The sequence below is a fragment of the Lactuca serriola genome, chromosome 6 (assembly GCF_051521515.1).
Source record: "Lactuca serriola cultivar US96UC23 chromosome 6, Lser_US96UC23_V15, whole genome shotgun sequence".
NCBI lineage: Eukaryota > Viridiplantae > Streptophyta > Magnoliopsida > Asterales > Asteraceae > Lactuca > Lactuca serriola.
Window position 1 is genome coordinate 12,178,647 of NC_136413.1, and position 72,089 is coordinate 12,250,735.

Consider the following 72,089-nt stretch of genomic DNA (forward strand, 5'->3'; position numbering starts at 1 on the left):
TCCACAATTCTAGATACGGGTTATTTAATGTGACCGATAGATTCCCATGTATATCTCCCTGCTCAAACTATCCGAGCGTCGTGAAATCAGGTTAAACGGATCTAACTAGGTCAAAGTTTGTCAAGTCCTTAAATTCATTAGGTTCAACTCTCCCTAGTCAAGTCCATTTAAAATCTTTCGTGCCTGCCAGCGCATCGAGCATAGAGCGTAGACTATTCAACTTAGGTACGTTACGCCGATTCAGATTGCCCATTATCACTTGCTAATTTCATTTCCCAAAACATCTATTGCAAGCACATTCCATTAACACCATATTTTTTGATTTTCTGATTTTGTAATGTTTTTGGATTTTTTTTTTTTTGAATTTTCTAATTTTTGTTTTGTTTTTATTTCTCCCCCTAAATTTGTGCATAGGAGAGAAACGAAAATAAATGCGCAAATTTAAACTATGCTAAAACAAAAATTAGTCTTTAAAGCGAATTAGCTTAAGAAAAACTCCGTAGTATAGAGAAGAAAACGCAAACCGTAATTCACCGATTGACTCTGCATTCAGAAGGTCTGAGAACAACATGCGTAATCTCAGAACAGATCCAAAAATTCTTTACGTCATTAAGAACTAACCCCATGATTGATCCCTTCCTTTCTTCCCTTCCTGCAAAGGACACATATTCTCAAATAATATTCTGAGTGTTGTACAGTTGAGAGATGTCCCCAATCATATGCCAGGAGCAGCCACTACCAACAAACCGAAGTCTGATGATATGCCTCCATAGCTGCTCCGACACAGAGCGGGATCAGTTGGTCTTTGGAACCCAATCCATTTTGAAACTGGGTCGACCTTTTTCATCCTTGCAGGGTACTCTCTCACATGACATATCCTGTTTATCACAAACAGAAGACGATGAAATATTAGAGTCATTAGAAGATTTGGGAGTTTTCACCTTTGGTACCCATCTATATTCGGGTTTAACCCATTTCTTGTTGGATCGGATGGGTGCGTCGGCACTTGATTTGGAACTTGAAGTCGATTGCCGAGATGACTTTGACCTAACCGGTCTTGGCTTCACTGGAGCATCTCTTGGATTGGACTTCTTGGCCGACGTTCCCTCCTTGTCCTTGGAATTTTGATTCTTGGCCTTGTGAAATTGATTCTTGGCCTTCTGCGCATTCCAATCGCTATTTTTGGAACGTGACCTTGAGGGGTTTCTTTTGAAGTATCTCCCTCTTGGCGCATTCTGCCATCCTTGTGCATAGTAGGGAGCATATGCGCGATTTGGACAATTTCTGGCAATATGTCCAGGTGTTCCACAATGAAAACATGTCTTTTTCTTCACTAGGAAATTGTTTCTTCCTGCCCCTGGTGGCGTATCCTTTCCTTGTCTCTTGCTTTTCCCACACGCACAGTTGCAACAGGCACTCTGTTTAGCTTGAAATAGTGGCTTGTATTTACCAACGGCAGGTTGATTAGAAGCAACAGATTCAGAGTTCAAGGGGTCGCTTGTTTGTTCAGAAGAACTCTCCTTGTTCTCATCCTCTGTTACTTTGCCTGCACAAGAAGTAGTAACATTAGTATCTTCAATATTAACAACTCCTACTGACACAAATCCAACTCGTTTGCCATATCGAAGATGTGGCTCCCTGTCAGTGTCGTCATGTGTCATAAGGATGGATGTGTAGTTATGATTAAAAGGAGGAGGTACACTATCATACCCTAGACCCTTGTTTTGATTTTCTTTGAATTTTAATTGGGTTTCATATAAGGACTCGACTGTCTGACTTAACGCAGTATAATTTTTAAAACTGACATCAGTTTTTCCACACTTAATTTTTAAAGCGTCAAGTTCTTCAGTTACAGCAGCAAGTTGTCTCTTAACATAATCATAATTTTCACACTTGTTGCTATACTCTTCCTGAAGTTTCCTAAAGTCCTTGGTTTTTGCTTCTAACTCAGCCTTCAGGGGTTTCTGTCGTTTCCTGAGTTGATATCCTTCATATCTCAGGTCCTCAACTTCTCTTTTTAATGAATCAATTTGTTCCCGAAGAAATTTAATCGTATCTTCACTAGATAGTGTACATGAAACTTCACATGATTGAGAACCTGAAACTTCATTGAACGAGATGTTTGCAGAACTCAATGTATTTCCACACTTCAAAGCATCAAGTTCTTCAATTACATCAGGAAGACTAAGACAATTGAGATCTTTTGTCTTCTTGATGATAGCCACGTCCATATCCCATGATTTTGGAAGTGAATTCAATAGCTTTTTGTTTATCTCAGATTTAGACAAGAAGATCCCAACTATATTCATCTCGGTAATAAGTGTAGTAAATCGCTGCAACTGAGTTTCGAGGGTTTCTCCAGGGATATAATAAAAAATATTGAAATTTTGTCTTAACATATCCTGACGACTCTCTTTCATGTTTTCAACTCCCTCGTAGACCTTAAGATCAATTAAAAAGCACAACTAGAAGCTAAAATAAAACTTAAAAGTCAAATTTAAAAAAAAAAATCAAACTCAAAAGTCAAACATGAAAAAGTCAACCTTGAAAAAGTCAAACCGAAAAGTCAAATTTTAAAGTCAAAGGTCAAACTTGAAAGTCAAACCGAAAAGTTAAATTTGAAAATTTAAAAATTAAACGAAAAAATCAAAGTTTAAAGTCAAAGGTCAAACTTGAAAGTGAAAGTCAAAATTTGAAATAAAAAGTCAAAAATAAAAACAATTATTATTATTATTATTATTATTATTATTATTATTATTATTATTATTATTATTATTATTATTTATTTTGGATGAAAATAGAATTTAAAACTAAAAGAAATTGAGTTTTGGGGTTAAAAGTGTAAAAAATGTGAAAAAGAAACCGAGAAAAACAGGTTATAGTTTAAATTTCTAAGGTTGTAACACGTGATCAGCTAGCTGAGTTGGTAAGACGTTAGTGCTCTTGATTTGGAGGTTGTGGGTTCGAAACCCAGCACCCGCCCCCTTTTTTTTAATTAAACGTTGTGCGGATTTCTGCTGCTTAGCCGGCTTCCCTAGCTGCGATCCCAGCCTAGCCGAAATCCGAGCCGTATACTCCCAAACGAGCCGCAAACCTCCGGCGACCGTGAACTGTTTCCGGCAGTAAGCTCCGGCTGTGAACTCCGAAACCCTAGCCGCCGGCCACAAACTCCGATCAAAAACACCGATTTTTCGACTTTAAAGCTCCAAAACTCGATCAAATACTTTTTTTATGAAAAACACGAAGAACAAACCCCCTTTATTTTTTAGAGATCTATCCAAAAACGCAAGAATATTTCGAAAATAAGATCAAATTATGCCCCAAATCTGACAAAATCGACTGATACAACTTGGCTCTGATACCAATTGTAAGTCCCTAATTTGCCCGTGTATCAGTCAGATCCATTTGATGGTGCGGAATCCTAATCAAACGGATGATGTCAGATCAAACAGAAGAGGAGGAGAAGAAGAAGATGATGAATCTCAATGTATTAATGAATAGAATGATGATCTGGATACAAGAGATTCACACACACACACACACACTAACACATAATAGTTCTTCTGTCTCTCTGGCCGTAAACTCTCTAGGGTTCATCAATCTGTTCCTCACACCCTAACACCTATATTTATACTTGGGAGTATGGGCTAACTGAACTTGGGTCGTAAATGGGTTTACGGCCGTAAGGTGTTTACGACCGTAAACTCCAAAAATATTACAGAAAAATACATTTGTCCAAAAAACCAAAGTATAAACCATATTTTGACCCAACAAAGTCGCCAAAGATGGGTGAGATTCTAGATCTAATGCTTCCCCTCAAGCTAAATGACCTTCAAGCTCTTCCAAATCCATGAACCAGGTGTTACAGGATGGGCCCAACACTATAATGTCAACACCAAATAACTAAGGGGCCCAAAGATATCACTTTCCCGTTAGAGCAAAAGGAACGAATAAACTTTGACTACATAACTGTAACCTTTACTTATCAAATCATGCATAACACTATTATCATCTTAAAAGCGTCTGAATGAGAAAAAGGCTAAAGGAACTCGACGAGTTGCATAGCCAATTTGACGAGTTGGTTAGGGTTTTCCCGATTTTCTAGACACTACATGGACTCGACGAGTTGTTTGGCAACTCCGCGAGTTGACTTGGGATTTCTTGGTTTTCTAAATTCTAAAGGAACTCGACTAGTCGGTAAGCTACGCTCAACGAGTTGAGTCAACATGGAATATTGACCTTGACCGTTGACTTTGACTTTGACCAAGGGTTGACCAAGTTTGACTTCTGAGGGTATTTTTGAAATTTGGGTTTTGATAATTGGTCCTATGATGGTTGTAGGTGTTCGAGTTTTGGAGCTATGTTAGGAGTTTGAAATTATCATGCAGTGCTACTTGTGAGGTGAGTTCTCCTCACTATACTGACAGGGTCTACGGCACCAAGGTCGGCCCTTTATGGATTTATATCCTGGTTTATTTCATGATGATATGATTAGTGATCTGTTAGATCTGCATATTTGTAGATAGGATGGTGTTACGCTTATTGATCTGTTAGATCTGTATCCTGGTTATAGGATGATGTTATGATTAGTGATCTGTTAGATCTGTATGACTATTTGCGCATGCTAGCTATCTTTTGGATATCTATGTGTTGATTGTGTGATTGTGGTTGGGTTGAGGCGGTCCTGCTTTGTATTAAAGGCTAACAGACTGAGGGCGGCCCGAATAGATTGAAGGCCCGGTGCGGGCGGTCCAGTCAGGTCAAAGGCCCGCTAAGGGTGGACCAGACACGCTGAAGGTTCTGAGAGTGGGCCAAATAGACTGAAGGCCCGGTGCAAGTGGTGAATTCATACTGTAGACTCTATATGCATATTGTTTGTTATGATATTAACCTGGTTGTATGGTGTTGGTATTTTGGGGGTGACTCACTAAGCCATCGAGCTTACATTTATGGATTATTGATTCAGGTACTCCGGATGACCATAGGAAGGCGATGGCTTGACCGTACACCTCCTCGATTTATGATTGTGATTTCTGGGAAAACTCTGATATTGATTTATTTTGAAAACAATTTGTGAACAGTACTGGTTTTGGATATTTTTGCAAACAATTTCTAAGCTTGGGTTGATTTTGAAAAGTTTCAATTTTGTGAATTTTTATGGATGTTACAAGAATCAACCACCATTGACTGCTTGGAACTTTTCCAAGTCACCGCTCCACCATTCAACAATAATACCCAGCCATATTGAGAACAAAATTTGACTTTGTTTGTTTGAAAGTTGTCGTCACTATAACCACTCACTCTCAACGTATATTTTCCTCCAAGAACTAGAAAGATGTCTTTTGTTCTGCGCAAATACTTACGAATGTTCTTGAATGTTATCCAATGGACTCTGCCTAGGTTACCTTGAAATCTACTAACCATGATCAAAGCATAAGACACATCTGGGCGAGTACATATTATAGAATACATGATCGATCCTATAGTCGGAGCATATGGGAATCGTCTTATGTAAACGATTTCTTCCTAAGTATTGGGACTTTGAGTCTTACTCAATTTAGAGTACAGTGAACGGGCAAATCCCCTTTCTTGGAGTTCTCTATAAAGAAACGCCTCAATATTTTCCAAGTATGTACTTTGGCTAAGTCCAATAAGACATTTCTTTGTATTCCTCAAAATTCTTATCCGAGGAACATAGGTCGCTTCACCTAGATCCTTCAGAGAAAAACACTTCCCAACCCAAGATTTAACTTCTTGAAAGGTTAGGAAATTTACTATACTCCCACTAACTTTGACAGACACACATGACTCATCCTCATTCCTAGAGAATCTAGAATCTTTGACTTTCTCGTGGAAGCAAAGATTCCAGCTGCAAGATGCTTGTTTCAATCCATATATTGATTTCTCAAGCTTACACACTCTATCTAGAAATTTGGCATGTATAAAACCTTCCAACTGACTTATATAGATGTCCTTAGTTAACTTTCCATTAAGGAAATCAGTTTTACCATCCATTTTCCATACATCATAATCATAAAACGTAGAAATGGCAAGGATTATCCTGATCGATGTGATCTTAACCACTGGTGAAAAGGTCTCATCATAGTTAACCCCTTGGGTTTGAGTAAAGCCCTTCGCAACCAGCCAATCTTTGAACGTGTGTACCTTTCCATCCATGACAGTCATCTTCTTGAAGATCCATTTACAACCTACTGTCTTTTGACCAGGTTCATAATCAACTAAGTTCCACACTTAGGGGTTGTTTGTTTAGCTCTTAATTGCAAAATTAAGAGGCAAGGTCTTAAAAATTCAGATTAAGATTGTTTGTTTGCCTCTTATTTTTTACCTCTTAAAATTGTAAATACCTCTTAATTTTTTAGATATTAAACAACATCTGGATTTAAAAAAAAAATGTGTTCCTATTATTCCCTAGACATTAATCCTTTATCAAAACAACGCCTCCTCTTCTCCTCCCTCTGTGCATTCTTCTTCCCTTCACCCCCGATTCGCCGACGACGTTGCTCCTCAACGATCGCCGACTTGAAACGCCACCGCCGCCACCGCTGTGTGGAACAAGACTTCATCCTCCGTCTCCGACAACTGGTTTGTTTCTTCCTTTTTCCCCAAACTCGATATTTGTTCTGTTTTTATGAATGATTTTTTTAAATAAACGAAATCAACTTTCTCTTCTTCATTTGAAAAATCAATTTCTCATCAAACTTGAGTTCAAATCGATAATTTATCTCTTTCATGTTTAAATCAGATTTTTTTTTTTGATTTTGTGATTTTTTTTGTTTAAATATGGTTTTTGTGTTTTATGCTCGATGATTATTATGTGTTCAACTCAATTTTTTTTTCTAGTTTTGTGATATAATTTGTTGAAATTAGGTTCTGCTGAAATGTTGAAATCAGATTTGTCATTGAAGCTCTTAAGCACACCAACTATTTGTGAAAAGTCCTATGAGGTTCTATCAATATATGTTTTACATAATGGTTTTTTAATCAAATCACAAAGTTGTGTTTGATGGGTATTAATGTTTAGATTGTATATTCTGTAATCATATACCATTGGTTGCAGTTTGATGGGTATTAATGTTTCTGAATTGAAGATAAAAAGATATTGAATGACCTGCTACAAAAATAAGAATAAAGGACATAATGGTCTTCTCCTTGTTATTATCAGGTGGGACTAGGTTATTCTAGATTACATGAAGCATCGAGACTTTGAATGGCCAGAAGAAAGGAGTTTGTTGATGGTTTAAAATTTGGGTGCAAGAAAAATTTTAAGGGGTATTTTGGTCTTCTTTTCGAATTTTACATAAAAAAGATTTTTTTTAATGTGATCCATATAAACATACATTTCAGTTTGTTTTCATAGCCTGTTGTAAGCTTGTTTTTGTAAGGGTGGAGACATGAAATAACAATATACTTTTACATATTTCTTTATTATAGGATCATACTTTCACCTCTTCCTATTAGAGCATAATATTTTGTATGGTGTTTATATATTTTTTATAATTATTTAAGGATTTTGGTTCGGTTATTTTATAAATAGAAACATTACATTCAACGCAAAATAAGACAAAAGGGTAAAATGGTCATTTTTATAATTTAGCACAAGAATTCAAAGGTTCCAACCAAACAGCATGTTAAAAATTCAGATCTAAAAATTCAGAGCCTCTTAGAAATTCAGACTTCTTAAAAATTCAGATCTTAAAAATTCAGATCCTGCCAAATAGCCCCATAGTTATCATACATGGATTAGATCTGGCTTTCCATAGCCTCTTTCCATTTTACAGCCTAAGAGCTTGTCATCGCTACCTTGTGGTTAGCAGGTTCATTCAAATTCACCAGTATGTTATCACTGATGAACGTATCTCCATCTGTAGTTATATGGAAACCATAGAACTTAGGTGGCATGCTAACTCTACTACATCTATGAAGAGGTAATGAATTGTTAATTAGCTCAACATGTGTCTCATCCTCTAGTTGAGTATTAGTTTCATTTAAGGGTCCTTCATTGGATGGATCTAAAATTTCTTCCAAATCAATATCACTCCCACTATCCTCTTTGAATTCTCATGAAATACTCTTTTTCGAGCTACAAAGACAACATTATCACTAGGTTTTTAGAGCAAGTAACCAAAGGACTTCTGTGGGTAGCCAATGAAAATACACTTATCCGCTCTGGACTCAAGTTTGTCATGAGTTACTCGTCTTACGAGAGCTTCACAACCCTGGACCAAGATATGTGCATGCGAGGGTATTTTCCTCTTCCACATCTCCTAAGGTGTTTTGGCAACCTTTTTAGTGGGAACAAGATTTAGGATATGGGTGGCTGTCTCCAAGGCATACCCCCAGAAATTTATTGGAAGAGAAGTTCGAGTCATCATGGAACAAACCATATAAATTAGGGTTCGATTACGTCTCTCAGCCACGCCATTAACTTGTGGTGTTCTGGGAGGATTCAATTTTGAAACAATTCCATATTTCTTTAGATAGTCGTGAAACTCGATACTAAGATACTCTCCACTTCTATCAGATCGAAGCATCTTTATCTTCCCACCCAATTGATTATCGACCTCATTTATAAACTCTTTTTACCTTTCAAAAGTTTATGATTTATGTTTGATCAAGTAGATATACCCATATCTACTATAATCATCCGTAAACGTCACGTAGTATCGATTAGTATCCCTTGTAGCATGTCTGAATGGTGACACACATATCCATATGGATAAGGTTCAACAATCCTTCACGTTTTTCACATGTTCCAGTGAAAGGTGATTTTGTTATCTTTCCCAAAAGACAAGACTTGCATTCATCATCTGACCTTAAGTCAAATGATTCCAACACGCCATCCTTTTGGAGTTGGGCGATGCGTTTCTGGTTAATGTCCCTAAGACGACAATGCCACAAGCATGCTTTGTCTACATTATTAGACGAATCAATATGGAATACACTATTTCCCAAGTTATCAACACACATTACACTTTCATAAACGACATTACAAGGAAAACATTTAAATACAAACAACCTTTTTTATAAACTAAAAGTGAGCATTATCATTGTAAAACGAAAACTGGTATCCTTGTCTAAATAATGCATGAAATGAAATAATGTTTCACGTCATATCCGACGAATAAAAATAATTAATCAAATCAGCCCTAACACCACCGTCGAGTACATGTCCATATGTCCTAATTTTGGTAACAAGTGATGAGCGCCAATTCCCCATGACCAGGTTCAACATTCCATGCTCCACTTCCTCACTATAGAACCTATATATAAGAGAAAATGTAAAAACCACATCATGTATCAAGGACTCAATAATGAGAAAGTTGTATGTTATTGGTATGAATAGTGTTTTTACCTGATGAGGAGCCAGATGGCTTGATCTTCCCCTCTTTCAACTCTTGAAGGTACTTTGTGTAGATTCTTCTCCAATGTGCATTTTCACCACAATGAAAGCAAGTGGCCTCCTCTGGATCATTAACAACAGGAACATCAAATTTGGGCTTCGCCTTAGACCCATTGCTAGACGCTCCAATATGGGTCTTACCCTTATAATTCTACTGATAGTTGGCCTCCCTCTTCTTTCCTCTATTTTCACTAATGGAAATAATAGGAGCACTTGTCGCAAAAGGGAAATGATTTTTCTTCATTACTAATTCAACAGTTTGCAAAAAGTTCTGGAATTGGGTCAATGTTGTCTTCGTATTGTTCAAATGATAAGCCGATATGAACTAGTCATAACTAGGAGGCAAGGAGTTAAGGACGATGTCAATGTCCATCTCCTTGTCAAAATACACATTGAGGTTTTCCAATCACTCCACATATCTCTGCATTCTTTGCACATGAGCTCAAACAAATTGTACTTCCTTTAGCTTGCATGCCATAAGAGACTTGACCACTTCATAATGTTCTTGTCTTGATTTCTTGGGAAACTTTTCAGCAAGATCAATGCATATTTTATATGGCTAGTAGTCCTTATAGAACTTCTGCAGCTCAAGTGCCATGGGTGCAACCATTATGCAAGCGACCTTATTGGTGTCGTTGTTATGTTTGTTATAGAAAGCTATTTCTTAAGGAGTAGCAGTCAACTCATCGATTTCAATAAGTGGTTTGTCGACACCATACTCTTTGTTCTCATAACGAACAGTCATCTTCAGATTTTGCATCCAATCCATGTAGTTTGGACCTGTCAACTATTATTTTAATAGAATTGAAAAGAGAGTCAAGTTGGAGTTTTGAGTGGAGGTTTGAGTAGCAGGAGCATCGCGGTTTCCAAACATCTATAATAAGAGATATAGTTTTATTTATTTTATATAAATCCTTAATATTTTAACCAAATTTAATATTCAAGGCTAGGATCAAAAACACAATTCGAAATTAAGATGAGGGATGTCGTAATCTAATTATGTATTTACTAAGGTAGGTAAAACGATTTACCAATTTCAATCTAACATGAATTCTTAGATCATTTGAGATTCATTGAATCATATCAATCGCATGTTTATTCTTGGATTATGCTCATCAATTTTGTGACTGGGATACCGAGGATCACAAACAAGATGTGAATAACCATGTAAACCTGCTTGACAACCCCGATGTCATTTATCATTTCAAATTGACGTGTTGGTAAACCACACATGCTCTATCAATAATGATAATTTTCGAGTTGTTCCATCATTTCAACTTGATATTCCCATATTAGTATGACGGTTAGCCACACACGCTCCATTAACGACTTCTAAAGAATGATGTGCGTTTTCATGGATTAGCATATATTTATCATTTTTTCTAAAGTAAATAGAGTGAGATTTTTAAAGAGGTTCTAGTACCTTTTATCATTTTACTTTTAATGAGAATCCTATCGACCCCGTTCGGCTAACGGCCATCTACCACACAAAGGAGCGGTTGGTGAAAAGGACACCCATCCAACGGTAATTTTATAGGTTGTTTTCTTATACCCTTCTTATAGCATGACTTCGTGAATGAGGCATACTATTGATTCGACTGATTTTTCTTATACATATTGTAATTAAACGTTTAATTATGTATATAAATATATATATATATATATATATATATGTATGTATATATATATATATATATATATATATATATATATATATATATAAGGTGTGTATTAAAACTTTTTAAAACACAATGTTTGAATATTAATTATCTAACTTAATAATATAATTAATTAATCAATTTATACCAATTTTAATTTAATCTTTATCTTTTAATTAAAAATAAATTAAATTAATTACATCATTTAGGAATTAAATAATTATCTTAAATTATACCTTTATTTAAATAATTCAAATTTAATCATATCCTTTTAATTTTCGAAATTAGGTTTAGGGTTACCAAGTTTCAGCTGTTCAAAATTTAAGGCATTTAAAATAAAAAGATAACGAAACTAGAAATCCTAGAAAACCCTAGGATATTCTAAAAAATAAGGCAAGGAGGCTAGTGTTTCAAGAAACCTTAACAAAAGTCGAAATTTCTAAGGGCAAGGGTTTATTTTCGATAAACCCCAGCTTGATCAATTCACCTCATGCACAATTAATTGTGAGACCAAGGCTCTAATACAATTGATGAGTTTTATAGGTTATAACAAAACATGTGAATACAGAAAATACACTTAACACATAAGGGCACATGCAACCTATGAAGGATTTATGTCTTCACAAATAACAACAACATTAATATCAAGAACCCTAGAGAAACCCTGATGAAATTGCAAATTTAAGGATTAGTGTTTACATACCTTTAGATATATTATAGCAAATAAATCTCTTGATTCAATCATTTGCTCTTCATAAAGCTAGCACCGAAAGCTTAGCACCTCTAATGACTTGTACCCAAACCCTAACAACTAGAAGACAAGAAGATAGAGAAGATAGGATGTAAATTTCGGCTATCCTTTTGTTATGAGGAGTGGACGAAAATGCAAGGTCAAAGAGTCCTATTTATAGCTACTCAAGGAACCCTGGAAACCCTAATTTGAATATACTAATATTATTTAAAATTAGACAATTATCCAATTCCTTAATTATCCAAATGGAGGATTCCAGAAACCCTAATTAGGGTCACCAAAACCATCCACATGTGTAAGGTTGTGGAACCTCTCCATTGTTCAACTATTAAACACGTACAACTTAACTCCTTGCACCTTTAATTAATTCTAATTAACCCATAATTCAATTTAAATTAATTATGATTAATTATTAATTAATTGCTATTATGTCTAATTAATATATTAATCTTATAATATATTAGTAAATCATTTCCAATTAATTTATTATTCATATAATAGACTAACAAATTATCCATCCTCTCTCTCTCTCTCTCTCTCTCTCTCTCTCTCTCTCTCTTCAAATGTCATTCTATTCGGTTACTAGTTATGAGAGCATCCCAAATAGGACTTTGCTTTTATTTACAAGTTATACCAATTTAGTTATAAGCTTAGACACCTTAATCCAACAATATGTACCATTACCTTATGTCAGTTATTAAGTGACACATATGGTGTCGAAGTTTCATTTTTAAGTGATTAAATCTAATATTGAAATTTATAACATGAAAAAACCCTGACAAGTCGTGTCACGGTAAAAAATGATGGCCAAATGTCATCTTTTATAACAACTTTTTTATGCTATATGTTGTCAAGTGTCTAACATTACACAAATCTCATCTCAAAGTCCTTAATGGGTTATGGAATTTCCAGTTCCATTTCTAATTTCCCATTTTTTCCTTAATAGCACAAACTCCTTGGATTCACCTAATAATCAATCAACACTTAGTATTTTACATCCAAATCATTATAATAGCATCAATTCATGGTTATGAACTTCATTTTGTCAAAAAAATACCATAATATACAAAATTCATTGGCGTTTTCATATTTTCCCAATTACATATTCAAGTTTATGATTCTCTCATCATCAATAGTTTTTGTGCATCCTTAATGCATTCCTTGCATCAAAAATCCATTTAGGTCATAAAATATAATAAAGGAGATGTTTATTGTCCTCATGATCCAACTTTGAGTATTCAAGTGTTCATGGAGGATTTTACCCAAATCACTCAAATGAAAATGTTAAGAGCTTAGTTTCCATGGAACATACTTTAACCAATAAGACTTATTCCCAAATAATTTAATACATCATTGGGTGCTTTCAAGTGCATAAAACATGTGGTAACTCAATCTAATTCCATACCAAGCTCTTAATAATAAAGGGATTGTCCAATTTCAGAGGTAATTTCTAAAATACCCTTACGGCCAAATATTCAATAAATTTAATTAAAGATCATTCAAGTCTTCATGTTTTGCATTAAAATCATATTATTAGTATCAAATCTTGTTTATGAGTATCATATACTCATCATATTCTCACATATAAAGGATTCCATTGTTTTCAACACAATTTCCCCAAACCACTTAAATTCATGTTTATGCAACATTTTATCATGTATGTCTTTGAACACTCCAATTGGGTTCACTGTTGTGACATCTCGAAATTTAGGTCAAAGATTATGAACAGTCAAGCTCACAGTAAGTCTCTTGATAATTTGACTCATTGAGTTTTAGTTCATCTAATATAAAATAAATGAGTTATTTCAACTATTATGAGATACCAGATGGTATCTTATTTACAAATAAGTAATTTGGAAAATAAATCAAACAGATCAAACGACAACCTTATGAATATGTCTGAAAAATTGAGATTTCGTATTAAGTCGTTGTGAGAAAAATAAACACTCTAGTCTCATAGTATATGTTTCCCTGATTCCAAAAATATAATGAACGTCATAAACGAAGTTCATATGCAAAAGATACGATCGTTTTAAGAATCCAAAACCAGTATAATAGTGGTTTTCTTAAAATCGCTAAAACCATTTCTATCCGTTGAGGGACTTGCACACCTCAAATGAGATTTCCAAAAGCATTTGTGGACTCGGGCTATAGCCTAATATTTAATTTCATATTTGAAATATTTTTGATAAAAAACAAAACTCGAAAATCAGACGTTTTTAGCTAAATTAAAAACAACTTTAAACGACATTTCATAGATGTTAGTATAAGAGAATTCAATTTTGTCTGCATTTTTGGAATCACCACGACCCAAACATTAAGCAGACATGTTTAGAAAATTTATAAGAACCGATACGAGGACACGAGAATCGAGGTATACATCACGATAAATAAATATATACAAAAATATATTGTAGTTATTATTGTGCAAAATGTTTATAAGATATATAATGACAAGACCAATATATATATATATATATATATATATATATATATATATATATATATATATATATATATATATATATATATATATATATACATATTGTTGGCGTCGTATGTGACTTCAAAAGATCCAAATTAGTCGTGTAGTCATAATATATATAAATTATATAATAACACAAAATTATATAAATTTATATATATTTCATGTAATATTTCCAAATACCAATTAGTAATATATATGACATATTTGAACACTTATTACGTATAGATCTTCAAATTTTTATATATCTCTTAAACATACATTATATAAATATTAATTTTGATACCAATGTTTAACAAATGAATAAATTTCACATTACCTAACATATAAGTTTAAATTTATATAATACACAAATACGCAAACTAGGGTAGATAACTAGTACAATAAATCAATACATACTCAAATTCAACCAAATATATACTCATTGAGTCAATTGTAGAAATCAATACACAAAATGACAAAAGATAAACATAATACTAAAAGCTTTTACTTCAATTTACACCCAACAAAAACACAAAATATATGAAAACAATCAAAAATCAAACTAATTATATAAAAATGACAGCCAAAAACTTTGCTTCCAAGTATCAACATATCTAATTCTACACTCAAGAATGATGGATTCTTGCACACTTTCCTTTAACCAATTAAAAAAAAACTGTATATCTTCTTCCATTCGTGAGCAACAAGAAGAACAACAACAACCTTTCTTAATTCATTTTCTTTTCCCTGCCAACTTGAACAACCAAGCATTAAAAAAAAAAAAAAAAAAAAAAAAAAAAAAAAAAAAAAAAACGAGTGAAGAACGGGCAGCATCGTATTCTTCTTCATCCTATGCCATGAAACAGCGGTGGTGGTGGTGCTCCTGTTCGTCGAGCCAATGCCACCGAAACCCCACCTGCAATCGCCGGAGACCTCACCATCGCACCCTCCTCTTCCTTCTTCCGTCGAGCCAATGCCACCGAAACCCCACCTGTTCGTCGGACCCTCTTCTGGTCTTGCCCCTCGCCCCCTTCCCTTCTGATGCTATCGATCAAGACCTCCGGGGATCTCCACTTCATCGCTGCTGCTGCTCGTATCGCTCCAGACAGACCAGTCCCATTTCCCCCGTCGCACCACTCTCGCCTTCTCCCTCTTCGTGTTTCCCCATCAACACCACCGAGACCTCGTATTTTCCCTTTCGTGTACCGCTGCTGGAACCAAATCACACAGCCGAAGACCCCAGCAGCTTCACGGCTTCTTCCCACCTTCACTGCCGTCTCGCTGCTGCACCCACCTCATTTTTCGGCCTTGTCAACCTCGGAGACACCCCGTTCCCGTTGCGAGGTGGCGACCGCCATCAGGCCTCACAGTCGCCTTCCGTTTCGCTACTCGGAATCGACTATCTCCATGTTCATCAGCTTCCGTTCATTCGTGGCTTCAATTGGGACCCATTCGTATCCGATCAGTGAATGGCAACGGGTATAAAAGCCCTAGATTAATTAAAGTTTGGCTACTAAACACAATAAGCCCTCCATGAGATTTCTTTACAATATAAGCCAAATTTCCTTTCAACCTTGATACATTTACAAAATAACCCCCACTGTTAAATCATTTATTCAAAATAGGTCCCAATCCCCAAAATTTGATTCCATTTATCCACAAATAGCCCTCATTTGGCTATTTTTAAACAGAATAAATCGCAATCTTCAAACTTTGAAAAAAATAACCATTTTAGCCTTCATTTGAAATTATTTTTACCAAAGCAATCCCTGGTAGTTAAAATTTGTTATGAAACGGACACGAGAATATTTCAAAGTTCAATAAACGTGACATTGCTGTTTCACACGACAAGTTTCTCAAAGGCAAACGAAATCGAACAAATGGAACTCACGCTTCAAGGGTGAATGCTTACGACCCATTTTTAATATTTTAATTATTTCGGGGGAGGGGGGGGGGGAATACGTGTGCCAATATATTTTGGTTATACAAACAAATTACCTTTATGCGTAAATACAATAAACATAGTTTATAAAAATATTATTATTTAACAATTTACCATCTTGTTAAAAATAATCTAGTGAAAACTTTTTGTATACGTGTTATGATTATTTTGTCGTCAAATATCTAGTTCACACAACAAATACTACATTATAAAAAGTTTTATGATTTTTATGTTACATTGCATATTATAACAAGTACGTTATGAAACTTTGTGGTACTTTAGGGATTCAAAGCTATTATTAAACATGTTTATTTATATGTTTAAGTCCACCACATTTATACATATACATATGTTCATTAATTTGAAACATTAATTGTTATAAAAGCGAGTACATTACACTTTTACATATATGTCAAACATACCCAACTTTTATAAACCTTATACAACAATATTCATTATGTCTAGTGACTTACCCACAACTAAGTTAGGGCTGAGAGTTATTCACAAACTTTTTAGTTAAGGGCATTTTAGTGAGACGCTACGTTATTCATTAGCTAAGTTTAAATACTTAGCATACACACACTACTGTAACCGTTAATTTTTGGAGCGACATACATATGTATAGATCTATATAGGGTTGACATCCCCACCCACGGTTGCTACCTACAACCCTCGACCGATCAATCGAAGCGGGTGGTACGTATCTAACATTGTTATTACAACGTCCTATGATACGTTGTATGGGGTACATGTGACATCCTCATTTTCACAGCCAGAAAAGACCAATTTTGTTTACGCTTTATAAAAATCAGAATACCCCTTTTAATAAAAAATGTTGTGGAATTTGTTTCCAGAAAAACATGATAAATGTGTTATCAAAGCATTTCTGAATAAATGCATTTTATTCCTTTTAAAACTTTGGGATGTCATCATCAATACAGAAACATAAGCATAAACAGACCTTACATTCGTTTACACTAGTGAGCTACATCTCTTTAAATCTCAGTGTAAAGTAGCTTCATATCAACACCTGTAATACAAATAAACTTGACTGGGTCAGGTTGGGAAACCTGGTGAGTACATAGGGTTTTCAACCCACAATAATATAATTATTATGTATAATCACCAAACAGTTAACCCAAATACCCATTCCCATTATCTTCTTTATTCTTAAGGGTTTATCCTAAGACTCATCTATCCTGCATTCGTTCATTCTAGGGTCCATTGCTTCCAGGGTTTATATGACAGACACTAAGTCCATAGCTTCCAATGCTCGTTCGTAAAGCACTAAATCCATAGCTACTACAGTTCATTTATCGGAAACTAAGTCCATAGCATATGTCTAAGGGCACTAAGTCAATAGATACCAACATTTATCTAATAGGAACTAAGTCCATAGATACCAACGTTTGTCTAATGGCAGTAATTCGATAGGTACCAGAGTTTATCTAATGGCACTAACTCCATAGCTACCAGTGTTTATCTAATGGAACTAAGTCTATAGCTACTAGTGTATATCTAATAGCACTAAGTCCATAGCTACCGATATTATCTATTAGGCACCAAGTCCATAGCTGCCAATGTTTACTTATATCATCTTCCATTTCTCATCAATCTTCTACCCATGTTTTACCCATAATATTTGTAGATAGAAAATACTTACACAGCTTAATCATTAAAAACATATATACATTGTTCATCCATCATATATATCAAGAACACATATAATTTGCACACATAGCACATAATTTATATTAAATACTTCATACATATGTGTAAGCTGAAAGTAACTATGTACTCACATGTTAAGGTGGTGATTCTGAACCAAGACAGCGTTTCACTTCTTTAAAATAATTTCCTTTGATGAAACCTAGTATTATTACCACTAGATTTTAGTCTAACGTTCATCATGACTAATTAATAGAGTTAGTATTATTATTATATAAGTGTTTAAACAATACTTCTCAACCACTATGTATAGACAGGGGCAAGACATGAAACACCGGAAGGCAAGACAATTTTAGCATTATAGCACTTCGGAAATCCAACAACCCAGGCGGTCCTTCAAATCAGATTCCCCGTACAACAAGTAGTTAAAAAGATACTATAACTACACTTATATAAGTCATAATAATAGCCTAAATATTTATTATAAGTTCCTAATAACAATATTATATTTAAATAAAAACTATATTTAAAGTAGCATAGGCGTATCTCACTTACAGCGGGTGTTTCTCAAAAACCAAGCTCTGCTGGAGCAGAGCTTCTGAGTCGAAAAGCTCTTTTTCTCGGAGCCGTCAAGCGCTCTGATGCTTCCTTTTAGTGCTAGGGAGGTTCCCTAGACTTTAGGGGGATTATAGGAGGCTAGAGAGAGTGTAGAGAAAGAAAGAAGTGGTGAATGAGTGAAGAGTTCAGCTGGTCCTCGCAACCTATTTATAGCCGAGAGGCCTCGCATTACGCAGGGGCGTAAAGGCAGGTGTCCGAGTTTCGGTGGGGTGACATGGCACGCTTTAGACTGCAGAAGGAAAGGAGACCATGCAGCATTCCAACTTCGTACGTAGGGCGTACTCGAAAGTGAGGCGTTCCTCGGACTACGTGGGGCGTAGCCTCGCACCATCTCGCATTTTCTCATCTCGACTTCTAAAACTCATAACTTTCGTATACGAGCTTCGTTTTTGACGTTCTTTATATCCACGCGTAGGTGGGACCGTACTCTACAACTTTCGTTTAGACTCCGTCAGCTAATTTTGAATTTATTTTTAAAGATTTATTTTTAATAGGCCGGGACAGGAAAGTCCATAAAAAAATTCATAACTTATTCATCCGACGTCCGTTTTCGTCTGTTTTATTACCGTTGAGCTACTATTAACGATACCTTCGATTCTCGTTTTGGTTATGTCGACTAAAAATCAGTCGATCTACTATTCGAACTCCAGGCTGGATACCGCTATGCCGAAACTTAGAAAAATCATAACGTACTCATATGAAGTCAGATTTGGGTGTTCTTTATATGCATGCTCTCAGTTTAACGTATGCTATGACTTTCGTTTAGATTATTAAAGCTAAAAATCACTTTATTGTAAATTCACTATTTACGTCCCGCGGTGTCGTGTAGATTTTGTCGCGAAACTTCGACATACCATATGGTCTTCGTTATAACCCGGATTTTGGTGTTCTTTATATGTATGTAAACCTTGTGACATATACTACAACTTAGTTAAGATTATTTGTAATGCCCGTTTTCATGGGCTAAGCATTAGGGTAGTGATGTAATAGTCAGGTCAACCATTATAACATATTTTGAAGTAATAAAGATGAATTATTTGAGTATTATGTGAATTATGTGAATTTATGTGTACTTATTTATAAATGTATAATAAATAAAGTATAAAAATAAGCATCAAAATTGAAGTGTTAGATAAAACTGATATCTATACATAAAGTGGTAGTGGTCGTGACAAAAATTTCAGATATATAAAGAACGCCGAAATCCGAGTTATAACGAAGAAGTTATGGCCTGTCGAAGTTTTGCGGTAAAACCATCACGACTTTGTGTGACGTATATAGTGAATTTATGATAGACGAATTTTTAGCCATAGAAATCTAAACAAAAGTCGTAGTATACATTAAACAGAGAGTGTACATAAAAAGAACGCCCAAATCTGATTTCGTATGAGGAAGTTATAATTTTTCTAAGATTTGGCATAATAGTGCACAACCCAAAAATTTGAATTTTAGATCGAGCGGTTTTTGGGCAATAATAAGAATTGAAGATCTCAGTAATAGGGACTCAATGACAAAATGACAGACGAAAACGAAGTCCGTATGTAGAAGTTATGAATTTTACGCAGCTATTTAACAGTATAATCTTTTCATACTGTTAAATTTAAGATCAGACGAGAATTAGTCAACGGAGTCAAAAGTTGTAGATCTTGTTTTTACCTACACGTGGATATAAAGAATGTTAAAAATGGAGCTCGTATGCGAATGTTATGAATTTTTAAAGATTGTTTGTTTTACCCTCCTGTGTCCTATGTCACGTGTCAACACCAAGCTCTGCGTTGGAGCGTAAGCAAGCTCACGACATAAGCATCCAAAAATCACGAACTGAGTGGTCTCCAGCCAGCCGATAAATAGAGGTGCCAGGTGAAGCATTCTCCTCCCACCTCCAACCCATTGTTTCTCTCTTTAAGCTCTTTCTCTATCTCTAGCCCCCCAAACCCCCCAAAGCCTAGGGTAACTCGCTAGCACGAGGCGGAAGCCCCAAAGCACCCGATGGCTCCGAAAAGGAGAGCCTTCGGCTCAAAAACTCTGCTTCGGCGGAGCCCAGTTTTGAGAAAAACCCGTTGTAAGTGAGCTATGTCTACCCTATCTTTAGTATAACTTATGTTTTAATATTGTAATGTTATTAGGACCTTATAATAATTATTTGGGCTATTATTATGGGTTATATAAGTATCATTATAATATCTTTTTAACCACTCATAGTACGGGGAATCCGGTTTGAAGGGTCGCTTGGGTTGCTGGATTCAGAAGTGCTATATGCCAAAATGATCCTGCCCTCCGGTGTTTCATGTTTGGCCCTTATCTGTACATAGTGGGTGAAGAGTATTGTTTAACACTTATATAATAGTAGTAATAGCTAGAATATTAATTAGTCTTGGTAAATATTAGACTATACTCTAGTGGTAATGATACTAGGTTTTGTCCAAGGGAATTGTTTTAAGTAAACGAAGTGTTGTCCGAGTACCGAGTCACCACCTTATTAGGTGAGTGTTTAGTTACTTTCATCTTACACATAGATATGAAGTATTTTATATAAATTACATGCTATGTGTGCATATTGTCTGAATACTTGCTGTCTATGCTGGATGAAAGATTTTATACATGTATTAAATGATTTAAACTGTATATGTATTTTATATCTACAAAATCTGTTGGGTAAAACATGGGTAGATGTAATAGTTGCTACGTGATAAAATAAAATAATGAGAGGCCTCGATGTTATTGATGATCCAGTCATCTAGCGGAGTATAGCTGACGACGATGAACTTTTCTAGACAGTCCAGTAGAACGCTAGCATGCTCGTAACCTGTAGGTGTTAATTTGAACTGAGTGCTCACTAGCTGTACTCCATCCCCCATATGGTTGCCTTATTTGACATGAATTGCTGAGGAACCCCCAAAGCAGTGTTGTTACGCCGATGAAAATCCTTAGGCTAGGTCCCTTATGTTAGGAATTTTAGGGGCGTAAAGTGAGGATAACGGGAATGGGTAATCGGGTTTGTTTGGTTGAGGAAATAATAAACTTATTTATTGTGGGTTGAAAACCATATGTGCTCACCAGGCTCCCAAGCGTGACACACTCAGCTTCTTGTATTATAGGTAGTGGCGCATAAGCATAGATGTGATGTTTGGATGAGAGATAAGGGATTATTGTCACACCCCCGGACCAGATGGCGGAAACGTCCGGGGGTGGGTGACTTCATTGTGCAGTATCATAACAATTGAATATACATGAAACCGAGCAATCCAAACATCATACATTGAGATAACAAACTTACATTGCTTACATATTGTATTTTTTCTTCGAGTTACACAAAAGATACATAAGTAGAAAACTTCAGACTACAACTAAATGATCTTGCATCAGTGTCCCTTGATACCTGCTTACCAGATCCCTGAGAATACAAGTCGTTTTTAAAAGCGTCAACTAAAAAGTTGGTGAGTTCATAAGTATTTTTGTATAAAATCGTTTACACTTGTTTAAAACGTTCTCGTTGTACTTTCAGAAAATCCAATATTTTATTTGAAATCATTTGAAGTCTTGCCTTGAAAATCATGGTTATATGTTTGCATGTCATTACTTTTGTTCATCCTTATAAGGAGTGATTTTGAAAAGTAGTGTGATTTGTAAAAGTGAGCTGTGTCCGAGAATAGTTCTTTTGAATAGTAGCAATCAACCGTTTCAAGAAAAATCCCTTATTTTCAAAGAGGAAATATGGTTGAAAATCTTGTTCCTCTTATCGAGTAAAATTGAGTGTGTACGTTCTAGTTTATCGTTATCGAAGTCGTAGAAAAATCATTTTCTCCATAAAATCCTATATTTTCTGCTATTAAAACATTCGTAAGTTCCAGTTTATCGTTATCGAAATCGTAGAAAACCATTTTCCATAGAGTCCTACACTTTTTTACTTTGTAAAATAGCAATATTTCGACTCTATGCTTGTTAGGAGAAAGAATCACCATGGCTATTGTGGACATTCTATGCGATGAAGAAGGACAATCAACACAACAAATGCGGACCATCACCTATCACGTATAGGACAGTCAACACAACGTGCCAAATTTTATTTATGTGGTTCCTTACATAAATTTCTAGTTAATATAACATATTCTAGTTAGTCGTTATAACCATACTAATGATGAAGGAGTGCCTGTTTTGGTGTTTCTCAGGTGTGACAACCCGAAATTTCTATTTTGAACAATCATTCACTTAAATAGAATTCAGAACTGTTCCTGCTATCTGTTAAGCATTTTGGAGATATTTTAAGTGTTTTAAAGCTTGGTACTTCAAGGAATAACAGGAGAGAGGATGCCCTAGGTTCATTGTGCATCATTTTCACAAAACTCCAAGCGTTAGGAGTTTTCGGCCCAAATAGTGTTTGGACCGAAAACCCCCATGAGTATATATATATATATATATATATATATATATATATATATATATATATGACACTTAGCCACATTTGTCACTTTTCACTCTTTCAAGAACAAGAACCAAAATCCTCTCAAGTATCATCCGATTTTTCCTTCTAAATCTTTAAAATGTAAGTGTTTCTTACCCTATCTAGTTGATTCCTCCCATATTCAAGTGTTTTTACATGATTTCATCCGTGAAATCATTCCATTTATGTAGATCTTCAAGTGTTCTTAGTTACACCAAGAACACACACTAGTGTTTTGGGCCGAAAATACCCTTCTTTGCTTCCATATTGTAAGTATCTATCTCTTATACTTGTTACCTAGTAAGAATACTTGATTTAGGACTTGAAATCGGTAATCATCCATGAAAAAGAGGAATTTTCGGTCTAGTGAATCTCCTTAGACCAAAAACCCTCATTAAGGGTGCACAATGGCCTTAAACCCTTCCTAAGGCTAAGCATGAACCCTAGAGACCGATCCCATTGAGCAAGGCTCCTTGAAGAACATCATTTTTACAAGAATGGAGGAGCTATCGGTTGAATCTCCTTAGACCGAAAACCTCCATGACCGAAAACCTCTTGGACCGAAAACCATATGGACCGAAAACCACAAGAAACATACCACTTGGACCGTAAACTCCCTTAAGTGGCTATACAACCCTTAGATGCAACCCTTGTTACTTCGAGCACTTGAATCAAAGTGTTTTTCCATGTTGTAGGTTGTTTTAACATGATTAAATAGTTGTTAAATGATTAATTAGATACATATATGTTTTACTATATGTTAACTAGGATCATTGTGTGTGTTCAAGTCCTCACGGGACACTTAGCATCCTTTACCGATCCTACTATCGCATCACTCATTTCAGGTGAGTTCATACCCCTTAAACAACCTTTTAAATGCTTTTGCATGCTTTTAAATACTTTTATGGGGGGGATACAAGTTGAATATCATAGTTATTATATCAATCATAGGTGATTAATAACTACCAGACAAATGGATTTACTATACTTTCAAACCGTTTTATCAAACAAATTACTTTAAATCGTCTTATAAACTGACATCAAATCATGGTAATTTTATTAATTCAAACCCTTTAAATTTATTACAAAAACCTCTTTTCACTTATGTATTCATAGAAACCATATCTATACACTTATGTAGTAAGTATATATATATATATATATATATATATATATATATATATATATATATATATATCCGATAAGATGGCTATGACTTCAGCCCCAACACCTGGTATAACAAAGGTGTATAAACATACATGGACACTTCAAACTAAATTACTAGCAAACTATAATAGGTATAGTTTAGGAAATACTACCCACTATTCCTAGTACAAATGGAACACACAAGAGCCAGTTCATTCATGAGTCTATACAACTGTATTACATACTATATGAAGGAATACTATTACATACTATAGGAAGAGATACGATGACATACTATATGATGAGATATTATTACATATTATATGAGTAGATATTGTTATATAAGTACAAGACTAATCATTCTACACCCAGCTGTTCGCTACAGAGGGAAAATGCACATCGACGGATGTCTACGGTTAATACTATTCGGCAAGATACTCTACCGTGTTTATCCTAGTACTAAAGGATAATACTTACATGTTTATATAATATTTCCCTTTTACTTTTATTTTGTGACATAATCACATAAACGGTGAAGTAGACTATATTTTGATAATAATAGTTACACATGGGAAAATTACACACTTTTACAAGAAACAATCATACAAAACAGTCAGGTCTTGGTAGAAGACTACTTTTTATACTAATGGGAAATATGGGATTTTCTAGGGTTTTTACACTTATACGGACTATTTCATCAAACATTTACAAGTCTTTTCCTTATAGTTTTGCAAACCAAAGACAATAAAATACTTATGAATTTGCTAGCTTAAATGCTGATACTCGCTTTCAAAAGGACTTGTATTCTCAGGTCATCAGTAGACAGGTACCAGTGACAGGATTTTGAGAAGACGGAGCACAGAAAAGTCTTGTCTTTTATTTTGATCATTCATTTTTGGTGTCTATTACATTACAAAGAACACACATGTATTAAAATTATATGTTTGATGCAATGGATGATGTTTGTTTACTTATTTACTATTATTGTGTTGTGATACTATACATGACGTCCTCCGCCCCGGGGCGTTTCCGCCGTTCTCGGTTTTGGGGTGTGACAGATTGGTATCAGAGCATTGTTTATAGTGAATTGAGTATATTAACCCATAAAAGATATACGAACTATAAATACAATGGGATTAAAACACTTTGACCAAGAGTTTATACTTTTAAATAATAAAATATTTAACTAAGTATACATACCTGCATTCATACTAAAATCAGTGTCACAATGACAAATACAAAAGTATTACGATTGTTGAATATCACAAGTAAGCTCGGGGATGTATGGTTAGTCTTGGGAGTGGCATAGCCTGATCAACTATGCTGGTCCGATGAGTGATTAGCATATGCCCAAGAATGGTTGTGATATGGCAACAAGTCTAAAAACTTACCAACACTACTACAATGAGAACTTTAGCACAAAACATAACTTAGAATACTATAGGAGTATTTCGTGTTACTATAAATATCTTAGTTAGTATGTCTCTTAAAATAATTCTTTTACCCCTACTTCTCGCGTAGATAAGATGGCTTGATTCCATCATTACTACGACTAGTACTTTCCACCTCATGGCAATGCTGGATTGCTTGAAGAAGAGGCCGAAGATGAGCATCCAATTCCTTTGGATGATCACCTCGTAGAAGGCTTCTCAGATGGTTCTGACTCTGAGCCTGAAGTCAACAACCTACCCCAAGAGGGTCAAGCCCCAAATCTCAACCCCCGACCCATGTTTTAAGGTCCCACACCCCTATGGGTAACAAACTTGAATCGCTGGAGCAATAAACAGGGTCAAACTTTACCCTACAACGGGGACCAGAGTTTTTACAACATAAACGAGGGTGGCTCAGCTGACCGAGTCCTACCTATAATGGTCCGCAGGATTGCTTGGAATGTCGAGCAAGGTCGAGCAGCCATCGGCCAAATCATGGAAATTGATGCCAACTCTGGTGTCAACACAGTCCGCATCCCCTGTCTTGAAGAAGATATGGAAAGGACCAGGAGAACCAATGGGACTTTGCAACAACAACTAGCTGCCTCCCGTGCTGAAGTCATAGAACTTCGATTTCACCAGAGGGCTCATGAACGACACCTTCAAGAAGTGGTTCGTCAGATGGAAGACCTTAAGGTTCGCCGAGGAATTCCCATCGCCGTTAGAAGTGATGGATTTTAGCCATAAGAACATCCTATGTGCTCATACAAACCCTAATGCTTGGATCTAGGTTTCTCTATTGTACATGTAATTCATCCAAGACTTTAAACCCTAGATCTAGCATATGATAATCAATATTAACATAAGAAGGGGTTTAAGATATTACCTTGATTGTTATGTAGCAATAACAATCTCAAATCCTCCTTGTAATGACTTTAGAAAGCTTAGAGTCACAAATGTCACTCCTCTAATGGCTCACAAACACCAAGAGCAAGAGGATGAAGAAGAGAAGAGAAGGAGGCTGCCTAAAAACGTCTACAAACCCTAGAAGGAGTCTCTCCACGTTTTTGGGGCTTAAGGGCTCTTTATATACATGTAGGCTATTAGGGTTTTGAACTAGGAAACCCTAAACTGTCTGCTTAAGCCCTAAGCAGCCCATGGACGCTTCTTTATTAAGCCTTGGACGATTTCTAATGGGTTTCCCATAGAATCCGTCCAACCTTATATTATAAGGTAATCCAAAGCCCAATTGCAATTATCTTATAATTACAATTCCAGTCCCTTAAGTTTAATTAATCTCTTTTAGCCACAAAATTAATTATCAATTAATTCTTGACTAATATTAATTAAACAATATGATTTCTCCTTTAATATAATATTATTCTCATAATATATTAATAAATCATAATTAATCCTCTCTCTCCATAATTCATCCTATCAAGTTGCTTTGGTGAAGACAACCCAAAAGGACCATGTACCATCGGGTAAAGTACATACCAAAATAGTTCACGACTTAGACACTAATCCAACAGTCTCCCACTTGGATAAGTCTAATAACTATTCTGCGTATGACTTCAGATCCTGATCTGCAATCGTATCTTTCTAAAGCCGCTGTCAACTCTGATCTTATCAGATACGCGTGTCCTTTAGATAAGGGATCATACATTCATTCATTCTAGATATCATATAGATATGAGACATGAAATTAATCATTCTCTCTATACTATTTCCCGACTTTCGATTTATGATGACTGACAACAGACTACAATTGAACACATGAATTTAGTCCTGGCTTGGCCAAGCGCTTAGGTGCCATAACTAAATCATCGAGGGGCCCAAAGATATCGCTTTTATCCTACTTTGGACAAAAGGAACGGATAAAATTTGACTCAATGCTCGCTTGCACTCACTTACCTAATCACACACAACAATATTTTTTATAACACCAAGTTACTGGTGCGTTTAAATATTATCAATGTGCAACCGATTCACAAGATACAACTCACACATCTCGGTTTTAAGAATATAAGATATTATCGTCTCACCAATCACTCGTGATAAAATCCATGAAGTGATCCAAGTGAGCGTGGGTTTAATCCAATGCTCAAATCATATTCATAAGCACTCATTAACGTTGCAGCAAACATTTGCTTATGTCTAATACTCTTTAGACAATCCACACACCAATTCACGACAGTCTTCATTCGTAACTACTTCCAACATACAAACGACTGTGGCTCGTTCGAATAATTTGACTGTTCTGAACCAATTAAATTATTCAGGAAGTCAAAACATGCAAAGTGAAACACAAGAATAGTACTAATCCCATATGTCCTCAAACCTTTGAGTATAAATAAAACACCTTTTATTTATCACCATATTGATTACTCATTATTTGTTGTTTCATGTAATCAACTTCTTACTTGAATTATTACAACACTTGTCCCATGCTCTTAGCATGCACACAATGTTTACCTACGGTTCTTAATTTGTGAAATAGATCAAATGAACACATTTCCAATCATACTCATTTCACAACTCCCAATCCTTTTTACAAGTGTAAGAATATCAAATTCTTGCAACTTATAGAATATGCTAGATTTTAACATTTTTTGCAATGATCCTTTCGTAATGTCATAGCACAAACGTCACAATGACTATTGCCAATGAAATTACAAAGTTCTCTATGATTGTTACAATACAATTCCATAGACGTGATGTCTCTCACTCAAAGTACATTCCTTTGAACATCCTTTTGCATAAAATTTCTAATCTAGACATAGACTTTCAATATCCAACTCCCAATATGGAAAAATTTCCATATTTTCCATATGACAACTCAATCTTAATAGAATCTTTTCTATTCATAATAATGTCGATATGGTCCATCCAATATCGTACTTACAACTACTCACAAGCAACCAATCATCAACAAGCTTTGGATCGTCCTTTGATAGTTGTTTAATTATCTTAGTCAAAACCGATTCTTGTCCTTTTTCCCTCTAAATGCGCTAGACATTTGGAAAATTTTAGAATGGTCAAATATTATAGCATTTGCAATCGATCCTTTACCCGAAGCGTATGGGACACGATGCATAATGTTCTTACATAAAGATATGATACTTTATCAATCTTTTGCCATAATATTTTATGTGTCACGTTCTCACAATTCGAACTTTGAAGAGGGATGCCATAATGATAATCGAAATTTGAGAACGCACTATGTATCCTTGACTAAATTTATTAACATTCCACAACCTAAGACTTTAGATTTGAAATGAAGCATAATATTCTCTCTCTTAATTATAGCAAAACAACTTTTCAACCGTTACGACTTTGCAAAGTATAACTCTTGTTTTCTACAATTAATATTGCTAACTTGCAATACTTGCCTTAATAATCATACAAGCACAACATTTATGCTCCCACTATCATGATGATTATTATCATATAAGCATAACTCTTATGCTCCCACTAGCTTTGACATGTATTCAGAAACCAACTTAACTTCCAGAAAAACAATACCAATTGAATTTCTTAAGTTCATATTTCTAATACTTAATGCTTTGATAATCCTTTATCTAAGCTTATACACTTTTGCCTTAGATAGCTCATATGTGTGTCTAAACAATTCAAACTAATTGCTAAATCTCACGATTCGAATCATGGAAAGGGATACCGTAACCATAATCAAATTCGAGAATCCAATTTTCACAATCACTATCTTCTTAAAATTTCTCTTAGTGAAAGCATTTCCTCACAGTCATTTTCATGAAGGAGGGAATCTTATGACATTTAGATTTTAATGATGTATGTGTTTCTATCCATGTGAATTTTTCAAAACCAAAGTTTGCGACAAATCCAAACTCATATGGACCGAACTTTCTTAATCTTGATTTCTTGCCTTATGGTAACACGGCTGCCCACCATGTCTTCCAAGTAGTTAAGCAGCTTACCCTTTCCTATCAATGTACCTTTCATTGATCAAGGTGCCTGCCTTTTATGCGTTCAAATGAGAACTCATAGAACACACATGCATAATTAACTCAATTGGAACGGCACAGAAACAAGATGGTGTCAACATGATAGGTTGTAAGCCTCAAGTCGTGTGCTAGTGATGTTCGATAAGGTTTATTCTTGATTAGTTCTTGAACTTTTCGAGATCATTAAGACTCCCATTGATTCCTTGGCATATAAGATTCTTTTGTCAATAAACATTTCTTGACAAACCAATATTCAAGAGTTAGTGTAGTTTTTATCAAGACAAACATCACATAAAATTGGTCCTAGTTGGTCTTTGTCTTATCCAAGACATCACAACTTTCCAATTTCAAATGTACGAAAATAAGAAAATCCTTTTTCCAAGTTCTACATTTGATGAATGTTATAAACCTTCTTTAGACTTGTCACTCAATATCACAATCTTAACACTAAGGCTTGTTATTGGAACGAAGTATGATTGTCTTCTTGATTTAACCATTTGTTCAATTCTTGATTCCTCTTCTCAGACAAACAATTGTACTAAGACTCACATAGAGGATCAATTGAGATATGGTTCTTAATCATTAAGACCTATCATAAAACATAATAAAAGGTACTCTACATTCTTCTTAGAATAGAGAAACTTTTATCTTTCTGCCTACTTGATTCTTCTTATTCGTTCTTCTATTGATTTAAACTCTTTTAATCAATTCATAATTATACTTAATCTTATAAGTATTATCATATTTACTAAACCTTTAGTAAATCATGACGAATATCTTTGTCACTCTTATGGTGGACTTGATCAATACACAACTTTGTGTGCTCGATCTCATAGTCCTTCACTTGACACTTTGTCAACAAATTAGTCTAATTTCCAAATATGAAATTTCTCATTCATCATGCAACCAAGTTGCATGATTCCAAGTTTCTGTCCACTTGAAACTTGGATGATCAGAAACTTTCCCTATTTGGTAAATTTTTGATATTTCCATAAATAACATAATTAAGAATCACATCCATTTGTTGTAGAAATATGCGAACATCAATTTTTCATAACGATTTCATTGCAAGGAAATAAATAAATAAATAAATGAGTCAAAACAAAATTTATTTTATTCATAAAAGCAGCGGAAAACATTTGTCCTTACAATGCAAAATCAACTGAAAAACTATGTAGTCAAATATTCCTAACAACTCTATCATAACTTTCTTAGCTCAAAATCTAATCTTCAAGTCCATGCGATCGAGATCCATTTCTTTGTGATTAGACTCATCTTGCTCTTTCATCAAGCTTCCTCTCTTTTCACTGATCCTGCAAAACATTCAAATGCAATTTTATCACATTATGTATTAAGAATCAACGAATAGGAACTTAATGGATTTAGATAGTGGATTTTACCTGAAGCACAGTCATACTCTTTGACTCTCCCATCTTCTGGACTCTTCAGGCTCTTAAGGCAGACTTGTATCCAATGCCCTTTCACTTGGCAGCAAACACAGGTCGGTTCTCCTAGAACGTCCTCGGAAGTATGGTTGGTTGACTTTCCCAACAAATATGGTTCATTACCTTGCCAAATCATTTCTGATTCAGCAGCAATGAGCATGTAAGTTAAGTCAATGAGGCTCGCGTCATGATCCATCATATGATACTTTCTTTTGAACTCATTATATGATTCAGGGAGTGACTGCAGAACCCAGTCCACAACCAACTTGTCAGGGAATAACGCACCCAACATTATCAACCTATCGATGTGTGATTTCATTCCTAGAACGTGGGCACACACGGGTTTACCATCTTCATGTTTCATTTCCAACAGGGATTTAGTGACATTGAACCTTTCAATTCTTTGATCTAGTGGGTTGGGGAGAATAATTGGAGGAGGTAGAGGAAGTGAAGCACGATTTCTTGTTCCTCGATTGAATCGTGGAATATCATCTTCATGTGGAATGCTTGTTCCATGGGATTTGGGAAGACCATAGTTGTCGAATTTTGACATCTACAAAACGGGAGAAAAATAAATTCAGGTTAGTTGATTGCTTGAGTCCTTAATAAATCACCCAAATGAGATACTAAGGCTAGGACCCAACACAATATTCTACAACTCGGGAGAGGGATGCCGTAACCCAAATTGCAGAACATTTGAAGGTAAGTGAATGACGATTCACTAATTTTCCACCATGAAAAGCAAAAAACAGATTAAGTTTTAAATGTATTGAAAATTCCTAGATCCTTTGAGATTCATTGAACCTTTCAATGGCATGTTTAAATCTCGATATGCCCCTCTAGTTTGTGACTGGGATACCGAGGATCACAAAGCGGGTATGAATAACCATGCAAACTTACATGGTTCCCCCACATGTTACAGTCACTCATTCGATGTGCCGGTTAACCACACACGCTCCATCGAACTATGACAAACATTGAGTCACCCTTTGCTACCTTTGCTTAGAACCATTTAGTGTGCCGGATAACCACACACGCTCCACTAACGTCTTTGCAAGGGTACAAAGTGTAATTTCATGGAATTGCATCAATTCACTTTTGCCTAAAGTAACTAAGATTGGGAATTTGTAAAACATTTAGTTACTTTTGTACTTCATTATACTTATAATGGAAGGTTTCTGTCCCATCCTACCCGTTCGGCTAACGACCCTCCACTAGTCAAGAGTGCGGTGGGTAAGAGTGGATACCCATTCAATCGCCATTTTATAGGCAATTTCCTTAAACACCCCTTATAGACCAGCTTCGTGAATGAGGCCTACTAACGGTAAGACTGACTTTTACTCATATATATATATATATATAATGTTAGACTTTTAATGTTATATATAGTATAGGGTGTACTTTACACTTTTAAAATACTAGTTGGTCTAATTTAAAAATTATGCCTTTAATTTAATTAAATGTAAACCAAAAACTATATGGATTTATTAAATCTCTTTTAATTATACACCTTAATTAATTAATAAAACCATAAGGGTGTGATTTGAATTTTTCAAAAAAAATACTAGGGTTTTAGAATTTAACATTCCTAAATTAAACTTTTAATCAACTTTCAAATTCCAAAAACTTGAAGGCAAGTTTTGAAACATTTCAAAACATTAGGGTTTAGAATTTAAATATTTCAAAATCAAACCTTTTAATCAAAATTTAAATTCCAAAACTTGAGGGCAAGTCTTGAAACTTTTCAAAACACAAGGATCAAATAGTAAATAACTTAAATTAAACAATTAATCTAATTATTATCTAACTTGACCTAAAATCAATTTCTTGCAAGATAAGTTACCCAATTAATACAAATAATCAAACTTTAATCAAACAAGGAAGTTATTATCTAATCAATTGGTAATTATCTTTTGTTTAATCAATGATACACTCAAAATATGATTAAAATTCAAATTTTAATAACCCAAAACAGTTAAGGCAAGTATCCATGACCAAAACAACAAGAAATCCCGAAACTGCCTCATTCTGACGCTCGAACTCGCCGAGTTCCTCTATGGACTCGCCGAGTAGGAGCCAACTCGCCGAGTTCATCAGTCAGAAAGCCAAAATTTTGATTTTGCAACAAGAATGAACATGCTAGGCATCAATACAATAGAAACCAACCTGGCTTTGATACCACTGATGGGTTTTAGCCATAAGAACATCCTATGTGCTCATACAAACCCTAATGCTTGGATTTAGGTTTCTCTATTGTACATTCAATTCATCCAAGACTTTAAACCCTAGATCTAGCATATGATAATCAATATTAACATAAGAATGAGTTTAAGATATTACCTTGATTGTTATGTAGCAATAACAATCTCAAATCCTCCTTGTAATGACTTTAGAAAGCTTAGAGTCACAAATGTCACTCCTCTAATGGCTCACAAACACCAAGAGCAAGAGGATGAAGAAGAGAAGAGAAGGAGGCTGCCCAAAAACGTCTACAAACCCTAGTAGGAGTCTCTCCACGTTTTTGGGGCTTAAGGGCACTTTATATACATGTAGGCTATTAGGGTTTTGAACTAGGAAATCATAAACTGACTGCTTAAACCCTAAGCAGCCCATGGACCCTTCTTTAATAAGCCTTGGACGATTTCTAATGAGTTTCCCATAGAATCCGTCCATCCTTATATTATAAGGTAATCCATAGCCCAATTGCAATTATCTTATAATTACAATTCCAGTCCCTTAAGTTTAATTAATCTCTTTTAGGCACAAAATTAATTATCAATTAATTCTTGACTAATATTAATTAAACAATATGATTTCTCCTTTAATATATTATTCTCATAATATATTAATAAATCATAATTAATCCTCTCTCTGCATAATTCATCCTATCAAGTTGCTTTGGTGAAGGCAACCCAAAGGGACCATGCACCATCGGGTCAAGTACATACCAAAATAGTTATCGACTTAGACACTAATCCAATAAGAAGATGTCTAGCACATCTTTTCTTTTGATTAGGGAATAGCCCTCTTATCCGTGCTCTATGTAGCAATTGTCTGTAAAATATTCCTGTTTTTCAAGTACTTTATTAGACTTCTAAACTGCCAATATTTTCCCCTATGGTATGATGTAAGACCTTTAGTAGGTCATTTCCCGAACTTATGTACATCATTAATACCAGTAATTTTGGCATGTCATCTAATCTGTTCATAAACTCATACTATTATCTATTGTTGAACTATGGCAATTTAGTTCACGAGACACATTCATTTTCTATACTATTGAATTCTTAACATTGTCTCTATCTTTACAACTTATAGTTGAAAAATGCCACCTCGTACAAATCCCAGGCGTAACAATGGTGAGGAAGCACCAACACCGCCACCACCGCCTCCACCTCCTTAATTTGACACTGCTATGTTCCAAGCGGCTGTCACTGCGGCAGTAGCGGCTGCGATGTCACAAATCAATACTCTTATCCCTAGTGGATCAGGAATTGGAACACCTCTTTCTAACGATGACAAGAGTCATGGGCACCCCAGGGAGTGCACCTACAAGGATTTAACGAATGCCAAACCCCGGAATTTCAATGGAATAGGAGGGGTGATGATTTTGAGGCAATGGATAGAAAAGACCGAAGCAGTCATTGAAATCTACGCCTGCCCGGAGAACAATAAAGTCAAGTTCGCTACTTGCACCATTTCTGACAGGGCCTTAACTTGGTGGAATGGCCACGTTAAGTCAATGACCCTGGTTGTAGCAAACGTGATAAGTTGGGAGAGCCTGAAAGCCATGCTGATGAGAGAGTACTATCCTCGAGGGAAAATTCAAAAGCTCAAGCAGGAACTCTGGGGTCTTTAAATGGTTGATTCTGATGTATCAACCTAAGCCAATAGATTCTGTGATCTAGAGGGTTCCGGACCAAGAGGTGCTTTTGGGGTTTCCTCTTCCAGTTTTGAGTTGTTTTCGACTAAGGAAGGTACTTAGGGAGATTTGAGAGAGATTTGAGATACGTGGAGAGATTTGGTAAAGATTTCACATACTTGGAGAGATTTGGGAGAGATTCATTATTCTTGGAGAGATTTCACATAGTTAGAGAGACTTGGGAGAGATTCACTATTATTGGAGAGATTTCATATACTTAGGGAGATTTGGGAGAGATTCACTATTCTTGGAGATATTTTGCATACTTAGGGAGATTTGGGAGAGATTTCACATACTTGGAGAGATTTGGGAGAGATTCACTATTCTTGGAGAGATTTTTCATACTTAGAGAGATTTAGGATAGATTCACTATTCTTGGAGAGATTTCGCATACTTAGAAAGATTTGGGAGAGATTTCACATACTTAGAGAGATTTGGGAGAGATTCACTATTCTTGGAGAGATTTGCATTCTAACACTTTATGGCTCCTTAGGAACTCATATTGAACACTTAGGAGTGTTAGCACAAATCTCACAATAGTCCTTACTTACCTGAGGACGGAAGTTCCTAGCCAAAAGTGCTAGTTGTGACAATTATAGGCCTGTAGATATGTGTCACACCCGAAAACCGGAACGGCGGAAATGTTCTGGGATGGATGACGTCGTATCAAGTATCACAACATATGTAGTATAGTAATCAAAGTACAACAACCATTGAATTAATAGTAATAGTTTTACATAAGTTACATTTTATGGAGACATCAAAGTAATACATAAACTAGCATAGATGCAGCTCGGTTCTAGGTTGGCTTCACAAAAGCTCCCGGGTGTACCTGTCTATTGTTGACCTGAGAATACAAGTTATTTTGAAAGCGAGTATCAGCATTTTTATAAATGTTGGTGAGTTCATCAGTATTTAGTGTCATTTGTGTAAGTAAGCATTTTATTCAAAATAACTTTATAAAAAGTAGTAGTTTAGAATCTACGTTGTATTAGAGTCCTTTCCAGAAAATCCTATATTTTCTAATTAAGAGCAGTCTTCTACCAAGACTCGACAGTGTTATGTTTTAAAGAGAAATTTTCCCTGAAATTCTATCATTACAAAAATACGGTATTTGACTTTAAAGAAAGTAGGAGAATATCACCAGTAAAATACTAGGGAAAAATAAAATACGCCTCAGCAGAAAATACTACTGATTAAGGCAAAAGAAATCATAGACTCCAGGAGAGTATCGAATGAATGATACGCCTGGCTCAGTCTAACCAAAAGGAAACACAAACCCCAGACGGTATCAAATGTACGATACAGCTAGCAAGCTCTAAGACAAAGAAACACAGACCCCAGACAGTATCAAATGAACGATACAACTAGCAAGGTCTAAAACAAAGAAACACAGACCCCAGACAGTATCAAATGAACGATATAGCTAGCAAGGTCTAAAAAAGAGAAACACAGACCCCAACCAGTATGAAATGAACGATACAGCTAGCAAGGTCTAAAACAAAGAAACATAGACCCCAGACAGTATCAAATGAACGATACAGCTAGCAAGGTCTAAAACAAAGGGGTAATCCAAAGAGTGATGTTTCAAGAATATAATGTTAATTCTCGTTACCTTAAGGCCATGAATTATAAGGTAAACATTGAGATACTCATAACCATACTGATTGACACTAGAGTACTTGACGCCCTACAAGCGTCGGAATGAATGTGACATTTGTCACCCCTTGGCTTGGTAGGCCGTGGATTGTAGCTAGCATTCAGGGTGCGGGAGTGTCAGTCCCATATAGATCTATACACACAATGCCCGCTCTCCCTCCAGGAGACTCTGGTTACCAACTTGACGACGGGGAGATCCGTGTCCTGAAGATGCATCTCGTATTCTAAATTCTATTAGAGGCATTGGAGAAGTGATATAGACTCGTGAATGAACTGACTCCTTTGGAATTCTCATACTAGAAAGAGTGAATAGAACCTCCTAACTATTCTTAGAACAGTTACTAGTGTGTCTGATCTATGAGTGATGAATGGACGGATGCCCTTGCTACCCAAGGGAAATGAACTGGTTAATGTAAACCTTTATGTCTATACGTGTATACATGATATATAACTAATGTTTAAACGACCTTCAGACGAATATCCGATACCCACCAGACCACATCCCAACGAGGAAAAGGAAATAGGGCGAACTAGCCTTCCTAAGTATTTTAAATAATATTTATATAACTATACAAGTACAGGAATGCATTTAACGAAGTAGAAGTCTAGAAGTATAGAAGAAAATTGTGGTATAACCTTTGGAAAACGTTTAAAAATAAGAAGTTACGACTTGATATCGTTATGTAAAACAAGCTTTAAAAACCATTCATAAACACGTTTTGAATATAATTTGATAACACAATATAAGCAAAGAAAACCTTTGTTTAAAACACTGTTGTAACTGGTTTAGAAGTAAAACATACAGCACGAGAGACAATTTGAGAAAAGATTTAAACAAATAAAGATGTTTTGGAAAACCATCTATAGTATTATTCTTGATAAAATAGTTGAAAGTGGGATAAATCCTTGTGCATGCGGGTTATTAATCAAATATGATTAATATGATAACTAGCATGTTTTAACTTGTATTCCCCCCATAAAAGCATGTAAAAACATTTAAAGGTTAATTCAGGGGTATGAACTCACCTGTTGTAAGTGGATCGGATGAAGGTACCGGTTGGGTGCTGTGACATCCCCAAAATCTCGGCCAGAAAAGACCGGTTTCATTTATGCTTTTTAAACATTTTCAGAGTAAATCCTTTTGATTTTAAAAGAGATGAGGCATTTGTTACCAAAAACAAAACATGATAAAATAGATTTTTTATCAAAACGTTTCATGAAGAAATATAATTTCCTACCAAAATCAAAAACCCGGGATGTCATGTTCCGATACAGACCATAAAGCATAAACGATAACATTACAAGTCATTCAACAAATATATACATATACAGACTTGTAAACAAAACAACTTGATGATTATCCATCTTATGCCCTCGCGCCACTTCCTGTAATACAAAGAAACTGAGTGGGTCAGGCTTGGGAGCCTGGTGAGCATATAGGGTTTTCAACCCACAATAAATAATTAAATTAATATTCATCAAGCAACAATAACCTAATTACACATTCCCGTTATTCTCACTTTATGTCCCTAAAATAACTAACACAAGGGACCTAGTCTAAGAACATTTCATCGGGGCGACAACACATGCTTTAGGGGGTTTCCCGGCAATATATGTCAAATAAGGCAACCATGGGGGGGATGGAGTACAGTGAATGAACACCCAAGTTCATTAACACCTATAGGTGACGAGCCTGCTAGGGTTCCACAAGACTGTGTAGAAAAGTCCATGGTCGTCATCTAAACTCCGCTAGATGACTAAATCAAAACAACATCGAGGCCTCTCATCTGTTTATTACACAGCAACTATCTACCCATGTTCTACCCAACATATTAGTAAATAAAAATATACATTTTTATACATAGTTTAAAACCTGTATACCATGCTTTAATCAATACATATTCCACATAACAGATGAGGCACACACACATAACACGTATTTCATAGAGAATAAATCAGATCTATGAGATAAAAGAGAGTGAATATACATTCACACATATAACAACAAAATATATACACATAGCACGTATTTTATATAAAATACTTCATAATAATGTGTTGGAAGAAAGTAACTACACACTCACTTGATCAGAAGATGATCGGATAGCACTACAACTTGCAGAAGTAGTATACTACGATAGATCTGGAAGATCTTCACAAAAATCGGACTCCTCGCGGGCAGAGCTTCGGCTCAGGAATAACGCTCTGTGGGATCCTTGAGGCTTCGGATCTTGTTTTGGGGCTCGGGAATGATACCGGGGCTTCGGGATATGATTGGCACGCAAATCAAGGCAAAAACTAGAGAGAAGAAAGAGTTTGAACAAGAGAAAATGGCTGATCTCGGTTTCTATTTATAAGCTGGGGGTCTGGGATTACGCTGGGCGTAACTTGGTTACCCTAGGCATACTTTGACGTCACTACATGCATCAATTGGTGGCACTCGAGTATTGGTCAGGCAACTTGCATCCTCCTGAGTACGCTAGGCGTACTCAAATTACGCTCGGCGTAATTTGACTCGTCAAACTTCTAAATTGCGTAACTTTCGCATACAAGCTCCGTTTTCGACGTTTTTTATATCCACGCATAGGTGAGACTACACTCTACAACTTTCGTTTAGACTCCGTCGGCTAATTTTGAATTTATTTTTTATTATATATTTTTAGTAGGCCCGGACAGGAAAACTTTGTTATAAATTCATAACTTCTTCATCCGACGTCCGTTCTCGCCTAACTTTTCATCGTTTTGCTACTAACAATGAGATCTTTGATTCTCGTTTAGATTGTTTCGGCTAAAAATCGCTCGATCTCAAATCGAGTATTCGGGCTACATACTGCCAAGTCTAAACTTCAGAAAATCATAATTTCCTCATACGAAGTGAAATTTGGGCGTTCTTTTTATGCACACTCTCGGTTTAACGAACTCTACGACTTTCGTTTAGATAACTAAGGCTAAATATTGAACTAACGTAAATTTCACTTTTTACGTCATTCAGCATTCCGGTTCTGTCGCGAAACTTCGACAGGTCATAACTTATTCGTTATAACTTGGATTTCGGCATTCTTTATATCTTCGGAATCCTTGTTTCGACCACTACATCTTTAAGAAAAGATATCGGGCTTATCTCATACTTTAATTTTGACGCTTATTTTTATCCTTTATTAATTATATCTTTATAATTAAGTAATAAGCACACAAATACACATAATTCACATAATACTCAAATATTTCATCATTAATACTTCAAAAAGAGTTACAAGGATTTACCTAGACTATTACATCAACGAAAATGCCTAGCCTGGAAACGCGGGCGTTACAATTCTGTCCCCCTTAGGATGATTCCGTCCCCGGAATCACACATCGACAAACAAATGCGGATAGCGACTCAACATGTCACTCTCTGTTTCCCAGGTGAGATTTGGCCCATTCGAATGTTTCCAACGAACAAGCACTAATTCGACCATCTTGCGTCGAAGGTTCTTAGTCTTTCGGTCAACAATTTCCTTTGGTTCTTCAATTAATCTCTTGTTTTCATCAATTCTCAATTCAGAAATTGGAATTATATCAGGAAGTTCTCCCGTGAACTTCCTCAAATAACACACATGGAAAGTGTTATGAATACCACTCAGTTCTTCTGGTAGTTCCAGCTTGTAAGCTTGGTTCCCAATCCTATGAAGAACTTTAAACGGTCCAATAACCCTTGGACTCAACTTTCCCCTTTTTTCCAAATCTTATAAGTCCCTTCCACGGTGAGACTTTAAGTAACACCGAATCTCCAACTTCAAAAGTCATCGACCTTCGCTTCTTGTCAGCATAGCTCTTTTGACGATTCTGAGCTGCTAACATTCTTTCTCTAATTATTTTCAACTTTTCAGCGGTTTGATGGACCATCCCGGGTCCCATAAACTGCTTTTCTCTAGCCTCAAGCCAACAAGACGGCGTATGACACTTTTGTCCGTACAAAGCTTGATAAGGTTCCATCTTTATGCTTGAGTGGAAACTATTATTGTAGGAAAATTCTACTAAAGGTAAGTGTTCATCCCAGTTACCTAGGAATTCTAGGGTACATGCTCTCAGCATATCTTCAAGTGTTTGTATCGTTCTTTCACTCTGACCATCAGTCTGTGGATGGTAGGCTGTAATTAAACACAACTTAGTACCCATTTCCTCTTGTAGACTTTTCCAAAACCTTTAGGTGAAACGGCTATCACGATCTGACACAATCGTTAACGGGACACCGTGAAGCCTCACAATTTCCTTCACATAAGAATTCACAAGCTTATCTATAGACATGTTCTCCTTGGCTGCTATGCAATGCGCACTCTTAGTGAATCGATCAACGACCACCCAAATCATGTCGTGACCACTTTTCGTTCTGGGTAGTTTAGTGACAAAATCCATTGCAATGTCTTCCCATTTACCCATAGGCACAGGTAAAGGCTCTAAACTCCCATATGGTTTCTGATGCTGTGTCTTGACTCTCGCACAAGTCACACACTCGGCTACATACTTTGCAACATCAAGCTTCATCGTCGGCCACCAGTAGTAGGGTTTCAGGTCCCTATACATTTTAGTGCTAATAGGATGAATTGAATACATAGTTTTGTGAGCTTCTTCCATCAGAAGATCTCTTATCCCTCCGGAATTAGGTAACCAAATCCGATCTTGGAACACCTTCAGTCCATGACCGTTTGTATCAAACACCAACGTTTTGCCCAAACGTTCCTCTTTTCGGTCATTCTTCTCAGAAGCTTCCTCTTGAGCTTTCTTTATACTTTCCACAATTGTCGAGACAACTTCTATTCTCAACGCTCCTGGCCTTTTTCCTTCAAGATTGACTTTCCGACTGAGAGCATCAGCAACAACATTAGCTTTACCGGGGTGGTAAAGTATGTCACAGTCGTAGTCCTTAATTAATTCTAGCCAGCGTCGTTGCCTCATATTCAATTCTTTCTGACTAAAGAGATATTGGAGACTCTTATGATCAGTGAAAAGTTTGCACTTTGTGCCATAGAGGTAATGCATCCATATTTTTAGAGCGAAACTGCCGCTGCCAACTCCAAATCATGAGTCGGGTAATTCTTTTCATGCTCCTTCAGTTGTCGAGACGCATATGCTATCACCTTTTCTCTTTGGGTCAAAACACAACCCAATCCAACCCCAGACGCATCTCTATAAACAACGAAGTCTTCAACTCCATCGGGTAGAGATAGAATCGGTGCCTCACATAGTCTCTTCTTTGGCTTCTCGAATGCTTCTTTATGCTTATCACTCCAAGCATAAGTAGCTCATTTGTGGGTCAAAGCTGTTATTGGACTAGCGATCCAAGAAAAGCCTTGGATAAACCTTCGGTAATATCTGGCTAATCCTAAAAAGCTTCGGATCTCCGTGGGACTTTTTGGCTATTCCCACCTCATTACAGCTTCAATCTTTGCTGGATCAATCGTTATCCCTTCTTGGTTGACCACGTGACCCAAGAATTGGACTTCTCGAATCCAAAAATCACATTTGGAGAACTTCGCATACAGCTTCTCTTTCTTCAAGACTTCTAACACTTCTCGCAAGTGTCTGCCATGCTCCTCTTGGCTTTTCGAGTAAATCAGAATGTCGTCTATGAATACTATCACAGATTTATCTAGAAACGGATTACAAACCCTATTCATCAAATCCATGAACGCTGCTGAAGCATTGGTTAGTCCAAACGACATAACCAAGAACTTGTAGTGTCCATATCTAGTTCTGAATGCAGTCTTCTCTATATCTTGCTCTTTCACCTTCAGTTGATGATATCCTGACCTCAGGTCGATCTTTGAAAAATAACTTGAGCCTTGAAGTTGATCGAACAGGTCATCAATCCTCGGCAACGGGTATCTATTCTTTATTGTTGCCTTGTTCAGTTCTCTGTAATCGATGCACATTCTCATACTTCCATCTTTCATCTTCACGAATAACACCGGAGCTCCCCAGGGTGATGAACTAGGTCTAATGAAACCTTTGTCCAATAACTCCTGAAGTTGCATCATTAGCTCCTTCATCTCTGTCGGTGCTAATCGGTAAGGTGATTTTGCAATTGGCGTGGTTCCTGGTAACAAGTCAATACGGAATTCTACTTGTCGATCAGGTGGTAATCCAGGAAGATCTTCGGGAAATACTTTCGGATAATCACACACCACTGGAATACTCTGCATCACCTTCTTTTCCTTCTTAGCATCAATCACGAATGATAAATATGATGTACATCCCTTGGTCAAACACTTCCTGGCTTTCATTAGAGAAATGATTCCAGAATTTACTATGCGTTTGTCCCCATACACCATAAATGAATATTTCTCAGGCGGGTTTACTTTAACTATCTTCTTCTTGCATAAAATTTTGGCATCATTGGCGCTAAGCCAATCCATTCCCACAACAATTTCGAAACCATTAAGTTCGATAGGCAATAATTCCTCGTGAAACTTATTCCCATTAAGGCCGATTAAGATGTTTTTCATACGATGGCCAACAGGTACAAACTTGCCACTAGCAACTTCGACTAATAAAGCATTATCTAGTCTATCAACAGGCAAAGCTAGTTTTCTACCAAACTCATGCGAAATAAAGGAGTAGTTGGCTCCAGAATCAAACAAAATTTGAGCAGGTAATTCGTTAACAAGAAGGGTACCTGAAGCGACATCAACTTCATCTTTCGCAGTCTCAAGTGTCATCTGGAAGGCTCTCGCCTTCGGCTTTGGTGGAATGTTGGGTTTTGCTGCCTCCTTCTTCTTTGGACAGTCCTTCAAAATGTGCCCCTCTTCATTACAACCAAAACACATCCTTTTGTTGTTCGGACACTCATTGGAAAAATGCCAAGTTTTTCCGCACTTGTAGCAGGTTACATCCTCACTACATTTCCCAAAGTGATTTTTCTTACACTTTTAACACCATTTCGCTTCGCCTCCTTTTCCTCCACCAAACTTTTTCGAATAAGATTTCGAAAATTTGCTTTTCTTACCGGAACCAGATATTCCCTCAAACTTTCTCTTCTCACCAACCTCAACCTTGTTGGTGGTTCTCCCCTTAATCATGTTCTGAACAGACTTGGCAGCCCATATAGCTGCCTCTAGAGTATGTGCCTGACGTACTGGCACCTCGTACTCCCATGGGAGTCCTTTTGTGTATCGGTCAACCTTTGTCAGCTCATCTGGCACAATGCGTAAAGCAAACTCCATCTTATCGGTAAAGTTATTAGAGTATTCATCAACTGACATGCTGCCTTTCGTCAATGCCAAAAACTTATTCTCCAATTCCAACAGATTTTGAGACGATCAGAACTTGCGTTTGAACTGCACCAAGAATTCTGCCCATGACAACTACAGTGGCTCATTAGGGCTTAAAGTCTTCCCTAGAGTGTTCCACCAACAAACGGCTCCACCTCGGAACTGACGCACTGCATAGATAGTCTGCAACTTGCCTCTGCAGCCACAAGTCATGAAGGCCAACTCCATTTCTGAGATCCTTTCCATTGAAGGTCGATGGTTTGCAAGTTAGAAAGTCCTTGTACTTGCATCCCATTCCATCATTCCTTCCATCATGGTTGTTTTGCCTAACTATCGGTGGGTTGGCTTGACCAACAGACCCACTGAAGTTTCCACCTTCCAAGTGCCCTTCATTCAATTCAGGCTCTTCCACTTGAATTGACAGTTCTTCATGATTTTGTTGAAGCAACCGCCTAGTCTCCTCCATTTTACGATCCAACATCGTTTGAATCATCAATTGTACACCATCCATTGTTATCGGCTCAGGTGCTGCTGCTACGACAAGTATTTGCTCAATCATTGGTGGTTGATTCCTGTTTTCATCAGCATTTCCAACTTCACTTCTTGTTCTCACCATTTTTGATCTACACACTGAATAAGGTGAAATTAGATCCTTATTTCACGATAGATATTCAAATCATCCTTATCACTCCGAAACGTTTACATGCTAGTTCTAATATCGTAGACGTACGCTTAGAATCCTACACACATAAGGTTTCCAGATCCGGTCGGCAACAGACCATAGATCCGAACAAATAATATCATATATGGCAAACATATAACATTAAGCACATTAAAGCATTTTAGGCAATTTTCCTAAAATAAACTAGTTCTCGTGTCTAAAATTTCACACACACATCTCAAAATTTCACTTAGCATTTTAAGTTTAAGTCTAGAAATCCTACAAATTCCTAGTTCGCTTAAACTAATGCTTTGATACCAACTGTGACATCCCCTAAATCTCGGCCAGAAAAGACTGGTTTCATTTATGCTTTTTAAACATTTTCAGAGTAAATCCTTTTGATTTTAAAAGAGATGTGGAATTTGTTCCCAAAAACAAAACATGATAAAATAGATTTTTTTATCAAAACGCTTCATGAAGAAATATAATTTCATTCCAAAATAAAAAACCCGGGATGTCATGTTCCGATACAGACCATAAAGCATAAACGATAACATTACAAGTTATTCAACAAATATATACACATACAGACTTGTAAACAAAACAACTTGATGATTATCCATCTTATGCCCTCGCGCCATTTCCTGTAATACAAAGAAACTGAGTGGGTCAGGCTTGGGAGCCTGACGAGCATATAGGGTTTTCAACCCACAATAGATAATTAAATTAATATTCATCAAGCAACAATAACCCAATTACACATTCCCGTTATTCTCACTTTATGTCCCTAAAATAACTAACACAAGGGACCTAGTCTAAGAATATTTCATCGGGGCAACAACACATGCTTTCGGGGGTTTCCCGACAATATATGTCAAATAAGGCAACCATGGGGGGATGGAGTACAGCGAATGAACACCCAAGTTCATTAACACCTACAGGTGGCGAGCCTGCTAGTGTTCCACAAGACTGTCTAGAAAAGTCCGTGGTCGTCATCTAAACTCCGCTAGATGACTAAATCAAAACCACATCGAGGCCTCTCATCTGTTTATTACACACCAACTATCTACCCATGTTCTACCCAACATATTAGTAGATAAAAATTTACATTTTTATACATAGTTTAAAACCTGTATAGCATGCTTTAATCAATACATATTCCACATAACAGATGAGGCACACACACATAACACATATTTCATAGAGAATAAATCAGATCTATGAGATAGAAGTGAGTGAATATACATTCACACATATAACAATAAAATATATACACATAGCACGTATTTTATATAAAATACTTCATAATAATGTGTTGGAAGAAAGTAACTACACACTCACTTGATCAGAAGATGATTGGATAGCACTACGACTTGTAGAAGTAGTATACTACGATAGATCTGGAAGACCTTCACAAAAATCGGACTCCTCGCGGGCAGAGCTTCGGCTCGGGAATGACGCTCTTCGGGATCCTCGGGGCTTCGGATCTTGTTTCGGGGCTCGGGAATGATACCGGGGCTTCGGGATATGATTGGCATGCAAATCGAGGCAAAAACTAGAGAGAAGAAAGAGTTTGAACAAGAGAAAATGGTTGATCTCGATTTCTATTTATAAGCTGGGGGTCTGGGATTACGCTGGGCGTAACTTGGTTACGCTGGGCATACTTTGACATCACTGCATGCGTCAATTGGTGGCACTCGAGTAATGGTCAGGGCGCTTGCATCCTCCTGAGTACGCTGGGCGTACTCAAATTACGCTCGGCGTAATTTGACTCGTCAAAATTCTAAATTGCGTAACTTTCGCATACGAGCTCCGTTTTCGACGTTCTTTATATCCACGCGTAGGTGAGACTACGCTCTACAACTTTCGTTTAGACTTCGTCGGCAAATTTTGAATTTATTTTTTATTATTTATTTTTAGTAGGCTCGGACAGGAAAACTTCGTTATAAATTCATAACTTCTTCGTCCGACGTCCGTTCTCGCCTAACTTTTCATCGTTTCGCTACTAACTACGAGATCTTCAATTCTTGTTTAGATTGTTTCGGCTAAAAATCGCTCGATCTCAAATCGAGTATTCGGGCTGCATACTACCAAGTCTAAACTTCAGAAAATCATAACTTCCTCATACGAAGTCAGAGTTGGGCGTTCTTTTTATGCACACTCTCAGTTTAACGAAATCTACGACTTTCGTTTAGATAACTAAGGCTAAATATTGCACTAACAGAAATTTCACTTTTTACGTCATTCAACGTTCCGGTTCTATCGCGAAACTTTGACAGGTCATAACTTCTTCGTTATAACTCGGATTTTGGCATTCTTTATATCTTCAGAATCCTTGTTTCGACCACTACATCTTTAAGCAAAGATATCGGGCTTATCTCATACTTTAATTTTGACACTTATTTTTATCCTTTATTAATTATATCTGTATAATTAAGTAATAAGCACACAAATACACATAATTCACATAATACTCAAATATTTCATCATTAATACTTCAAAAAGAGTTACAAGGGTTAACCTAGACTATTACCTCAACGAAAATGTCTAGCCTGGAAACGCGGGCGTTACATGTGCTCGGTGTCAAGTAAAGACTTGAACACACTTAGTGACCTATTAACATATGATGACATATGTTTACATACAATTAGTAATTATAATACTAATTAAACACGTAAACACATCCTAATGAGCGGAAAACACTTTGGTCAAGTGCCAGGAGTGTCCTGGGTAACATCTAAGGGAGTGTACGGCCTAGTTAGGGAGTTTAGTCTTCAAGAGTAAACTCTTTATAGAGTTTACGGCCCAATTGACCAACTCCCCATGAGTTCATGGCCGTAAACTCATGGTGGGGGTGTTCTAGGATACTTAATGGTCTTATCTCACTAGTGGAATTAAGCTAGGCTCAAATCTACGGTTTATGAAGGGTTTAAGGCCTCAAATAGACCATCCTTGGGAGTTTACGGTAGTAAACATAGAGTTTACGGCCGTAAACTCCTACTAGCCCCTTCCTTTTGTGTATTAAGGTCTTAAATGATAGAGAATAAAGTTCTATGCATTTTTCCAAGTCATATAGGGAAGTTTAGGGCTTCATTTGGCCATTCTATGAAGTTTACGGCCCATGGACCAATCCTAGGGGGTTTACGGCCGTAAACTCCTATGTCCATAGTTTCTTTAATGTTTTAAGCCCCTACTTCAATTGTGGTTGGTTCTAGACATTTACCCAAGTCATAGGAGGTGTTTGCGGGCAATTCTAACACCTTAAAAGGTGTTCACAGCCCTTGAAGAGGAGTTTATGGTCCAAGAGTGTTCTTGGGCCATAAATTCATGTTTACTCTCCAAAATGCAAGGTTTTGGTGTTCTAAGCTCGAATGTGTAAGTCGATAAGTCATATCTAAGCCCTAGGAGTAATTTAGAGGGGTTTTAGGGCTTCAAAACCCCACTTATGGGTTTTCACTGTCCAAGAGTGTTCTTGGGCCGTAAACACATGAATTGACCCCTATTTGATGTCTTAAACACGAATTTGCATGTTAACTAAGCTACACAACAAGTTAGGATAGATTACTTACTAGTTTGGGGCTCGAAATGGGCGTTTTTGGATCGAAAGCAAGTTGTAGAGAGAGGGTGGAAAGGCTTCAAATGGAGTCCACTCCCCCTTATATAGGGGTTGAGCTTGCGGCTCAGTGGAAATCTACCCGATACTGACGTTAAACGGGGTTTTTGGTCGCACCCGATTAAATGGTCGTATTTTGACTTGGTTGTAACTAAAACTTTTCAAGGGATTATTGAGGGTGTTTCTAACTTGTTTCAACCCTTACGAAGTCATTATAAAAGTCCCAAATTAATTAACCTAATCCAACGGTTAACAGACAATTAATAAAACGGGTTTTATTAACGGAAGATGTGGTTAAAATGACGGGATAAATTTCGGGTTGTCACATCATCCCCCCGTTAGAGGGAATTTCGTCCCGAAATTTGGGTTTAGGCAAGGAAGTGGCATAAACAATCAGATAGAGGTATGAGGGCACTTCCTATTCGGTTGGCCCTCGCACTCCCAAGTAAACTCTGGCCTGTGCTTGGCGTTCTAACAACCTTCACTTACGGGATGCGGATTCTGATTCGTTCAGTTAGTGATTCCTACAAGTGCGTCTACGAAGTTAGGGTTCTCAATGGTTTCTATCTAGATGAGTGGGATACAAAGAGTGACATCGGGAAACAATTTTCAAGTCTAAGAAGTGGATTTGATTTGGGGTGAACTTATGGAATTTCCGAAAGTAGTCGTGGTCTGACGAGGGTTAGACCAATTGTGTAAAGAATCTCGGATAGTCCGAAGCTCTCGGAAAGGTAGAGCTTTTCAGTACCTAGAACATAACGTACTTCTATGGCGAGATCATCACTAATGTGATCACCATTCTAAAGTTTCAAACGTTCTCTCATACTGGGAGTGTGTGACAACCCAAGAGTTTCCATTCTGTAGAACCATCCACAACAAGCAAAGCCAAATCCGTGCTGCTAACTTTCAAACTTTTGGGATAAGTTTGAGCAATTCAGGATTTACACTTAAGGAGATATCAGGAGAGAGGATGCACTTGGGTTTTGTGCAACTCTGTTATTCCAAAACGCTATGATATTAGAGTTCATTGCGTGAATAAAATATTTTCTGCCAAAAATCCCAGGACTATATATAGGATTCTAAGCCAAATTTATTCATTAGTTACATTTCCAACTAGAGAAAAGCCATTTTCTCTCTCATGGATCTTCGGGTTTTCATCCCAAATCGTGAGTACCTCTCTCAAGTTGTATTACATAGCTTACTAAGTGCCTAAAAACATAGAAATCATATCAAAACAACAAGATTTGAGAGTTTACCGCCCAAGAACATCTCGAAGAGTAAACTCCTTTATAAGGGCCAAAGTGTGCCCAATGTCCCTCCAAGCCTTGGGAATAAACCTAGAGACTACCACTACTTGTTTTAGACCCCAAAAACATGAAGAAACAAGGCTAGAAGTGAGTTCACGACCAAGGAAGTTCTTGGGCCGTGAACTCCATTTTAGGGTACCAAAATGCCCTAAATGCCTTCCATAAGCTAAGAGACAAGCATAGCACTTTACCTTGATGTGTCTAGGACCCAAAACAACCAAAATACGAACACGCATAGGTGTTTACGGCTGAAAGCTTATGACCAAATGGTCCATGGGCTGTAAACTCAAGATAAAAGTGTTTTGATGCCATAAACACTTCCTAAGGCTTAGGCATGAATTTAGAATGCTTCCTTATGACCTTTAGGATCCTCATAAGCATAAATGGCCATGAGTTTACGGTAGTAAATTCATTTGGACCGTGAACTCCTCAAAAACTCCTCAAAAACTCCAAAGAAGATGGTCTTTCTCATCCTAGGTTAGAGCTAATGTCCCTAAAACATTCCCTAGCTTTCAAACTTGCATTCCCACATGTGTAGCCATGAGTTTATGGCCGTAAACTCCCTTGGGTCGTGAACTCATGGTAGTAAACTAGGGAGAATATACTTTACATTTGACAAAGGAACAGTAGAGTCTTGGTAGAAGACTGCCTTCATAATAGTAGAGTCTTGGTAGAAGACTGCCTTGAAAATAGTAGAGTCTTGGTGAAAGACTGCTTTCAAAATAGTAGGGTCTTGGTAGAAGACTGCTTTCAAAACAGTAGGGTCTTGGTAGAAGACTGCTTTCAAAACAATCGAGCCTTGGTAGAAAGCTACTTTTAAAAGTTAGGACCATGATGCTAACCTTATGATTCCGTAATGTATACACTATAGGATACATATATGCTAAGTAGATTCCGACAGCTAATAGGATATGTGTTCTTCACTATACGTCCTGTTCCCATTGGATGTGGGTTTACACCGAGGTCACCCAATCTATTATGTACCCGAATCTATATATATTTCTGCTTAGTATACATTAAGTCATCATAAGGATACCAGGTATGGATCAGGTCATAGGACACAGGGTCAATGCACAATTTTTCTAGTACAAAACTTTCGTTTCAAAGTCAGTACTTTTGATATACAAAACTAGCGATTTCCCAGTTAAGGGCTTAATCCATTTTATTAAGCCAGTACAGTTTTATAGACTTTAAGTGAGTTAACTCTATAACACCTTAGTTTATACACCATGTTTATATATAAAACTAATATCCGACAGCTAATAGGATGCGTGCTCTTCACTGTATGTCTTGTTCCTGTTGGATGTGGGATTACACCGAGGTCACCCAATCTACTATCTACCCGATACCAAATTATATATAGCAGTATAAACAAAGCAATTATAAAAGTAATCACCATAGTCAATATTTTATTGTAAGAAATATAGTTTTCTTAAAAGGAACTCTCCATTGGGTATAAAGGAACCATTACAAATAACTCCATGAGTAACAAGTGAATACACCAAGGTTATATATGACAACGATCTAACAACCAATGGAATATGTGCTATCCTCCTTACTTACTGTACCCCGTCGGGTTGTGGGTTGAGGGAAGATGCGCATAATCGATTGTTTGTTTACTCCAAGTATATATAACTTGTACCCACTTATTACGCATAGAAAGGCTTGTACTGTCATTTTACTCAACTCCCATTTCAAGTAGGAAATATATGATTTTCTAGAGGAACAGGCAAACTTTACAAAACAACACCTTACAACTTACAACACTTTACATATACATTTTCAACCACATTTTTACAGCTTACTCACACCACTAAAATCTTATGAACTCACCAGCTTAATTGCTGATCAACTCTTTCAAATAACTTGTATTCTCAGGAGACTATTAGACAGGTGCTCGTGCTGGGACTTCAGAAGATGGAGCATTATAGCTTGAAGTCTTGTTTTGTTATGTGTTTATGACTTCTATGTTTAGTGGACACATACATTGTAAACACTTTCTTTCTAAATAAAATGGTTGTTCATTACTTGCTTACCATATACATATCTCGTGATACTTGACATGACGTCATCCACCCCTGAACGTTTCCACCGTTCCGGTTTTGGGGTGTGACAGATTGGTATTAGAGCATTGTTTATAGTGAACTATGTATATCCACCGATAAAAGATATACGTCTATAAATACAATGGGGCTTAAGTGCTCTGGATAATGATATATTTTAGATTATAACTTCAAGTTATAAAAATATACCTACTTGCTCATACATGTACATAATAGAACTAGGATCACGAGGAGAATAGAACTAAAAGTATTTAAAGGTTGGGCACTGTCATCAACCCGAACAGTTATGTAATCATAGCTAGGATCAATATAGCCTGATCAACTATATTCATTCGAGATGTGACCAACATGTGTTTGGGAATGATGTGGTGTTGCAACAAGGTTAAAACTTACCAGAACACCAGTCAAGAGAATGCCAGAACAAGTACAGTTAGAGTTAGAGTACTATGGGAGTATTCTATGATACAATAGCGCGATAACAAGTCTAGAACATAACAAGTACATTACATTAGGATACTATAGGAGTATTTTAGTCCAGATACATAACTTATGTGATAACTTAAAAGACCCTTGCGGATAGGTCTATAATCTTACAGGGTATATTCATAAAGTTTTATATATAATCAAGACCTTATAGACATAGAATATGTGACCGACGCTTCGCTATCCATTCCTTTTAAGGAAGTAGTGTTGAGGTGGGATCAATTGTTCGAAGGTCTATTTGATCTTTAATTATATACGATACAAACTGGTGTACCTTGTACAATTATAGGAGGATTCCGTAAGGATCACCCCATAAAGTTACCTTAAAGCTCTTAGATTCTTTAGTCACTTTCATTCTCGCACGACAAGCCTAGATAAACGTAACGACTCCCTCATAGTAAACAAACGAAAGAGTTCAGGAGGAACGAGGACAAATTCATGAGAAGTTTTCAAGGAAAGATCAGCCGAAATAACCAAAACGTCTTACGCGTCACACTAATAAATATTAACTAGGTTAATTTATCGAGCGAGTGGAAACACTGCTCACATTACATGTGTTAGAATTATCTTCTTACATGCAACTGGTAACAATTATTCAGGAAATAGATATTCATTCGAGGATAGTTATTTCAAATCCATAGAGTTTATTTGGTATAAACTCATTTATGAATTGTTCCTAGAACCCTGTGGAAGTCAGGACCCGATACATCCAGAAGTAGGATAACCTTGTCTGTTCAGCTTTCGGCTTGTGTCCGTTGCTATAGACTTATTCTGTCTCATCTTTGTTTTCTTTTAGCAAGGATGCCTCCTCGTAGATCACCCAAACACGCCACTCCGATAACTCCAATACCTTCTACACAAATTGATGCAACAACTTTGAACGCTACAGTGGCCGAGGCTGTGGCAACAACCATGGCACAATATCACTCTACCAGTACAGGTGGAGGCGAAGCGCCTACCGATTCTACTCAAGGTGAGGTCCCTGTGCGCCAGGGAGAGTTCTCCTACAAGGAATTCACCAGATGCCAACCACTGTCCTTTAAAGGGACTGAAGGAGTCATTGCCCTCCTTCAATGGTTCGAGAAAACAGAGTCGGTCTTTGAAATATGTTTATGCCCCGAAGGAAGCAAAGTGAAGTTTGGTGCCTGCACCTTCGATGGCAAGGCCCTAACATGGTGGAACAGCCATGTTAAGTTACTGACCCTATCAGTGGCAAGCTCAATAGGTTGGGAAAGCCTAAAAGAGTTAATGCGGGAAGAATATTGCCCTTTAGGCGAGATTCAAAAACTAGAACAAGAGCTGTGGGATCGCACTATGGTCGGCTCAGACATAGTGACCTACACGGACTGGTTCAGCGAACTAGCAGCTCTATGCCCCGGGATGATTACCTTAGAAAAGAAGAAGGTAGAGAGATACATTTGGGGTCTGACTGCTCCGACCCAAGGAAATGTGTTATCTTCTAACCCAGCCACGTTTGATAGTGCTAAACGCTTGGCTTAGCGACTCATCGATCATGGAGTCCGCCATAGCGTAAAAGTCCCTATTCCCGAGTTGTCAAGGGAAGAGGACTATAATCAGGAGCCAAAGAAAAAGAGAAAGAAGAAGCGGACAACACAAGACACCCCCAAGAGCAACAAGCGAGTACTATGTACACTGCAACTACACCTACTGCTTCAGCATCTGCTAGTCGTTATGCTGGACACCTTCCAAAGTGTGGAAAGTGCAACTTTCACCACACCGGAGTGTGCCGAGAAATGCAGTGTCTAAACTGCCACAGAAAAGGACACACAGTCCGTTACTGCAGGGCACCGGCTCAACCGATCTCCCAAGTCCTCGGAGCTGATGAAAACCGAGCCTGTTATGGATGTGGTGAGAATGGACACATTAAGAGGGACTGCCCAATAATCAAGAACTCAGGCACGGATGGACGTATTCTGATGATCACCGCAGGAGAATCTACCCAGGAGTCCTCGACGAGTAGTGGTACGTTTTTAAAATAGTACTTACTTTTAAAAAATAATTTATATTCATATAAGATTAAAATTGGGGATGACACTTAAAAGTAACAATAACAACTCACATGATGAAATAGGTCGTAATATTCAAGATAACTAAAAGATCCCTTAGAGAAGCTATTATGACTCACCATATACATAAGGGTTGTGCGCAACTGAGATGTCGCAGACTTAGAGTGAGTGACTCCGCTTAGGTCCCCTTTTCCTTATATTGGTTGAGGATTTGAGGCAGAGATGCTCAATCGACTGCCTGGCTCATCTTAAGTATTCACAACTTGTATATGACGGGCGGTAGTAGTGGTACCATAGGGGATCATGGCATAAAAGTATCCCTTCAGTAAATAAAGCACTTTTATTTGTATGTATGCGCACATAGCGGTACGATACATAGGTGTGTTAATTTCAAAATAGAAAACATGAAACTCGAGAATAGTTACAAGGAGTACATTGTTGAACATACTAAGAGTACAGTACCAAGCATACCGGGGATACATCGTCGTTTAACAGAAGTTTCTTTCATTTGACCAAAATTTTGTTCAGTATAGAGTCCGTTGTTTTTCTTTCGTCATGAGTTGGCGTGGTCCTCACCACACTGAGTTCATATGTTTCTATCGCCTTGATCGGCAAGTTCTGGAAACTTTCTTCATTCAAATCGAAAATCCGACCCGAATAAAAATTGTTATCTTTCGCATTCTAAACCCCCGAAGTACTCGTGCGAAGAGTACTTTGTCCTCTGAAGCCTTATCGTCAGACGTCCGCAGACTGTCACGAAATACCACTCGTCCAGCAGACCAAGTTTGAGCACAGAGGCTAAGGACGAACACAGCCCTCCTATTATTATTTAGTGTATACGCGAGGGTGGTATATGAGTATGATTACGCAGATCTAGCATGTGTGTTTCCTCCCTATTTCCTGCTCTCTGTTGAGTTGGGGACCTGGGGCAGAGTCACACATCCGACGGTCCTACTAATCCTAACTATATACGGCTTGTATACACAAAGTAATGATAGATGGACCAAGTGTGAATCCTATCAAGAACACCGGGGCAAGTTGCTAGGTCTACGAGTGAGTATTTTGCAAATCAAAAGAGCGCAACCCCAGTAGTAACGTTAGGAGAGCTAATTTCGGGACAAAATTCATTCTAACGGGGGGATGATGTGACAACCCAAGAGTTTCCATTCTGTAGAACCATCCATAGCAAGCGAAGCCAAATCCATGCTGCTAACTTTCAAACTTTTAGGATAAGTTTGAGCAATTCAGGATTTACACTTAAGGAGATATCAGGAGAGAGGATGCACTTGGGTTTTGTGCAACTCTGTTATTCCAAAACGCTATGATATTAGAGTTCATTGCGTGAATAAAATATTTTCTGCCAAAAATCCCAGGACTATATATAGGATTCTGAGCCAAATTTATTCATTAGTTACATTCCCAACTAGAGAAAAACCATTTTCTCACTCATGGATCTTTGGGTATTCATCCCAAATTGTGAGTACCTCTCTCTAGTTGTATTACATAGCTTACTAAGTGCCGAAAAACATAGAAATCATATCAAAACAATAAGATTTGGGAGTTTACCGCCCAAGAACATCTTGGAGAGTAAACTCCTTTATAAGGGCCAAAGTGTGCCCAATGTCCCTCCAACCCTTGGGACTAAACCTAGAGACTACCATTACTTGTTTTAGACCCCAAAAACATTAAGAAACAAGGCTAGAAGTGAGTTCATGGCCAAGGAAGTTCTTGGGCCGTGAACTCCATTTTAGGGTGCCAAAATGCCCTAAATGCCTTCCATAAGCCAAGAGACAAGCATAGCACTTTACCTTGATGTGTCTAGGACCCAAAACAACAAAAATACCAACACCCATAGGTGTTTATGGCCGCAAGCTTATGACCAAATGGTCCATGGGCCGTAAACTCAAGATAAGAGTGTTTTGACGCCACACACACTTCCTAAGGCTTAGGCATGAATTTAGAATGCTTCCTTATGACCTTTAGGACCCTCATCAGCATAAATGGCCATGAGTTTATGGTAGTAAACTGATTTGCTCCGTGAACTCCTCAAAAACTCCAAAGAAGGTGGTCTTTCTCATCCTAGGTTAGAGCTAATGTCCCTAAAACATTCCCTAGCTTTCAAACTTGCATTCCCACATGTGTAGCCATGAGTTTATGGCCATAAACTCCCTTGGGCCGTGAACTCATGGTAGTAAACTCATATGTGTGCCTTATACCTTCCTATGTTGAATCACATGTGATTCCAACACTTGGTCAAGGTGTTTCCTAGTCCCGGAAGGTGTTATCTTTCATATAGTTGTTTATAAACACTATATTCATGTCATTATGTGTCCTTAAATATCATTTAGGACTTATTGTGTCTCAGAAATTCATTTGTGGAACTTCTCATCCTTACACGCATACCCGTTTGAATCACCCGCATCAGGTGAGTTCATACCCCGTAATGAATCATTTAACTATTTTAAACTGTTTTAAGGGGGGGGGGGGAATATAGGTTGAACACAATGATAATTGTGTAATTATTTGTTGTTAAACATTCTTCAAAATGTTACTTATGTCATTTATAAGTCGTCTTTACATTGCAAAACTCTTTTAAAGGTTGTGTTACTTTATAGTTGTACAGAACTCTGTTTTTAAAGTATAAGCATAACTTGGTAGATAAATGAGTCTTTTCATCATCAGTACAGTTAGAACATTAGTAAACTATTATAGGTATAGTTTAGGAGAATACTATTCATTACTTCTAGTACAATGAAGCACACAAAGAAACAATACCAGAACAGAACAAACAGAGAAGAGAATCAAATAACACCAGAACAGAACATAACAAACAAGTTAATTTGATATAGCATGACAACACGCAGACAGGATCTAATTATACCAATGAATCGCTAACGCATTAGTGATAGTTATATTGGGTATACTTGATCATATAACTTTAATATGAATTACACGGCTTGCATGGATTTGCTCGGGTCGCGTTTGGTTCCCTCAATCTCCATACATGAGAGCGTTTAGTAGGGGTTCTAGCTTTCACATTATGACCGTAATAAAACAAATATGTTTTTAGGTTGATAGTACCTCAGTATGTCATTATAAACGACATCAGGGTACTCACTTCTCCCATTATTTTCATAAAGTGTCGGTAACACTTAAAGGTTAATCTATTCTCTATTCGAAACAGGTTATAGACTAGGGAGAATATACTTTACATTTGACAAAGGAACAGTAGAGTCTTGGTAGAAGACTGCCTTCATAACAATAGAGTCTTGGTAGATGACTGCCTTCATAACAGTAAAGTCTTGGTAGAATACTGCTTTCAGAATAGTAGAGTCTTGGTAGAAGACTGCTTTCAAAACAGTAGGGTCTTGGTAGAAGACTGCTTTCAAAACAGTAGGGTCTTAGTAGAAGACTGCTTTCAAAACAATTGAGTCTTGGTAGAAGGCTACTTTTAAAAGTTAGGACCATGATGCTAACCTTATGATTCCGTAATGTATACACTATAGGATACATATATGCTAAGTAGATTCTGACAGCTAATAGGATGTGTGTTCTTCGCTGTACGTCCTGTTCCTGTTGGATGTGGGTTTACACCAAGGTCACCCAATCTATTATCTACCCGAATCTATATATATATATATATATATATATATATATATATATATATATATATATATTTATGCTTAGTATACATTAAGTCATCATAAGGGTACCAGGTATGGATCAGGTCATAGGACATAGGGTCAATGCACAGTTTTTCTAGTACAAAACTTTCGTTTCAAAGTTAGTACTTTTGATATACAAAACTAGCGATTTCCCAGTTAAGGGATTAATCCATTTTATTAAGCCAGTACAGTTTTAAAGACTTTAAGTGAGTTAACTCTATATCACCTTAGTTTATACACCATGTTTATATATAAAACTAATATCCGACAACTAATAGGACGTGTGCTCTTCGTTGTACGTCCTGTTCCCGTTGGATGTGGGCTTACACCGAGGTCACCCAATCTACTATCTACCCGATACCAAATTATATATAGCAGTATAAACAAAGCTATTATAAAAGTAATCACCATAGTCAATATTTTATTATAAGAAATATAGTTTTCTTAAAAGGAACTCTCCATTAGGTATAAGGGAATCATTACAAATAACTCCATGAGTAACAAGTGAATACACCAAGGTTATATATGACAACGATCTAAAAACCAACGGAATATGTGCTATCCGCCTTACTCACTGTACCCCGTCGGGTTGTGGGTTGAGGGTAGATGCGCATAATCGATTGTTTGTTTACTCCAAGTATATATAACTTGTACCCACTTATTACGCATAGAAAGGCTTGTAGTGTCATTTTACTGAACTCCCATTTTAAGTAGGAAATATATGATTTTCTAGAGGAACAGGCAAACTTTACAAAACAACACCTTACAGCTTACAACACTTTACATATACATTTTCAACCACATTTTTATAGCTTACTCACACCACTAAAATCTTATGAACTCACCAGCTTAATTGCTGATCAAATCATTCAAATAACTTGTATTCTCAGGAGACTATTAGACAGGTACTCGTGCTGGGACTTCAGAAGATGGAGCATTATAGCTTGAAGTCTTGTTTTGTTATTTGTTTATGACTTCTATGTTTTGTAGACACATACATTGTAAACACTTTCTTTCTAAATGAAATGGTTGTTCATTACTTGATTACCATATACATATCTCGTGATACTTTACATGACGTCCTCCACCCCCGAACGTTTCCGCCGTTCCGGTTTTGGGGTGTGACAGAGTGTAGTCCTTCAGGTTGGTTCTTAGAAATCTCAGGTTGTCCTTGGATTTGTGTTCCCTGTTGATTGGCTTTTAGAGGTTTTCTGGATCATCGGATGAATTGGATGTCTACGAGTATCTGTCTGCTGCAGGGTGACAATCTCAATCCTGTGCAAAATGAACCCGCACTTCTACTTCTTGAGATGTTTCTAACGGAAACTCTCAGGGTTGGTGAGATAGGGTTTCAACCAGACGATTGCTTAGAAAGTTTTGAAACCTTTCATCATCGTCTAGTTGACGCTTTCAGAATATGATTCCTAACGGGATGGAATCATGCTCTTACTTGCTTTGCTATTTCATGAATAGTAAGCTCTGCTCAGGGCTAACTCAATCCTTAGAGATTTTCTGAAGTGTTGGACTACCTCGGGAGGTGGTTCTACTATCTCTGCGCGAGATAGTATTCTTGGAACACCTACTATTTCCCTAAGTCTCTAAGACATGCTCATTTCTCTAAAGTGTCGGTTTATTTTAGTTACAGAAAGCGCGTGCTCTTGTATAACCCATCGGCTAACCCCTAGACTGGTGTCAAGTCTGTAATCTCTTCGGGATCTGGGTTATAAGGCTTTACGCAACCTATTATCACACTTTATTCAAGTATTCTTGGCTGCGGAGGTTATCCTGTGGTGCTTAGCATTCTAGTATTCACTTCGGAAAATGTAGTCTATCGTTTACAGTGTGCCGGTGACTTCTTCTTCGCGAGGTGGCGGAGTGTCCTAGGCACTACTCGTCGGTAACGGGGAGGACGAAATGCCTGAGTAGAGCGAGCATCTTCTGCAACTACTCTTCCGGGGGTTATGAGTTTTCTTGATTTAGGTTAAGTCTAGAGGTATAGGGTTTCGTTACTCGGGACTTCTAATCTTCTCATCCACTCTTCTCAGAGTTTAACTTATCGCAGCTTCCGGAATTTCGGGGTATCCGCTGAGATGCTTAATTCGGGGGATTAAGTGTGAATGGATGGTCGTAGTCAATGTACTTGACTCTTACGACTCATATTTCTTTATTAACTGAGGGTGTTAGCTACTATGTTGGCTTAACCGGGATGACAACAATTTCGGATTTGTGGTCATTATAGTAGCTCAACCCGTAGTGGTTCTCTTGACTCTAGCTCCTATTCTATGGGATAGGATGAAGGGTTTTACTATGAGGTTCGAGGTAGAGCTCATACTTGGCTTAAACACTAATACTTGGTGTATGCAAGCTGTATATAATTGAGGTCGGCAGGATGTTCAGTTGTGCGACTCCACCCAGACCCACAACCCAACGAGGAACAGGGAGTAGGGAGGAAGCACACATCTTAAATCTTTTTGATCTCAATTATATACCACTCTTATGCATACACTCAATTATAGTAGTCAGTCCCATGAACTCTATCCTTTAGCTTCACGAACCTGATTGCGAGGTGCGAAGTGTCTTTCTGGGGAATCTACGGAGTAGGTTTCGGGTGGTTATCATCTTCTGGAATACCTGCAGTGTCTTTCGCTTCGGGTTCTATCTGTCTAAGAAGGGGTTGGTTAACAGCGTGCGGTACCCTTCTCCTGGGTACTTCGGAAGGTTTGAGATAAGAGGGACGACTGACGAATCGCATTAGGTCTTATTATTTTTAGGTTCAGAAGAACCTTTATTTTCCGAAATGCCTACGGTGAAAGTTCTTTTTACACAGCACTAGGGATTTACACATGGTTGCACTAACTCGAACCATGATTGATAGAGGCTTCTAATTTGGCATACATGGACATGATATAAAATAAGGGTCAGTAGGGTCATGTGCTGAATGGGCACACAAGTTCTTGGCGTCTCGGGTTTCATCCCATGTATCACTGTTGCGGATACTTGGACCGATAGAGTTGACGCGGAACTGTAGAGGGTCCTGAGTGTTTCTGAGTAGTGTACCTTCCATGAATGGATTCTCACGAGGCCTTTCTATAATCGCCTAACATATACTAGTCATGTATAATTAAGGTGGGGAGGACTGTCGACTGAGCGACTTCGCCTTAAATCCACAACCAAACGAGGAACAGGAAATGAGGAAGCATCCCTCACTCTAGGTCTGTCCATCTTGATTATACATGGATTTAATGTATATGTCGAGCCATTATAGCTGTACCTGATGAAATTTTTGATTTTATAACAGTGCTGCGACTTTCGCCTTAATGGGAAGTAATTACATTTAGAATTAGCCTTTTCATGTTTTCGGTTAGTTATCTGAGATTGAGAGACGTACCAAAAATCTACCGGGTTCCTCGATGCTTCTCCCTAAGCATTAGAGTTAGAATCCTCCTGTGTCCTTGTCGTTTCCTTCAGTTGGACAGTCCTTCTTGAAGTGTCCAATCTCACCACATAGATGGCAAACTGGATTGGTCGCCACATTGGTGGTTGATGTGATGAACTCAATCGAGGTTCTGCAGACACGAGCGGTATGCCCCTTCATGTTGCACCTAGTACATCAGAGTTCCTGGCATACACCATGATGATGGTAGCTACACTTGCTACAGTGGGGAAGGCTTCATAAGTATGGTCTTCTTGAAGTCAGGATGGAAGGGTTGACAGGGGTATTGACTGTCTCAGCTTGCTGACCTTCGGAAGGTCCTTGAGCCGAGGTACTTCCTTTCTCGCTCTTGAACTTTCTCTTGAGTGGAGTTGGCTGAGGTTCTTGGGTGGTTGGGTATGCAGGTGTTGGTTGCCGCTGTCCATTTCTAGGATAGAGAGTCCCGATAGGGCTCTTGCGAACATTGGTGTTGTTAGCATTCAGATGAGCCATGACAGCTGCCACGGCTGCCGAGACTGCAGCTTGGAACGTAGCTCCATCGAATAGGAGAGTAGGTTTCTTGCCAGTGGATTGGTTACGCTTCTTTGGAGGCATGGTTTTCCCACATGGAAAGGAATACAAGCTGGTGAGAGACAATGATTAACCCTAGACGTATCTATCCTTACTATATTAGGCATAAATTTTTCCCGCGCCTCGGATGTTGGTTGTCTGAGTGTCGACCTACATCCCTATGATGTAGTCCCGAGTTTTAAGGTAGGGGTAAGGGTATCGGAAAGCCATAAGATGGGAATCGTTCCTACTATGTTACCTTTATACTGGGAAAGTATCACTCTCCGGCTTTGGAAAGATTGAGGGGGGTTTGGAATGAAATCACAGAAGAAAAAGGCTCATGAAGACTTATGGCTAAACATTCTCAATCGAGGTTCTTGAGATCCGATCTAAACGTATTACTTGCGACGGGAAAAGGCGATTTACCTAACACATAGTGTGAGTAGTGTAAAGGCAACTCTTTGTCCCACAAAATGTCATAAAGCCCATGTTCTTTCCATAATTCTAGAGTGCACTCTTTAATTAGTGGAAAGGCAACTCTTTGTCCCACAAAATATCCATATAATGTTTGTTCGAAGGGAGAACTTCCCTTAATCATGAGCTCCGAAGGGATAATCAAAAAATCATCTTCAATTCAATCAAGGTTAAGAACAAAATCTAGTTTTAAATGATTAAAAGATGGGACCTTGTCATCAAAAAAAGAATCTGGAGCACCGTCCTTTGCAGCGAAATTAGAGTCGCTAGTGGGCTGGAAGGGAGCTAGGCCAAAAGTGTTAGAGCAGCCTAATAAAATGTCCGCATTTTGATCTGTATCGAACATGACATCCCGAGATTTTAATGAAATACATTTCATTGGAAATGATTTGATAATTCTTTATCATATTTTATTTTCGGAACAAATTCCGCAAAAAATTTAACTAAAATGTTACCCTGATTTTTAGACAAAGCATAAACAAAATCGGTTTTTTCTGACCGTGAAAATCGGGATGTCACATTATTTATTCTAAAAAGTCTTCTATCAAAAAGTTGTTCTTGACACTTATTGTCTCTAAATTAACTAGTCCGGATCTATGGGCGTTACAATTGTCTCCCCCTTAGGATGATTACGTCCCAGAATCATCAACGAAATAGGGCTCGTATAATGACTCCATATGTTATCTCTTAATCCTAGGTAGTAATCTTAACTCTCTGTATCTTCGAATGCGTATCTAACTCCTGGTCTTCTTGACTGCAAGCGGTGCTCGATCTTGCACCCGCTCTCTGTCTCGTGTTAGACTTTTAGTCATGACCTTCATGTCTCAATCTCGATATTTATTGGAGACTCCTTTTTCTTAACAAACTTAAGATAAGTTATTTGATTACCATAATGGACCGATGGGTCACATTCTAATGACCTCTCATCGTATGATACAATGCTTAGACTCAGGTCTTTTAGAGTCAAATTACAGAACAAACTATACCTTCCTTCATGTTCTAATGTGATATAATCACATTCTAGCATGTAGCACTTCTAGCTACAAGCTTCTTACGTTAACAATGATCACAATATTTCTACTGATCGCTTCAATTATCTTTCACTTCAATCTTCTGGCTTAAGTCAGATGCAACATCGAACTTGGTTCTCTGAAACACGTAACATACTCATCTTAGTCAGACTCAATTTGATATGACCGCTAGGGTCGAAGTAAAAATCATCTTCTTAATCATTACCGAATCAATGGTAATGACATACACGAATAAAACAAAATCAATTACTAGCTCCTTGGTAACCTTATGACTTTCCCTGATTCAAACGTGAGTGGTGTGCTTCCGGTAGTACAGGCTTCTACTACCATTCACACCTACTCATACTCGTCCCAAGCATTGTCTCATAGTTTTCCAAGTCACCATTCAAGAAAATCACATAACAACTTAACACATCAGATAAGAAAATAAAGGTTTTATATTATTCCTTCAAACAATTACATAGGTGTTCAAGTTTAACCTATATTATGCCTCTAATAGGCTACACCTTCTGATACTATCTACATGGCTACTTCATATATTAATCTTTGGATATGAAGTCTTCATCCTAGATTCCTCACGTTGTTGTCTACTTCGTCGAGGATCATGTGGAATGCCCTTGGATTTGGCGCTGCGTTTGGCCTTGCTACTTCATTTTTCTTTGGGTAGTCTCTAGACATGTGCCCCTTGCCTCCGCATCCGTAGAATACTTTATCATTATGTGTACAATCCTTGGAATAGTGGCCGATCCTCCCACACTTGTAACAAGTCACTTCTCCGTCACATCTACCACAATTCTTCTTCTTGCACTTATCACACCATCTCCCTTCACCTCTCTTTCCTCCTCCAAACTTCGAGAATTTTCTCTCTTTGTTGGACCTTGAAGATCCTTCAAACTTCCTCATTTATCTTGCCTTATATTTTTGTAGACCCCTTTCTCTTATCTGGGTATCTACATTCTTAGCTGCTCTAACGGTTGTTTTCAAGGTAGTTGCCATTTTCACCATTGGGCCAATGTCTGTGGATAGTCCGTTAGCAAACCTATGTATCTTGGAGAGTTCCGTTGGCACCAAGTAGGGGAATAGCTTCATCCTCTCGGTGAATGTGGTGGCATACTCATCAACACTTATCTTCCCTTTCTTTAGGTTCTGAAATTCGTTGTTTAGGTCTATCAAATATATCTCTGAGCAGTATTGCATTTTCAACTACTCCATGAATGCTTCCCAAGACATTCGCATGGCTTCTCCTCATGGCATTGTATCTGCCAACAACTTCCACCAACTTAGCACTCTTGTCTTTAGTTGTCTGACTGCAAAGATGGTCTTTTGCATTCAAATATCATCTCCATCTTGGAGATCCAGTCCATAATTTCCACTGGTTTTATGCTTCCAGAGAGACTTGGTGGTTTGACACCCAAAATTTTCTTATACATACGCCCATCCCTGTCAATCCTTCTGTCCGGGTCGTTTCACCTGACCACTTGGTGTCCAACTTGACTTACATTACGATTGTAATTTCCCTCCTCCAACAGTTCTTCATTCAGTTCTGGCTGCATGACACGCATAGTAGATTCATTCGGATTCTATTGAAGCAAACGCCTTGTTTCTTCCATTTGACGATCCAACATCATCTAGATCATTGCTTGCACTCAGGCCATCGTGATTGGCTCAGGTGCAGGTGAAACTACAGGTACTTGCTCAATTACATGGGGTTGAGGTTGTTGGTACCTGTTTCCATTTGCGTTTCCAACTCCGCTTTGGGTTCTTCCATTTCGATCTATACACCAATTCAGACGTTCGGTGTGTAATGACAAGAATTATGATAGGAAAGATTTTATCTGCGATTGACGTGTAAATCTCCCTATCACTCTGAATAGTTACATGCTAGTTCTAATATCGTAATTAAACGTTAAGAAATGTGAATGCATAAATTTCCAGATCCGGTCGGCAACAGACGATATTCCGATCAGACGATATCATCATAAAACATCACAATTCATTTTTCACATAAAAGCATGTTAAGCATTTTCCCTAAATTAGCTAGTGCATGTGTCTATTCAGGTCTATTACCTAAAATTTATTAGACACACTCCTCACGATCATTGCTTAGCATTCTAAGTTTAAGTCTAGAAATTATCTTTATTCATAGTTCGCTTAAACTAATGCTCTTATACCAACTATGACATACCTATTTTCACGGCCATTAAAGACTGATTTTGTTTATGCTTTATAAAAATCAGAATACCCTTTTAATAAAAAATGTTGCCGAATTTGTTCCCAGAAAAACATGATAAATGTGTTATCAAATCATTTCTGAAGAAATGTATTTTATTGCTTTTAAAACTTTGGGAAGTCATCGTCAATACAAAAACATAATCATACACTCACCTTACATTCATTTACACTAGTGATCTACATTCATTTACACTTGTGATACATATGACCTTGAGTGGGTCAGGTTGCAAAACCTGATGAGTACATAGGGAACCCACAATAATATAATTATTTTGTATAATCATTAAAAAATTAACCAAATTATCCATTCCTATCATCTGCTATATTCTTAAGGGTTTACCCTAAGAGTCATCTATCCTACATTCGTTCATTTCGAGGTCCATTTCTTCCACGGTTTAGATGACAGACACTAAGTCCATAGCAACCAATGCTCGTTCGTAAAGCACTGAATCCACAACTTCTAAAGTTCATTTATCGGACACTAAGTCCATAGAGACCAGCGTTTATCTAATAGGCACTAAGTCCATAGCTACCAATGTTTGTCTAATGGCACTAATTCCATAGCTACCAATGTTTATCAAATGGCACTAAGTCCATAGCTACCACTGTTTATCTAATGGCACTAAGTCCATAGCTACCAGTGTATATCTAATAGCACTAAGTCCACATCTACCGATATTATCCATTAGGAACTAAGTCCATAGCTGCCAACATTTACTTATATCATCTTCCACTTCTAATCATTCTTCTACCTATGTTTTACCCAACATATTCATATATATAAAATACTTATACAAGTTAAATCATTAAAAACATGTATAAATTGTTCATCCAACATAGATATCAAGAACACATATAATTTGCACACATAACACGTAATTTATATTAAATACTTCATATCTATGTGTAAGATGAAACTAACTATGCACTCACATGTTAAGGTGGTGATTCTGAACTCAGACAGCGCTCCGCTTCCTAAAAATGATTTCCTTTGACGAAACCTAGTATTATTACCACTAGATTTTAGCCTAACGTTCATCATGACTAATTAAGTTTTATTATTATTATTATTATTATTATTATTATTATTATTATTATTATTATTATTATTATTATTATTATAAAAGGGTTTTGTTGGGTCGTATTTTGTGTTGCGTCTATTGGGCTCGTTAGCTAGTCCAATATGTATCTCCGGTATGGGCCTGTCCATCCGTGAGTTTTGTAGGGTTTAGTATAAATAGATGCTTGCATGCATCCTAGAATAGGACGACGATCATTAACGATTAGATTTTTATTGTTTAGCAAATTTATCGTTCTTGTTTTGTAACCCGAGAATCCTCTACAGCGGAAGTTCTTAGTCGAGCTCTGCTGAGGATCGAGTAATCTAATCATTCGACACATCTTGATTCATATTTGTGTTTTGTTTACTGTTTTTACGTTCATCGCATACCTGTTACAAAGATCTAATCGATCAAAGAGTTAATTAATATCTCATCAATTGGTATCAGAGTGGGAGGCTGTGTAATTCATACACATCTTTTCTGTGAAAGAGTTTGCGATTAGGGTTATTCCGCATTAACTAATATTTATTGAGCCGTCATTTCATTATTGACGTAACTCAGCATTTATTTGTTTTCCCTAATATTAAATATTACAAGTCTGATCTTTCAAACAGGTTAAAAACGATCAAGCATGGACGAGTCACAATCTAATCCCATCAACATCTCTAACAGCATTGGATCGACAACGAAGATTCCTATTCTTTACACCCAAGATTACGAAGTCTGGGCACATCACTTTGAAGATTATGTCATCGGATCGGAAGACAATGGATACCTTATTTGGGAAGCAATCGTTTCTGGACCATTTGCTCACTCTGGAACGTCAAAAATCATTAAAACTCAGAAAGAGTACAATGATCTATTAAAGGACATAAAGGATGTTGCTCAAGATGAAAAGGAAAAGTTTCAATGCAACATTAAAGCATTGAGACTGATTCGATTCACTCTGCAATCAGATACATTCAGGCTAGTGAGTTCATGCAGCACTGCTAAAGAAATATGGGATAGGCTGTGAGAGCTATATTCCACAGATGAAGATTTGGAGCATTCTATTCAGACCTTGCTTTTGTCTGAGTTTGGTGAATTTAAGCAGAATCCCGATGAAACTGTTACTCAGACGTTCGATCGCTTCAATCATCTTCTTAGTAAAATGATCAAACACGATATAGAAAGGAAGCTGATTGAACAAAAGGTTACCTTCTTGAATGGCCTTAGATCCGAGTGGAGAGCGGTTGTGTCCACTGTTAAAGCTCATTAGCAATTTAAATCTTATTTGTTGGCAAAGCTGGTGGGGATTTTAAAATCCCAAGAAAAGATTGTTTTGCAAGAGAAAAATGTGGTCTCTAGTTTAGGGTCCTTGGCCCTCCTGTCCAAAAGAAAAAGTGTGGTAGAAGATGAAGATCTCAACTTAGAAGACTATGATCTTACTTCTGAAGATTATGCAATGATGGTGTCGAATCCAAAAAGGTTCATTAAGAAAAGGTTCCCCACCAATAAGAACCGAAATTGGCAGGGAAGCTATAGTTCTGAAAAGGTTAGGGAGGAACCGAAGACAGAGGAACCAAAGAAAGAGGCAAAAGTTGAAGGAGATTCAGGTGTGAACTGCTACTACTGTGGAGGAAAGAGCTACTATGCCAAAGACTGTGTTCTAAAGAAAATGGCAGAGAAGGATGAGGAAAAAGATGAAGAGGCCTTGTTGATGAAAAAGCTGGAAGAGATCAAGAGAAAGAAAGCTACTGCTAACCCTTCAATGAATACTTTAATTGTGCAGGGTTCGGCAGCGGATGATGAGTTCAGTGGCGTGCAGGTCTGGTCAACCGACTCTGAGGATGATGAGGTCAGGAAGCCATCTCATGGAAAGGCATACGTTGCAAGAGGTGAAGAAAGCGGTGGGAAGTGTTTGATGGTGACAGATGTATCTCAAATGAGGGGATACAATACGGATGGTGGGAAAGCAGAATCCAAGGAGCGAGAGGACCTATGCTTCACATCAAAACCTCGTAGTGTGCAGTTCAATGAGCTTGATGAATTAATCAAGAAGGTACAATCCGTTTTTGTTTCATTCAAAGTCCCACAAAATTCGTATGAAAAAGAATTAAAAAACTTAAATTCAAGAATCTCAAATCTAGATAGTAGTTTAACTCAAACACGGGTCACCAATTCTAACCTAACTGACCAAATAAGCAGGGTGTCTTCCAAGAGCGAGGAACGGAGGATGTGGATAGAGCTGAAGGAGTCAGAGCTGATTAAATCCAAAGATGAAAACATTTATTTGCAAAGAGACAATTTAAAACTTTTGAAACAAAGAAATGTCTTTTGTTTAATTGCTAAACGTCTTTATGCTAACATCACTCAACTTCATCTGAACTGTGAAATAGGGCAGAAAATTCATCGCATGATTTTGCCCTTCCGTGAGTTTAAGGAGGATGAAATCGATGCTGAAGCATATAATTGTGAAAGTGTAGTTTCGTCTGATGATGTAAATCCGACTTATATGTATGGTCTGGACAAAATCGAATCTTTTATAAAGTCCAAGGACCATAAGGACATGTTGAAAAACCTTTTGGATGAAAACGATAAACTGAAACTAAGGACCGAAACCATACAAAAGTTTGACTCATTAAATGCCAACTTGAGCTCAGAAAATAAAATTGATGTTGAAAACGCATCTGAGCTCAATGAGGATGATGATATGAGTGAAATTTCTGTAGAGGATGAAGTCGATTGTTCTGAGTTTGTCAAGAGCGAACCCGAAAACCACAAAAATCTTATTTCCGAAAATTCTGTGGAGTTCGCTCGTCTGTCCCAAAATAAGTCCCTGATTCTTGAAGAAAAGGCTGTTGTGTAACAAAAGGTGAGGACAACACCAAATCAGGTGTATAAGGTCACAGGTGTAACCGAACATCAGACAGCCGAACTCACGACCATAGTAAACGAAGATAATGCAGATGGCTGTGATGAATTTTTCTGGTCTGCTCCTATAGATAATGCTGACGAAACCGTTGGTCTGTCAGAGCGGACGTCATGGAAAACCAAAGGCAGATATGTGCGAGAGCCTCTAAACAAGCCTGACAACTTTGATGTGCCAAGTACTAGTGATGCAAAAGAAGTTCCTGTAGAAGAAGTCACTCCTTCGAGCGAAACATCATCAGTTCAAAGTGAACCGGCTGACAAAAAGCAAAAGCAAAAATCCAACATCCACCGACAGCTGAAGCAAGTAAAGGATCAAAAGCAGCAAAGGAATCTGAGATACAAAAAGAATCTCTCAGAGCGAAAACGGTTTTGGCGATCTCAAAACGCCCATTTCTCTTATGATGACAAAAATACAAAGTCAGAGAAAAGTACTGTCAGGTCGCAAGAAAGTAATAACAACCAAAAGGACAGGTTCGGTTCTGAAAGGAATTACAACCGAAGAGAATGGTTCGGTTCAGAGAACATCAGCTACCGCAAGCATGGGTTCGGTTCCGAGAGCAAAAGCTACCAAGGTTCAAGGTCCGGTCCCACTAATGACCAAAAACAAAAGGGCCACCTAGAACCTCAAGTCAAGAAAACTTCTCAGTCTAACTTCTCTCATTCTAATTCTTCTCAACCCCATTCTAAATCCAATTCTGTTCAAACTCAAAATCCAAAATCTTCAACAGATTTGAAAGGAAAATCGAAGGTTTCCTCAGTCAAGAATGATCAAAAACATTCCAAGGTCCAAACGCCTGAACCTGAATCCAAACCGACTGTAACAAATCCTAACAAAATTAAAGTTTTCACTATTAAGAAGAAAGATGAAACAACTTTAATAAAAAGAACATATCTTGTTGACATTTCTCTTAATATTCCTGTTCCTGTGAAAGGCTCACGTGGACCCAAGAAACTTTGGGTTCCTAAATCTGCTTGATTTTTGCAGGTTATCAGTGACGAGCAGTTCGACGAAGAATGATATATTGACAGTGGCTGCTTACGTCACATGACAGGAAGGAAGGAAGAACTGAGGGAATTCCGATCTCTTCCAAACGGCGGGAATGCCAAGTTCGGGAACAACTCATATGGCACGATAAAAGGTTATGGGATGATAACAAATGGAGACTTCACGATTAGAAAAGTTGCATACGTTGAAGGACTACAACATAACCTCATCAGTGTATCTCAGCTTGTTGGAGGTACCGGTCTTAAAGTTTCATTTGACGATGAGGGTTCGGAAATAATAGAGAAGAAAACAAAAAGAGTAGTTCTCAAATCGGAGCGCAAAGGCGAAATGTTTCCTCTCAATCTCAAACCCATCAGAGGAAATCCAGCTATCTGTCTATTATCCAAAGCACATTCTGACGAAAGCTGGCTGTGGCACCGAAGGCTCTCTCATCTCAATTTCAAGGATATCAACAAACTTGTCACAGGAGGTCATGTTCGGGGTCTTCCATTGCTCAAGTTTGATCGAGAACATTTGTGTGCTGCGTGCGAAATGGGGAAGCAGAGTCGTCAAAGTCACCCATCCATCATAAACAATAAAGTCGTTGAACCACTTGAGTTAATTCACATTGACTTGTGTGGTCCATCTTCTATCGAAAGCATTGGCGGTAGCAAGTATATTCTTGTTATTGTTGATGACTTTTCACGTTTTACATGGGTGTTCTTTCTGAAGCACAAATCTGAGGCTACTCACAAGTTAAAGATGTTTATTAAGCAGGTTGAAGTGCAACTGAGGAAAGTCGTTCACAACATCAGAAGCGGCAATTGGCTGGAGTTCAAGAATAAAGAATTTGAAGACTTTTTAGCAGAAAAAGGAACCAGTCACAACTTCTCAGCCCCCTACACCCCTCAACAAAACGGGATTGTTGAAAGACGAAACCGATCTTTGTGTGAGGCAGCCCGAACCATGCTAAGTTTCACTTCTCTACCTCTATATTTCTGGGCTGATGCTATTGCTGCAGCTTGTTTTACGCAGAACAGGTCCTATCTCAATAAGTGTTTCACTCTTACTCCTTATGAGATCATGAACAACAGAAAGCCAAACGTCAAATTCTTCCACGTATTCGGCTCACGATGCTTTATCTTCAATTCTAAAGAACATTGTAACAAGTTCGACGTAAAAGCCGATGAAGGGATTTTTTGGGATATTCTCTCACTTCGAAAGCATACATGGTTTTAAACAAGCGTTCGAGGAAGATTGAAGAAACGTATTACGTAACTTTCGATGACAGCTATGTCAAGAATCTGAAGGCCACGGAAGAGTCAGTTGGAGAAATCTTCTCTCAAACAGGCCAAGTCTGTGACAACCCGAAACTTCTAATCCATGTAATTGATCTGCGTTTCAGCACTGAAACTTGAGTTCATTGTCTCTTGTGAGTCCATATGGGTGCTTTAGACTTAGTATAATTTAGATATGAGTCTTAGGAAGGGTTGGAGAGTGTTTAGTATCACAAAATGGGACCAAAACTCACCAAATAAGGTGTGTGCGGCCACACACCTATGTGTACGGCCACACACCCAACCGCAAACACCCTCAACCTCACACCCAATTCAATTTATGGATGGATAACTCCTCATTCATTCATTTAGATGTTCTCTTCCCTCTCTCTACTTTCTCTCTCTAAATCATTAACCAAGAACACTTGGAAGGCTTCATAATCGTGATCTACTTCATCTTCAAGCTAAGTGTAGTGGTAAACACTTGAATCCCAAGCTTAAAACTCATTAT